This window comes from Neophocaena asiaeorientalis, unplaced genomic scaffold (genome assembly GCF_003031525.2).
Source record: "Neophocaena asiaeorientalis asiaeorientalis breed wild unplaced genomic scaffold, Neophocaena_asiaeorientalis_V1.1 scaffold204, whole genome shotgun sequence".
Taxonomy (NCBI): domain Eukaryota; kingdom Metazoa; phylum Chordata; class Mammalia; order Artiodactyla; family Phocoenidae; genus Neophocaena; species Neophocaena asiaeorientalis.
Window position 1 is genome coordinate 110,591 of NW_020173922.1, and position 71,903 is coordinate 182,493.

General features: G+C 46.0%; 1 long non-coding RNA gene and 1 pseudogene across 6 annotated transcripts; one reads left to right on the forward strand and one right to left on the reverse strand.

Moving 5' to 3' along the window:
* Positions 1–8,881: 8,881 nt before the first annotated feature.
* Positions 8,882–37,905, reverse strand: LOC112404405 (uncharacterized). 6 transcript variants are annotated; one of them, XR_003004090.1, is made up of 6 exons: positions 37,654–37,905; positions 36,434–36,609; positions 19,250–21,394; positions 18,179–18,263; positions 12,254–12,358; positions 12,011–12,164 (listed from the first exon to the last, which is right to left on the reverse strand). It is a non-coding gene; the product is annotated as an uncharacterized LOC112404405 (long non-coding RNA). The 6 variants fall into 6 exon arrangements; XR_003004091.1 differs by lacking the exons at positions 12,011–12,164; positions 12,254–12,358 and adding an exon at positions 8,882–10,179; XR_003004088.1 differs by having other exon boundaries at positions 12,011–12,358.
* Positions 37,906–49,488: 11,583 nt separating this feature from the next.
* Positions 49,489–50,050, forward strand: LOC112404440 (ADP-ribosylation factor-like protein 2-binding protein pseudogene; annotated as a pseudogene).
* Positions 50,051–71,903: the final 21,853 nt, after the last annotated feature.

A 71,903-nucleotide genomic window follows, 5' to 3' on the forward strand; every position in this document is an offset into this window, starting at 1 on the left:
CCACAAATTTATTTCTCATGTCTACATTGCATTGGTTAGTAAGTATAGCAGAACCTAAATATTAGTGTCTCTAGTATTTCCTTGTTAAGTAAAGTTTTGCTTTTCTGCTGAAAGAAAAACCTATTTTTCCATTTTGAGGAAGTATCCGTTGATTCCCAGTTTACTGAATGTCTTGTTTTTAATCAAGAATAAGTATTTGGGGGCTTCCCTGGTGGCGCAGTGGTTGAGAGCAAAAAAAAAAAAAAAATATATATATATATATATATTTGATTTTATCAAATGCATTTTCAGTATTTATAAAGTAATTACATGATTTTCTATTTAGAACTATTAATATGATGATTTAAATTGATAGATTTTCTAATATTGAACCTTATTTCCATTTCTAGAATAAACTCCATTTGGCTGCTGTATATATTCTTTCAGTGTGTTTCTCTGGATTCTGTTTGCTAAAATTTTATTTAGGGTTTTTCCATTAATATTTGTGAGTGAGATTGGCCTTTTTTTCTTTATTCTTATAATCTTTATATTTTGGTATTAATGTACTTATATTTGCTTTATGAAAATAATTTGTAAGCTTTTCTTCTTTTTTTAGAATCCATTGGAATCATTTGTTCTTTAAAGATTAGGTTTGTTAGAATTCCCCTGTGCAACAATGAGCCTGGTGTTTCTTGGGGTTTTTTTGGGGGTGGTGAAGGGTAAGTATTTGACAAGTTTTATCAATTTACTTTGACAAATTATCTAATAAATTATTTATTATAAATTATATATTACATCTGTATACTTATATTTATCCATACTATATTTATTTCATTGAAATTGTTTTGACAAATTATTTTATGCAGATTGGTGTATTTTGGTTTTCTATCTTTAGTTTTCTGATAAAATTGTACATTTCATATAGGTTTTCAACTTTATTTGCATAAAATTGTATAATGTATTCTGTTATGGTTTTTTGTTTTGTTTTTTACTTTCTAATGTTTGTTTGACTATTTCCCACCTGTAATTTCTTACTTGAGGTATTTGTATATTTCCTCTCCTTATTTAAATGATTAAATTCGCTTGAGACTGACCTAATTTACAGATTTTTTTTCTAAGAACAAGTTTATTTATTTATAAGTTCTACTTTATTTTTGTTATATTAACTAATTAATTTCTGTATTTGTCTTAACTTTCCTTTTGCTTTCCTTTGGTTTACTTTTAAATTATTTTTCTAGATTTTTGAATCAGCTGTTTAATTCTTTCATTTATGTTGATATAAACATTGGAGGCTATTAATTTTCCTTTGAGTACTACTTTAGCTATATTCATAGATTCTTCAATATGATATGTTCATTATTATTGTTTTCTAGAAATTCTACTGTTTTGAATTTGTATTTTCCCTTTGATCATGGAATTATTTTAGACCTCCCACACACCCCCAAATAGAAGGGCACTTTTTGTTTGTTTTCTGAATATGTTATACATGTCAGTGTTTATTGAGTTGCTATTATAGGATGCTATCTATATTCTTTTTACTGTGGGAATTTAATGAGGTTTGGTTTGTGGCCTATTTATAATCTTGTGTGTATGCAGGAATATCCCAGAGCACTTGAGAAAAAAGTATGTTCTCTATTCTCAGGGCACAATATTTGATGCATATCAATAACATCTACATTTTTTATTGTGTTTGTTGGACTTCTAGATCTTCATTTAATTTTGACCACTTGATCTGTTTTGGATTGAGAAAGGTGAAATCAAAGCCTTCTATTATTATTGTGTGTTGTGGTGGGATTTCTTTTGTGTTATGATTCCTACTCATCTTGTGAGAAACTCATAGAATTTAAGCTGTGTTAAGTAGTTCAAAATGGAGTCACAGTGGCCAATGTGAATTTCCATATTAGTTGTTTTGAAACATCTGATGTAGGATTGTGAGTGTCTTAGTGTTAGAAACTAAGAGTGTTACTTTAGATAAGAAATTTGTTTGGTAACATCTTTGGAAAGACTTCACTGGGACAGAAGGTACATCAGATAGAGACTAGACTCCCTGTAGTGTAACCATTATACCCTACTGGTGGACTCCTTAAAATAAGACCCTTTAGTCAGGTGACCTGAAGGCTCTTTGCTGGAGGACCCAACTCCAGGCTGCTGAGAGCTGTTCTAGACTGACACTGCCAGAGACTGTCAGAGCAGAGGGCAACTTCTCACTCAGGCTTGTTGTGAGACCTGTTGAGGGACTGGGGACCACTGCTGAGATGCCTCCTTCTGAGGACTTCCGCTTGGAGTGGTTCATTACCCCTTTTTTATTTTCACTACTTTGACTAACCTGTGCTGTGCATTAATTGTGTGCAGTAGACCAAGTGATTATGCATTGAGTATTGGCTGTTTCATACATCTCCAGTCCTGTGTTCTTACCTAGCCTTACCGCTGGGCCCTACCACAGTGTGTCTTTGTCTAAATCTCCTTGTATCTCTATAGTTCTATTATGTGAAAGTTCCTGCTGTGTTATTTGGTACATAGATATTCATAATTTAAATTTTCATGATGAATTATAGCCTTTAGCATTTAAAAGTACTTCTCTTTACCTTGTTTAAAGCTTTTTGTCCTGAATTCTGTGTTGTTAGATATTAAGACTTTTAATGTTTGTATTTTTCTGGTATGCTTTTCTTTGCCCATCCTTTCATTATTAACCTTTCTGAATCATTTTGTGTATATAACCTAGAGTTGGATTAAGCTTTGCAATCTACTTTGAAGACCATTTTTTAAATAGATGAGTTAAACCCACTTATATTTATTGAATTGACAGATATATTTGGTTTCAACTCTGTCATATTATTTTATGTTGTGTTTTCATTATATATTTTTGAATTTGCCCTTTTTATTAATGTAGTTTTGATATTTAGGAAGGTTTGTATTTTTGGTCTAAAAGTTACCTTTATAAAATACCCTCAATCCACTCTTTTTGGGGACTGTATCTTGATTCCCTACTATGAGCAACAATAAAATTATCTTTTAATTTCATCCTCTCTGCCTCACCCCTCCTCCATCATTTAGTCAATAGAATTAACAATCTTAGTGTTTATGTTGCATGTGATTAAGCTTCTACTTGATTTGGAAACTTTAAATACTATCCTTTGAATCAAGTAATTTGAGGTGATCAGTAAACTCATTCTTATTCCTATCTTCTCTCTTTCTTCTTCAATTTTTTATTAGTAATGAGAAATGTCTACAATATTAAGTAAGGCATGTAACGTCTGCCTCCTGATCTGTCACCCTAATCTCTATATTTGTTTTATTTCTACAGTTTAATACATTCAGTGCTCAAGGAAGGTCCTTTTACCCTGATCTCCCCAGGCTTGCTTAGGGGTGCTGAGACTGCTCTCCCATGGTTCTAGCAGGTTCCTCTGAAAGAGCTCATGAGAATGATATCCTGACTTCTTACAGATTTTTAAATGTTTGTCTGCAGGCTTTACACCTGAAGATCAGTTCGGATGGATAGAATTCTTGGTCTTGAGGTGTGGCTCCACTGTTTGTGGTAGTGATTGTTGCCCTGGAGAAGTGGTGGAAGGGTGGAGAGGTGGGGCCGGTGGGGGGGGGACCTCTCCGTTGCCACTGTCTTGGACTTCTGACATGGACTCCTTGAGAAGTCACCTGTTCTCTGGATTTCAGAGCTTGGTTGAGGAGAGCTTCTCTGTTTCCCACATTTCTTTACAGCCTTTGTCTCTAGGAAAATGGACCCACTTTTAAAAGGTTTCTTTTTTTCCAGTGCTTTCCAAGACTTTCCACTGTCCCCAGTAATCTTGCTTTGTTCAAAATGACCTTGTTCTCATAGTTTCCTTTCAGAATAGGGTCATTCCCTTCCAGAAGGGAATCATTGCTGGAGATTTCTGCTCTCTGAGGCTCTACATCCCCTCCTCACTCAAGGTTTTTCACCAGCTTTGCTGCTCATTTTCACCTCTGGCTGCTCTGAACAACACTTTGAGGTTGCATTTTTCTCCTGGTTTCACCACATGTGTAGTTGGCAGGTTTGTTGTCATCCTTGTTGAGTGTGAGATAGTTCAGAACTAAACTGCTGCCATGTTCCTTCTGAAATGGAACATTTTCCTATTTTAAAATTATAATAAAAAATCTTCATGCCACTAAAACATCCTTTCAACTAAACCTCAATGGACATCAGGGTCTTTTTTTTTTTCCTTCTGAGAAACTCCTAAAGGTGAAATTCCTGGTTCAGAAGGGCATGCACACTTTTAAAGCTTTTACTATGTTTTGCCAAAGTACCCCCTAGAAAGTTTATACCTAAGTTTCCATATCTACCAGCCACAGGCTTCTTCTTTAAAGCCGGTGAACAGTTACTGCAATCACTGCTCGAACATTCTAATATTTCCAGACTGTCTTGAGCAAAACTTTCCTTCTCTTTGTGCAGGCCCCTACTTTGTGGCTGACACTCTGTAGAAGTCCCCCACCCAGAGGCCGTGGCATGGAGGCCTGAGGCTGGAAAAAGAGCTTGTCATTATTTACCTTCCAGCACTTTCAGCTCTTCTCTTCTGATTTTGGTCTTGAGAAGGGGGGGGGGGGTCAATCCAACAGGTGAAAACACTCCTGGAAATGGCTCTAGAAGGCCTCCTAGTGGGTGGTCAGATGAGAGCACTGAACCATGGACCCCCAGGGTTTCCTTTTTCTCAGCAAATAACCTAAATTCATAGCGGTCCTGGAGGTTTCAAAGGGAAAAAAATACCTAGTTCCCCTCCATACATGACAAAACTATTTCAAAATAGCCAAATGGACTGGAGAAGCGGTTTTATTCTTGCCCATCCTGCTTTGGAAAAGTTGAAAATGCAGGTGCATTAAAAATACCAAGTGGAGAGAGCTCTTGGATCCGGCTTCTCAAGCCTTTGTACAGGTTTTCCCAGCCAAAGGTGGGAAACATTAAAAGTTTTGAAACCCTGGGATCCATGGCTATTAAAGAAGTATCTAAATGCTAGATATTCCTCTCCTAGGGCTTCTCCCATATCCCGACTAGCCAACAGCAGAGGGCTCTCACAAGGACAAATAATATGCACAACTTTTTTTAGTCTGCTTATGATAATTGTCTCAAATTAACATCACAAGGCAGTGGAAATTACATTCCCCAAAGGCTTCCTACTGCAGGAAGTTACCCTGCTCCTTACTGCAAAGGTAGTAAAGATTAAAATTAGGTTAGCCTCTGTTTTGCAAAAGTTTGTTAATCCATCATTTATATTCATATAAGATGGTGTTTTGTATCAAAATGCATAAATGTTTTAACCTGTTGTAAATGTTAAGCTTAAGTGTTTTCTGTTGAATTAGACAAGTCTTCTCTTTGCCAGAAACGTTAAAATTGATATTCTTATAACAGCAGTTGAGCGGCTGCTTTAACCTAACTGAATGGATATTCAGCGCTCAGATCACAGAAAGTTCTAGTTCTTCGCTATTTTGTACACCTCGGGCCATACCAGGAGTTGAGTCTGAGTGCCTTATTTTAAGCGCAGCACTGATGAACTGAAGTGCTCACAGGGAAGGAGATGGAGGAGGGGAATCAGAGACCAGGTTACATGGGAGCAAAGGACACAGTGGAGAGGCCCTAGGACTGTCTTCAGATCTTGGAAGGGCTGTTTTCTAGAATACGGCTCATTCTTCGTTGCTTTCCAAGGCAGGCATAAGGCCAAAGAGTGAGACCTCTATACAATTAGGTTTAATCTTTAAATAAAAGAACTTTAAACAATTAGAGATGTCAGAAAAATACAAAATGCTTCGTTGGGTTGAACCGAGCTTCCAGTCATCTCACATCTACCATAAATTCATGATTGAACTAGATACATAATTAAATATTTTATGATTAAAAAAATATGGGGGCTTCCCTGGTGGCTCAGTGGTTGAGAGTACGCCTGCCGATGCAGGGGACACGGGTTCGTGCCCTGGTCCGGGAAGATCCCACATGCCGCGGAGCGGTTGGGCCCGTGAGCCATCGCCGCTAAGCCTGCGCGTCCGGAGCCTGTGCTCCGCAGCGGGAGAGGCCACAAAAGTGAGAGGCCCGCGTACCGCAAAAAAAAGAAAAAAAAAAAATGTGGCCACAGCTATTTGTTTTTAGGAAGACCTGAAAATGTTTAAGAAAAGCAAAGTCTTTTGTTATTCTATTAGTTTTGCTGAATAGGACCCTGTGGCTGGTCATCTTAATCCCAATTGGAGTTCTGAAACCTGTTGCCTGCCTGGCTGCCTTTGACATCTACTCACATAAGGAATAATTAATAGCAAAACAACAAAAATGCTTTATATTTGTATGCTTCCTCTTTTTTTTTTTTTTTTTTTTTTTTTTTTTTTTTTTTAAAAAAAATTTTTTTTTTTTTTTTTTTTTTTTTTTTTTTTTTGGTACGCAGGCCTCTCACTGCTACGGGCTCTCCCGTTGCGGAGCACAGGCTCCGGACGCGCAGGTTCAGCGGCCATGGCTCACGGGCCCAGCCGCTCTGCGGCATGTGGGATCCTCCCAGACCGGGGCACGAACCCGTGTCCCCTGCATCGGCAGGCGGACTCTCAACCACTGCGCCCCCAGGGAAGCCCCTCCCTCATTTTTAAATATCTAAATTTTAGCTGTTTCTCTTTCTCTATATACATTTATGTATATGTATTTCCAAATTATGTATTTATATATTCCAGAAATAATTTTAGCTTTCAGGAGGACTCACATATCCTTTGTATTAATTCTATTAACCCCAAAGAACAGTTTCCCCAGCACAAAAGGGAGAAAATTATTACATTCCTACTGTTAGTCAGTGGTGGTAGAGGATTTTCCCACAGTTCAAGAACAAAATCCTCCTTTGAGAGTGAAACTCTTAAGTAAGCACACAGTACACTTTTTGTGTAAGAAATTTGCTTAAGGAGCTAGTTCTTCCAAAAGCCCAATCAAAAAATGGGCAGACGACCTCAATAGACATTTCTCCAAAGAAGACATCCAGATGGCCAACAGGCATGAAAAGATGCTCAACATCACTAATTATAAGAGAAATGCAAATCAAAACTACAGTGAGGTACCACCTCACACCAGTCAGAATGGCCATCATCAAAAAGTCTACAAATATTAAATGCTGGAGAGGGTGGAGAAAAGGGAACCCTCCTACACCTTTGGTGGGAATGTAAATTGGAACAGCCACTATGGAGAACAGTATGGAGGTTCCTTAAAAAACTAAAAATAGAGTTACCATATGATACAGCAATCCCACTCTTAGGCATATATTCAGAAAAGATGAAAACTCTAATTCGAAAAAATATATGCACCCCAATGTTCATAGCAATACTGTTTACAATAGCCAAGACATGGAAGCAACCTAAGTGTCCACTGACAGATAAATGGATAAAGATATGGAATATGGTACAATGGAATATTACTCAGCCATAAAAAAGAATGAAATAATGCCATTTACAGCAACATGAATGGACCTAGAGATTATCATACTGAGTAAGTCAGACAGAGAAAGACAAATATCACAAGACATCACTCATATGTGGAATCTAAAAAAATGATACAAATGAACTTATTTACAAAACAGAAACAGACTCACAGATATAGAAAACAAACTTATGGTTACCAAAGGGGAAGGGGAGGGGGAGGGATAAATTAGGAGTTTGGGATTAACAGATACACACTGCTGTATATAAAACAGATAAACAACAAGGAGCTACCATATAGCACAAGGAACTATATTCAATATCTTGTAATAACCTATAATGGAAAAGAATATATATACACACACATATATATGTATAACTTGATCACTTTGCTGTACACCTGAAACCAGCACAACATTGTAAATCAACTATACTTCAATTAAAAAAAAGAGAGAGAGAGATAGTTTTTCAATAAAAAGCAAGAAGGGGAATTCCCTGGTGGTACAGTGGTTGGGACTCAGCACTTTCACTGCTGGGCCCAAATTCAATCCCTGGTCAGGGAATTGAGATCCTGCAAGCCATACAGCCCAGCCAAAAAAAAAATAAACTAGCAATTTTGGGGGTTTGGGTTTTTAAAAAAGCAAGAAGAGGTGATATGGATGTGGTCCCACTCCTGAATTTAGCTAAGTTTATTTTTTATCTTGCCCCTCCCCTTCTCAAGAAAGAAAATGCAGCAAAGGGATGGTGATGACTGGCAAGAGGCCTGGGCTCATCTCCTGTGCTCTGAGGAACAGATGGAGGGAAGCAGCCAGGCATTGGGCCCTGGGGTGGACACTGCTGCCAGTCACAGGGCAAGAACTGCACTTTTCTAATACTTTTGGACTCACCAAGACTGGCCAGGGACTGGTTGGCACCACACCACGACTAGATAACAGATCACTTCTCAGCATCTAACCAGGAAGTTCTGTCACCTGTTATACACTCTCCCACACTGTGAATATTAATTGCAGACAAACTTTCTGCTTCTGCCATCTCTTTAGCCACAGGATTAACCTGTGGGGCTAGTGAAAAGAGAACTACATTTTAGTGTGCCAGATTTAGTACACACACAAAAATACTGGAAGCTAGCTTAAATTTGAATTTCAGATAAACAAATAATTTTTTAGTGTAAGTATATCCAGAATGTGTTTTCTCTGGCAATCTGCCACATTTTTCCAATCAATATTTAAGACTTAGAAAGAAAAATGAATGAATGAATGGTGAGGAAGATCAATAGGACAGAAACAAATCACAGAGGTGTAATTAATGCATGTCTAACACTTTTAAAATTTTTGTTTTTGTCAATTTAAAATATTTTCTATTAATTTTTCTTAATTTTTAAATTTTCATAAAAATAACATATATACCCCCAAAATTAAAAAGTTAAATAGTACTGAAAGAGACATGGTGAAAATAGCAGTCTCTTATCCCACCCAACCCCAGCTCCCTGTTTGATGCTCAGAGGTACCCAGTTAAATGCTTTCAGCTGTTTCTCCCAGTTTTAACCTCCTCTCCCATCTTTCTAAATCATATATTTATAGTGTTCTTTTGTTGATTTGTCAATTTTAAACATTACCCATTTTCTTGCAATCATGGGAGATGAGGATTGGTTTCTTTTACCTTCTTCCACCTACATCCTCCTTCCCTTTCCTCCAGCTTCCCATCACTGTATCACAGCCTTTGGTTAAATCAATAATCTGTGTTAACATTATTATGGCTCTGTAAATTTTTTTGTGTTGCCTTTATCTTCTTTTACAGTTTTTGTGTTGTGGGGTTTTCTGTAGGTAGCAATTGCCTCAGATATTTTATTGACTCAGTTTTTGGTAAACTTTTTCTCACAAACTTATTCTCACAACTAATTCTCACAACCATCTAATAGCCCCTCAACATAATTTTCCACCTAGTCACACCTGTTAGGTAATCCATCTGGCCCATCTCTATCCTGAGTCCTCTGTTCTCTGGCTCAAAGGGGGACATCCCTAGGCCTACTGCCCCCCTGGCATCCAGGTCTCCTTTACCATCATCCTGGGAATCCCTATGCCCTCTCCTGGGTATGTCTTCCTCATTCTTGGATTATTCTCTTATTTGGGTGGAGAGCTTCCTGAGAAAGGGAGCATGAGAGGCAAATTACTTGTGATCTCCCATGTCTTCAAGTGTCTTTTATTCTACCCTTTCTCTTAATGGTTTAGGTTTGGATTTCTAAGCTATAAATAATTCTCACTCAGAATTCTGAGGTCCTGACTCCATTATCTTCCAGCTTCCAGTGTTGCTGCTGAGAAGTCTGGTGTCTTTCTGATCTTTTCCTGATCCTCCCAATTGACCTGTATTTCCTTTCTGAGTCCTTTTGGGGTCTTTTCCTTATCCCTGGTGTTCTGACATTTCATGAAAATGAAACTTGAGAGAGAAATCTTCTTTTCTTTCCCTGAAGATTTCATAGCATTTGTAAAGCTTTCTTCTCCTCTCTAAACTTATGCATTCTTTCTCCCTCCCCAACACCTATCTCTCATGCCTGAGGCTTCCCTTAAATGTCTGGGGATCTTGGCTCTCAGATCATATTTAAGAGTCATGTGCTGAAGAGATGACTGGATGGTCAGCATGCTTGGGTAGAGCTTGTCTACCAGTGGATTGCCCTGTAGAGGGTGAGCTGGCTCTTCTATTGGGCGTCTGTAACAGGATCATGTAGGCCTTCCCCTTGAGTCTGCTCGGTTTCTTCAGAAGAGTTCTTGAGTCTTCAGCCTGCGGTATGCCTGGTTGCCAGGCTTCCTAGAAGCAGGGTGAGGAAAAGGGGCTGCAAGTTTACCTCTTAGTATCAGGGTTTCCATTTATTACCCATATTTTCAGTTCTGTACTCCATACTCACCCTCCATAGTGCCTGATGAGCTGACCCAAATTCCCCATGGGCACTTGAAGTCTCCTGCAGGAGCCAGCGAGGTGTGGCGACCCCACTGCCCACAGGGACCGTGCTCTCATGCAGTCTCCACCAGTTCCCCGCTCCGCACTCCATGTGCAGCTCTGCCCTCCCTGTCCCAGCAGTCTGCTCACTTCTCACCCATAAGCCCTCTGTAGGCATCAGGCCTTCAGCCTCCCCCTTGCTGCCATGTGACTCGCCACTCCTTCCTCTGCTTCCTGCCTTCCAAAAATGTGCTGACATACTTCATCTGCTGCCATGTCCTCCCTTATCTGCATAAACCTTGTGGATTTGTAACTCTTTTTACTCCTTTATGGTTGTTTGTAGTAGGGCTTTGGGAGGGAGCAGATGGAGCTTCATGAGAGGCTCTTTTGTCACATTTAGCCAGAAGTTCTTTAGAGTCCACTTTCACTCTGAAGTACTTGAGGGGAACAATTTCCAGGCCACGTTCTGAAATAACTCCTGCTGTCAATCAACACACTTTTTATTGTGTTTGGGGCTAGGTGTTTCTTTGTGGGAAATGGAGCAAAGTCCAAACACACACATTGTTTAATCATATTAGTAAAACACTTCTGACCTTTTGAACAAGATCCAAATGGGTTTCTCTGCTTTTGTCTAGGAACAGGGACAGAAAAGCATGAGAGGCACTTTGAAACATGGTCCCGGGCCCCAATGCTTACCAGACCTGCTCTGTCTTTTGGGCTTGAATAAAAGCAGGGAGAATGCTGAAATACCATCTTCTTTGAATTAATCATGAGCCCCACCTCTCCTGCTATCCTGTGTTTACACATTACTGCTATTGTGTTGTATCTGCTGGCGGATCTCCTTTCATCTGCAGCCACACAAGCCCTCTTCATTTAAAGCTGCACACATGTCTCTTGAATTAAGAGGGCATTTTAGCAATAATTCCTCATTCCTCTTATTGAAGGGCTCAAAGTCTTAGGGAAGGATCACTGCTGTTTCAATTGACATCTAAAGTCCAGACAAGCTAAGGAGAGAGAGCAGGGCCAGGAGGCTGTCACAGGGAAACGTGGCTCTGTGGGTGGGGCAAGGGGTTAGCAGGATGAGTAGATCAGGATGGAGAGGGCCTTGAATGCCACACTAAGGACTTTGCACCGGCCTACAGGCAGTGGGGAGCCACCAAGGAATCTTGAGCAGGACAGTGACCTGAGATAAACTGTGCTTTAAGAAAATTAAGCTGATAGCTGTGGGTGGGAGGGTTTGGAACAGGGAGAGGCTGGAGTCTAGGTGGCCAGTTAGACAAAGTGGCTCTTAATCCTGGCTTCACAGACCACTGGGAGAGCTTTTTAAAAATCCAGACCCTGGCCTCCACCCTGCTAGATTGTTTCAGGTTTCTGGGGAAGGGACCAAGAATCTGTGTTCTAATACATTCATCAGGTGCAGCAGTGAGCTAGATGGCTATTTTTTTTTTAATTTTTATTTAATTTATTTATTTTTGGCTGTGTTGGGTCTTCGTTGCTGCACGCGGGCTTTCTCTAGTTGCAGCGAGCAGGGGCTACTCTCCGTTGCAATGTGCGGGCTTCTCATTGCGGTGGCTTCTCTAGTTGTGGAGCATGGGCTCCAGGTGTGTGGGCTTCTGTAGTTGTGGCACGTGGGCTCAGTAGTTGTGGCTCACGGGCTCTAGAGCACAGGCTCAGTAGTTGTGGCGCGTGGGCCTTAGTTGCTCTGCGGCATGTGGGATCTTCCCGGACCAGGGATCGAACCCGTGTCCTCTGCATTGGCAGGCGGATTCTCAACCACTGCGCCACCAGGGAAGCCCTAGAAGGCTATTGAGACATGCCAGTAAAGGGCTCCAGACCTCAAACACGGGACTGTGGCTCTGGGAGGCAAAGGAGGACACAGATTGGAGGCAGGCTGCCTTCAGGGTGGGAAGTGGGGGGAGGGCAAAGGGGAGAGAGGGAGTCTCACCTGACCCCTGCCTGTTTCAGGACCTGAGCGGAGGGAGGCATGAGAAAGACCATCAGGTTGGGCCTGGAGAGCCAAATGGAGGCTGGGCCCCTCCTGCAGAAGAACCTAGAAGCAGATCAGATGCAGGAGAAGATAGCGACAGGGGACATTTAGGATGCCAAAGGGGCCTGGGACTTGGGGGAAGATGACTGCAAGCATCTGGCTCCCACTTGGTATGTGAAGCTGGGAAAAGGAGACTACGGTTCAGATCCCTCCAGTTGCACACGCACATGGACACATGCATGGCTACATGTGGACACGGACATGGACACACAGACAGTCGTCTTCAGCAGGAGGCAGAAAGTGTGGTGGTTCAGAGATTGGGCTCTGGAATCCAGCAGCCCTGTCCCTGTGACTCTGGGAGCCTCAGCCTCCTCACTGACAGAAAGCCAATGACGCTAGCAGTTAACTCGATATGGTTGTTGTGATGACTTGATGAGATGCTGTATGCCAAGTCTGGGCACAGAGCCTGGCACGCAGGGAACACTCCATAATGGTAGCTCTGAGTAATACTAAAAAAATGTGATCTGACTTCTGAAGCCAAGGAGCCATAAAGTATTTCATTCAGTGTATCTCACTTCAGAAGCCAGAGAGTCATAAAGTATTTCATTCAGTGTTCGGAGACAAGTCCACGGGAAGGCATGAAACCTCTCATTTGTTGCTATCCACTCCGGGTGGCTTTCTCTGGGTGTGTCTTGATGAGTCCTTTGCCTTTTATTTCTAGGACTCCTGGAGAAATGACAGTCCCTTGCTGCTGCGTTTAATTGGAGAGGATCTCAGAGACCCGAGATTATAATTATGACACGTTAAATGCCGAGCTCTTCAAAAGTCTGCCCTTGCCCTCACTGTCACCCTGAACAGCTCTGAGAACCCAAACCCTGCAGCCCCCAGAGTGTGCCCTGGGTCTCTCAGCCAGGCCTCACCTGGGAAATCTGAGTGATGGTGACGTGCAGGCAGCAGGAAGACACACAGTAAACCTAGGAGCCTGTGATGAGCTCAGGAGAGGTGAGTTGATGATATGCTATTTATAGCCCCACTAAGAGGCTCTGGCCGCCAGCTCCATGTGAGGCTGGGTGGAAATGATGCCTCTGTGGAGCTGAGAGCACAGAATGAAACTGGTGATTCATGGGCAGCAGCCACTTGAAGTACAAACGCTCCCGCGTCCCAGCCCCGCTGGCCTTTCAGACGCCCACTTTGGAAGCCTACCGTCTCCAATCTTCATGCCTTTGGACAGGATGCGAGGACAGGCAGGTTCTGCCTCACAAGGGACCTAAGAAGGGCAGCAATGCTCCTCAGAGAACCCCAAGACCCTGAGCCCACCCCTCCCAGGGCCTCAGCCAGAGCCCAGGTCAGGGCTGAGTAAGAGGCAAGCCCTGGGCTCAGGAGGCCTGCAGGTCAGAGAGAAAGGACTGTTCCTGCTCCTGCCCCCTGTCTCCAGGGGCAACACTGGCCACACAGCAGCTTCCTGATGACGCTTGTTCTGCCGAACATACAAATACGTACAATGAGGAAATCCTGGTAGTTTTTAAATTTTCCCCCCCAATTCCATAGCCCAGTACCTGTCACCTGAAATAGCTGTTGTTTATTTTCCTTGGTAATATCTTGGCTTCCAGGCCAAAGGATACTTGGAGGCCCCAACTCAACTCACACTCGGTGAGGAATGTGCTGGGGGGTCTCTTAGCTTTGTCAACCAAGACTGGATTGAAAGGGTCGAACCAGGATAAGGAGGCATAACTGAACTCTGGAGCCAGACTGTCTGGGCTCAAATTCCATCTCCACACTTGCCAGCCACGTGGCCACCATCACATTCTTCTCTTAGACCCAGTTTCCTCCCTGGTAAAGTGGCGGCAATAACAGAACTTACCTCAGTGGGTTGTGGGGAAGATGAAAAGAAGAAATGTATGTGAAGCGGTCAGCGCAGTGCCTGGCACATGGAAGGACTCAGTAAGTGGGAGCTGCCGCTGCTGCGTGCTTGTTCTTGGTGCAGCGTCTTGGCCCCTACACTGACACCATAGCCTGTGGCCCTGAGGCTCCTCATGGAGGTGGTGCCCTGAGCCTCAAGAGAGACCGTCTGTCCCTCACAAGCACAGCCCGCATCAGGCTGCCCAGCATGATGGAGTCCACCCCTGGGCAGCTTGGCCCTTTGCACTGCCTGCCCCTGCCCTTGCCTAGGAAGCAAGTGCCTATCTTTTGGGTTGGGCCTTGCCTGGGCTTGACCACTCTACTCTTCCACTCCTCTGGGCCTGGGGTGGCCCTTGGGGGCATTAACTATCACCGCCCAGTGGAGGACTTCACCTGAGGGCCCCAGGTATTAACTTGAGGTCTGTAGCCAGCAGGTTGCCCACCAAGGGGGGGCCTGGACAGCAGACAGGTTGGGCCCACCTCACCTACCAGCTGGGCATACAGCACAAACTGCTGAATCATGAAGGCCCACGAGGCCTTGGCTGTTTGTACATTCTCTCCTCTCTAGCTGTCAGCCAAAACATAATTGTAGCTGTCACTTTGGCAGCAAGACGCTGTGATGTGTCCTAGTACCACTGCCTCTGCTCCACGGCAGTGAGCTCTGGGGAGGTGGGAGGAATCTGCAGCTGCTCCCGTGGAGAGAGCCGTTCCGGAAAGTGACCTGTGCAGTGTTCAGCCAGGTGCAGCCTTAGGGGTGGTGTGCGCACCAGGGTAAGGCCCTGCATTAGAACAGACCCTGGCACGCCTACATCTGCATCTGCATCACGCAGTTCTGAAATGAGGCATTTCGGGCAGCTACAAGGGCTTGGAAAACAGCCTTTAGACTTACACGGAAGTTGGACTCCAGTGTGCCTGGGCTGAATGAGTAGTTAGACAGTGGGGTACACGGTGTAGGGAGATGGTGCCAGAGGTATACCTAGGGCCAGATTGTGAAGCAAGGGGCTTGAAGGCCAGGCCATGGAGCTCGGACTTGATCCTGCAGGTAACGGGGAGCCACTGAAGTACTTAAGGGAGAGAGTGATGTAGTCATACGACATTGAGCGTCTGCGCTCAAACATCCAAAGTAGTGGCACTAGGCGTAAAGACCCCCCCCCCCCCCGGCAGGGGGGGGGACGGCAGTGGTGTGCTGCGTAGGAGGGTGTTCTGGAGTGCGTGGGGCAGCAGCCCCAGGATTTCAGGGCTGACTGACTCTGTGCTTAGTGGGTAAGTGTGAGAAGGGTCAGCTCTGGTCAGGCTAGCTGCAGGTGTTCAGCACGTGAGAGGAGGCTCATGCCTGCCTTATTCCTTGGTCCTCCTAGGCCAGAGTTCATTAATGAGGCACCTGTGTGCAGATGTGCCAAATGCAAGGGACTGCACACACTCATGCCAAAGGTCAGGGGAGGCTCCTGGGGCTGAGAAATGGTCCCACTGCCTGTGGGTGTTGCCTCCCTCACCACACACACACTAAGAAAACAGCAGAGACAAATACCCAAGCTTGGGGAAATTCCCTAGAAGGAAGGTTCTATCCTAATGAACTTAAAAATCTGCCAGTTCATAGGTTGGTTAATGAAGACAGAGAATATGAAGTGTTGGGAGCCATTACTAGTGGTTGAACCACCCATGAGCATAGGAGCCAGAGCATATCTAGACCATCATGTAAGTCAGGAGGAAGACAGGATTCAACTGACAAAAATTGTGTGTACCCTGCTCAGAAGTGCATTGTTGTGTAAGCAGTGGTTTGGCAGTCATTATTCCCTTTCAGCTGCAAGCCAGGGAGGGAGGGATGCCTCTCAGCTGTCAGGAGAGGAAGGGAAGGGGGAAGGAATGTTCCCATTCTGGAATGATCTTCCATCAGTGTTCCCTGAGTTGGGCTGCCAGGAAGGCAGAAGGGAGGGGATGCGACAGCTACTGAACAGTGAGGAAGGTCCCTCACCTGCACAGCCCCTGACACAAGGTGGGTGTGGAGGGAGGGTGCCTGGAACCCTTTGGCCTGTGGGTGGAGCCTGAACCTTATCCTCTTCCCCGAGGACAGGCAGCACATCGTAACCACCACTGACTGCCCTGGGCTGGCTTGGAGCAATATGCCAAGCTGTAGTTTTTCCTATTTGGTTTGCTTTTTCCTTTAAATTTTAACATGTATCAGGTTTTTTTTTAATATAATATACAATCAGAAAAGTCCAAACAACCATATGTACAACGTAACAAATAATTATAAAGTTAATGTTATTTTTTTTATAGAGAAAAGTATAAAAAAAGAAAACAGATGGCCCTTAAACCTCTGCCTGGCCAACCTCCACTGAAATTCTTTTAACATAGTTTAAAAATTAAAATAGTACAAAAAGATATAAAATGAAAAGTAAGTGCCTCCTCCATCCCTCTGCCCCACAGGTGAACACTAACAGTTTCTGGTGTACCCTAAATTTTTTTCTCTGCATCAATAATATTTCTGGAGTATGTGATCACACAAGATGTGTCTGTATTTAACAATTTTAAAAGCGGATATACTCATGTCTGTCCCAAGATATAAAATGAATATGTGTCAAAGATTTAGTTTAACTCATTAATTAACGAGAGAACCACTAAAACGTTACAACCAATTCAAAGGAGAACTCAAAACTATCACACATGATAGTCAGATAAGGAATGCTGAAATCATTTCAGAAATGGATGCAAAATTGGTCAGAATCCACACAGCAATAGTCAGTTGCCTTCCACTAGACACAATCTGTGTAACTGTGAACAGGAATTATTTGCATTACTATTAAGGTGTTACAGCTTCCCTTCCATCTTTAGAGCTGAGAAATACCTAGTCAAAGACACAAAAGGCAGAAAGAACCTAGGTGGGTAAGTTATTCAGGACAACCACTAAATTTCAACATCTTTCACAGTTTTCCCTACACTTGTAATTGGCTCCCTACCTACATCCCTCCTTGGAATTCCCCTGCCGACAACCCCTGCTGCCCTGTTTGTACCAGTTGACATGCTGTACATGTTCCAGGTGATGGGCCAGGGCTGAAAGCCTAGCCTGGGAGAACCAACAATCACCCAGGCTGAGCCAGCCAAGTGCTCCCAAGGCCCTGACGCTCTGCTTCTTTGGTTGTGGGCCCTGGAGTTGTGAGTCATGGTGACTCAGGACTGGCAGTCATGTTGGGCCTTGTAAAAGATGGTTAAGGGTTTTGTGAAAAAGGGAAGAAATTAGAAATGCAGGGGGAAAGGGCCTGTAATCCAGCACAAAAGACAAAACGTTTGTCTAATGAGCTTCCAGTTCCTGGGATGACTTTGTGCATTTGGATTCTGTGAGAGTCCTCTTTATGCTGGCGTCAGCTTGGGTGGTGTCTGTTCCAATAATTCCTTACCCAAGGGAGTAGCTGACATGCAAGATGTATTATGACCTAAGGAGCTGGGGTGGTGTCTGAGGCAGTTTCCCACAGAGCCCAGGGTCTGTGTTGGCACCACGGGGCATTATGTCAGCTGCAGAGAGCAGGGGGCAGAGTGGGTCTATGATACATAGTATACTCTATGATACAGTAGAGTGATCTGCATCCTTGTACAATCACCTCATCTCCTATGAACAGGTTTTCTTATCTTAAAAATGGGGCACCATGCTCCTTTCTGGCTTCTTCCCTGGTCCCCATGGAGGTCCAGTGGGAGGCATGGGTGTGACTCTACTGCCCAGGCCAGTCATGTGGTAGGAACTAAGCCCACAGCACTGGCAGGGTGGGAGAGCTCAGCCCCTCTGTGCAAAGTGCTTTGGGAGAAGAGGTTTTGTGCAGAATGGCCAGTCATGATTAATTGATGGGAGGCTCTCAGGCAAAGGATCAGATTTCATAGATAAATACACACACACACACACACACACACACACACACACACGCTTTGGCTCTCTTGAGAAGGAAATGTTCATTCAGCATAAGGCAAGCGTATCTAAATCAAGATTTTCCATACCTTCAACGGGTTCCTTTCCACCATCTTCATTCATTCACTGAGCATGTACTGAGCACCTACTGTATGATGAGCACTGTCCCAGACACTGAAATCATGAGACAAAGAGTTAGCTCCTGCCCTTGCAGTGTTGGGAAGCAGACATACAAAATGAGCTTTACCAAGGAGTGTGATAAGAACAGAGAGAGGAAAACAAAGGATATTCTAGCAGCACTCACCCATGACCCCAGTGTGGCATCAAGGATCCTCAGGGCATGGCCAGAGGAAAGTCTAGTGTTGCTGGAGTGCCATGGAAAGTAAGGGGCTGGCTGCAGTGGGGCCAGTCATGTGGGGACTCGGGGGCCTCAGGAGAAAGTCCATACTTCACTCAAGAAACTGAGTGCTGTGGCCAGTTTTGTACTGTAGAACTGTTACTCTGGCTGCCCGTGAAGAGTGGTTGGAGGGGAACAGACTAGAGGCATAAAGACCTGTTAGGAGGTGGCTACAGGCATCTGAGCAGGAAGTGATGACCTGAACTTAGTAAAACAAGTGGAGGGAACTGATTCAAGAAATGTTTTGGCCAGGATTTAACCTGAGAAACGAGACAATGATGACCGTCAGATTTTAAGCAAGGACAACCATGTGGTTAGGGTGTCACCATCACAGGAGAAAGAAACCCCAGGAGGAGAAGCAGGTTTGGGGGAGGGGGATGGGCTGGACAATGGTGAGTTCAGTTTGAGACATGGTGAGTATGAAGGACCTATGCACATGCAGGTGGAAGCATTCTGAGGCAGATGGACACACAGGTCTGAAATCTAGGGAGCAGTTCAGGCTGTGAAGCTGGAGGGAATGTGGGCACAGACAAATTTACATGAGTGTGGTTGGGGAGGAGAGGGCAGGGGAAGAAGTGGAGGGGCATCATGCCCTTCGGCCCTAAAATTCTCACCTGCTGAGAATGAGGGTGGGGAAGGGGCTAAGGGCAAGGAGAAGATGCTTGGAACACCCGTTAGGGGAAATACCAGAGAATCTGACCTAGGCCTAACAATACAGGGGCCCTGGTGGCTTTGGAGGTCATAAATCTGCATTAGCACTGACCTGTCCTCCTCAGGGTCTTCTCCAGGACATAGAAGGCAGGAAGGTTGGTCGGCCTGTAGTACTTGGGCTGCAGTCTTACAAGACAATTGTGGCAGAAGGTTCATTTCCTTTTGAGTGTGTAGCAGAGACAGCTAACTGTTCACCAAAAAAAAAAAGTGTATCCCTTGCCCTGCCATAGAACAGAGTTGAGGCTAGGAAGGGGTGTCCCAGCAGAGGCTACATTTCCCAGCATATACCCCTCCTCTCACATCTGTTACATCTGAGAGGAGTCAAGTGACACGTTCTTGCCAATGGAATGTTGATCAGGGATGACATGTATTTTCCAGCCCCAAATAGTTAAGAAGCAGATGTGCCTTCTCCACCCTTCTTTTCCTCTTCTAGTTTAAGGCCCCCTTGGAAACCACATGTTGGAGATGGCAGAGCCACAAGGTGGAAGGATCCCGGTCCCTAAATCATCCCTTGGAGGACACACACCACTGATCAGGAACACCCACGTGAGTTGTTTGTGAACAAGAAATCAGCTATATTGTCTGAGCCAATATACATTTGGGGATTTGTTTGTTACAGCATCTAGCACTACCCTGACTAATACAGGGTTTAAGAAAGTTGTTGGTTCTTCAGATGATTCTGATGTGGCCAGACTGGAGAATCAACTGAAGCCTCTTGGGACAGAAAGTCTTTGTTGAAGTGCAAGAGCAGGAGTGGAGAGCAGACTGGAAATATCTAGAAAGCAGGAGGTCAAGGCCTCTGGTAGAATTCAGGAGGCTAACATTTCAGAGAGGGGCTATCCTGCAGTGTGGCAAGAGCCAATGGGAAAAGGTAAGGAACATTAAGCAGGTCCGGGAACTGTGATGCTGGGGGTCAGGAATCATGTTGGATGGTTAGTCCACTTGGAAATTGTGGTCTGTGACAAAGCAGGACATGGGGTGGAGAGAGAGTGTCAGAGGTCTGGCCACTGTCTTGCAACCAGGGCAATGGGAAGAAGTGCTTTAGTTAAAAACTAGACTAACCATCAGGACTGCCATCACTAAGCCCCGTCAGCTGCCATGGCTGAATGGATCTGAGCAGGGTGTCTCATCATTGGTGAGGATTTGTTCATTAGGCCACAGAGATGCACACCTGAAAGCTGGTCCATGAAAAGGAACACCTGTAAATGCTGAGGCAGGCTAACTCCATCCAGCAACAGAAACAGCCAGACCCACAGCAAGAGTGCTTCCTTCAGTTGGTAGAGAAGCTTGGCACTCTCCAAATTGCTTATTTACACGTCTGTTTGAGCCTCATGGACATCCCATATTAAAGACAGTGTCCCTCTGTGCCAGGTAAGGTCACCAAAGTGTTAAATAAATGATAGCACTCAGAAGGGAGTGGAACCAAGGTCTCCTGATCCTTGGCCAGTGGTCCTCATTATAAAATCCCTTTTACAGACATTTTTAGACATTAACTACCCATCATCTTGGGGAGATTTAGGCCTCAACACACCCCTGGCAGCAGGAATGACGGGGATGGCCTCCAAAGGCACTTCCAGCTAGCAATTCTTAAGAGTTTCTGAATGAGTAGTTCCAAAATAAGACTAGGAATAGGAATGACAGAAAACTCAAAATAATAGTTGTGAAAATAAGAGAAGTTTATGTCTCTTAAAAAAGAGTCTGATGTAAAAAAAAAAAAAAAAAGTCTGATGTAAATGTAAGGGCTGCTATGGCCCTCCACAATTTCAGAGGGTCAAGGCTCCTTCTATTTTGTTTTTTTCCCTCTATTGTTGTGTAGCAAATTACCTCAAAACTCAGTGGCTTATAACAACAATAAGCTTTTCTTACCTCACACTTTCTGTGCGTCAGGAATTCAGGAGTAATTTTCTAGGTGATTCTGGCTTAAGCTCTCTCATGAGGTTGCAGTCAGGATGTCAGAATGGAGCTGTGGTCACTTGATGGCTTGAATGGCACTGCAACATTGGTTCTGGCTGATGGCAGGAAGCCTCAGTTCCTCACCACCTATAATCCTCCGTAGGGTTGCTTGAGTGTGCTTACAACATGGCAGCTGGCTTCCACTAGCCTAGAGCAAGTGCAGAAGCTGCAGTGTCCTTTATGAAGTAGTCTCAGAAATCACACTATCATTTCTGCAATATCCTGTTGGTTACACGGGTCAGTCCTGTTGAATACGGGAGAGAATGAAACAAGGACCTTCCAGTAGTTGAGAATTACTGGAGGCCATCTTGGAAGTTGGGCTACCATATCTGCCATCTTCAGAGAGTGGCTTCATCCCAATATTCTAATATGGCTGCTCTAACTCCAGCTGTCACATCACAGAAGGTACTTTCTGGCTGGCATGAAAAAAGAAGAAAGGAAGAAGGCATGCCTTTCAAGAAGTTGCATACACTATCCTACTTATAGCTTATTGACCAAAACAGTCACATAGCTGGAAAGGAGGCTGGGAAATTTAGTATTTATTTTGGGTGCCATGTACTCAGCTAGACCAGATATTGGGGGACACTTGGCAGTCTCTGACACATCAGCAATGTCCCTGTGTATATTTCAAAGGATGGTGTGGGGAGGGGAGCACAGAGGACATCACTATCTTGGGTTACTGACCTGGCTAAGGACTTCTGGCCCATCTTGTCTGGGAAACGTGTGTGTGTGTGTGTGTGTGTGTGTGTGTGTGTGTGTGTGTGTGTGTTGCAGGGACAGGGGAGGAGTGCAGATAAGTGCTTTATCCTGTAATTAGTGAATCTCAGTGTCAAGAGAAAATAGTCCTTAGAAGAACTCAGGAGACAAATGAACATTAAAAACAGACTGAGTCCTAGAAACCCAGCCAAGAGTGGTCCCAAGAATTAAGATGATCCAGAAAATGAGAAGACTATCGCAGGAGACACTGTGAGAGCAGCCTCATTCTGCACCCAGACATGCAGGTTTAAATAATTCTAGGTAGCCCAACTTATGACCCCAATGCAGAAGCCCAGATGGGCAACTCTACCAGCTGTGTTTTTAAAAGATCGCATGATTCCTGATCAATGAACCAAGGAGACCAAATGCAAAAGTGTTTAGAGCCGAGCTGCAGATTCGCCCAGACCTCTTAGAGACCAGAGCCAAGGCTTGAGCAGCCAGCTGGGTGCTGACTCAAGCTGGGAGTGAGCCCGACATTGGAGCCTAGCTAAGCAGGAGATGAGCCATCAGCCAGCCAGAGGATTCTAAGGCTTGAGAAGCCCACAGAAAAGCTGCCCTGGCAGAAGGAGGGCAAGGCTCTGACTTGGCTGAGTGGCTGGTGACAGAGGGCACTGTCAGCCTAGAGGAATGCAAAGTCTGGAGCAAGAGGCCTACAGCTGGGGCATCCAAGGGGGCAGCTGGTACTGCCAAGGCCCCTGTGGCAGGAGCTGGCTTTCTCTTCATTGCCAAGGCCTGCCTAGACCTTGGATCCTTATCTTGAGGGTGGAAGAGGTGGACTGAGGATTCAGAGGTGCTCGCTTCATGGAGGGTGACTACAGTCTCCTACCTGCCTGGCTAGTCTCGTGTGCCCTGCCCGTAGCCCAATCTGGGTAACGTCCTGGGTCCTGAGTCCACTCCGGGCCATCTCCAGATGGGGTGTCAGGACACCCTGGGTAGGCAGGATGCTCACTCACCCGGGTCACAGCCCATGCCCCTTATTGTACGTGGGTTGTCAATCATCACCACATTGCTGTGCACCAGGGTCAACCTCCAGAGCAGTAAGGGATCACCACAGCTCCAGCCTTCCCCACTCTGCCTTGGCCCGAGTGCCAAGGTCACCGAGAATTTGGGGGACCTCTACAGACTGCTAGTTTGAGGACCCTTTCAAGAAAGACACCTCCAGGTGTGGCTGACATCGGGCTCCAACCTCAGGTGGGGGTAGGGGGGTGTTGGAAGCTAAGGGTGGGCTGGTAGGGGCTAGTTAGGAAGGGTAGAGCATCCCAAAGTGGCCTGGAATTGGCTTGGGAAATCCAGGACTGTGCTTTGTTGGCTCTGTTGCAGCAATGCTTAGTGAGCACCTGCTCAATGAGGCAGACACTTGGCTACCCCCGGGGTACACGGAGCAGAGGAAGGCTCATATGACATCACACCAGACCATAAGTAAAGCAAAACAGCAGAGGGTGCAATATGCAGTGATAGGTTAAATACAAGACACAGAAACAATGGAGGAGGGGAATGTGCTGGTAGAGTGGTAAAGGGAAGCTTCACTTCACAGAAGAGGTGGTACCTGCAAGAAAGAACAGGACTTCCTCAGCCGCGATGGGGCCAGGTGAGGAAGGGAATCTAGGCAAAGGGAACAGCAAGCCCCAGAGCTCTTAGCTGTGAGACCACCAGCGGTAGAGGAAGAGATTTTCCTTGCCTGATGTGTTCATTGGACTCTGAAATTTCTGGGCCCTTTCAAGGTGCAGTAGCCTTGATCTCTTTCCATTAAACAACTCAGAGGAGTCAGAGAGGGGAGAAGATGCTCCCTCCCTGCTTGTTGGGTTTTCTTTCAACTTTGAGTCCTTGGTAGCTGGTCATAACAGGGCGGGGGAACCATAATTATGAAGAGGAGAAGGGTTCTTTGATCTTGAAGAACCTGCCCAAGGCCCAGTCCATCTCTATGTAGGTCCTCAAGTGACCTTGGACGGTCCCTTAGGCATGACTGTCCCCAGCAGCCTCTGTGGGGCAGGAGGCAAGGCTGGGAGGTGCACCGGGTGGGGCACTCTAACCTACCCTCCCTGCTGTCAGACCCAGTCCGTTGAGGTATCTGGCCCTCTCTGGAACCCTTGGGAACCCCCAGCATTGCCAAAGCACCGTCCTGCATCTTGCAGTTGGCCCTACAGTGTGAGAATCGTCATCTGGCTCATGCTGACACATCCTAGTAACTTTTTTGGTGGTGTACAGGCTTGCTTTTCCTCTAGGAGCCAGGAAAACGTGATATGCAAATGAATCACCAGGTGACCCAAAATCAAACAGCTGCTCTGGAGTTCTTCTGTGAAGGCAAAAGGAACTGGAGGCCCCAAGAGGTCCACCTCCTTTCTGGGTCAAGGTGGGCAAGTGAGACTGAACCAGAGTTACACTGGGATGTCACCCTGTCTCTGGCTACAGGTGGACCAGGAACCTCAGGCAGAGCCGCCAGTGCCCAGCGAGGCTTTGGGAGGATTTGTGGTGCAGGTGGAGGGTGGGTCATCAGTGCTGATGTCCTGGCCAGCCCAGTTCATTCATCCAGGAACCCCTTTCCCCTGACTGTTGCTCTTCTCACTGGGATATGCAAACAGCCTCATGGCAGGCCTGGCGTTTCTCTCACCTATGCCAGCTCCAGCCCCAGGGCCTAGCTCAGGTCACATCTCTCTGGTTCAAAAACCCCTTAATATAAACTCCTTGGTCTGGCATCCAAGGCCCTACCCACTACAGTACTAACTCACCTCTCACCAGTCTTCCATAAACTCCTCCTCCAGCCCAGTGTGTGCCCATCCTTTTTGCCCTCTTCCCCTATAGCTCTCTCATCTTTGAGCCCTGGATCTTGCCTTTACGGGGCCCAAAGGTCCCCTTGCCACTGATGCCCTCCTGACCAGGCCCAGCTCCAGTGCCGTCTCACCTATCAAGTCTTCCTTGTCACCCTCTGCCCTCCGACCCTATGGCCTACAAGATAGAACTTTTTACTAGATTTGTATCGTTAATTATAGGAGTGATACATGCTTGTAAAAACATTCCCACATTATAGAAGCATACACAGTAAAATGACTGTGTCATCCCAGCTCTCCTTTCCCTAGAACTCACCCCAGTCAACAGTCAGGCATGCACATGGGTGCCCGTTTTACACAACAGGAGAGGGGACCCTTGAGAACTTTCCATCACCACTTGACATGGCGGTGGCAGGGTGGTGGTGGTGGGGAGCAGAGTTTGTGACTTGTGTTGACTTTGGAAAAAATCACTGGCCTCGAGGTCAGTCTGTGGGACCCCTTGATTCCTTTCAAAGAACAGAGCCCCAGGGAGGCATTTCTAGTTCACAGGAAGATATTCATTCTGTTCACCCAAGAGCCAGAAACTCAAGTTCAAAAGGCAGCCAGGCTGCTTGAGAATCCTCTTGGCCTAGCACAACCCCCACTATAAGCCCCGGCTGAGCTGAGCGGGAAGTCACGCAGCTTTAACGGCACGGTCACTCGGTCAGATGGAGAGACGCAGAGTTTGAACGCTGGCCTGCCTTTCTCCAGCCTGGGCCCTTGCCTGGCCCCTGTAGGTCCAATGTTCTGGCTGGTCAGCCTGGAGCCCTCTACTCGCCGTGTGCCCTGCTGGCGAAGCAGTGAGTCTCCTTACAGCATGGCTCAGGAGAATAATCTGCCCAAGGGACTATTCACCCTCCTTAGAGTAGGAACTAGAGGAAGAAGCGGGGCTGTGCTGGCATCTCCTTCTCCAGAGGTTCCAGCCCACGTTTCTAGGCAGTTTGAGCAACAGGGGATAGATGTCTTCCCTAAATAACCCAAGGTACCACATCTCTCCCCCACACTCCAATTCAAATAAAATATTTAAGGAAGAGAAGGGACTGTGGTACACCAAGGTGGGAACACCTAACCCCAATTTAGAGATGTCAGGGAAGGCTCCCAGGTATTGGCATACACACTGACACTTAAAAAATAAGCAGGGTGTGGCCAGGTGAAGGTGAGAACAGCATTCCACACAGAAGAAACACCACTGGCAAAGGCCTAACGGTGAGAGGGAGCATGACTTTGGAGAAACTGGAAATTCACTGTGGCTGAGCCTAGTGTGTGAGGGGGACATGGAGGGGGTGGGCTTGGAGAGGTCGACTGCTTGGGTGTGCAAACCTCAGGGCTTTGTCCCAGTGGCCAAAGGGAGTCAAGGAAAGGTTTTAAGAAGATAAGTGACATTTCAGACAGATGACTCATAGACCATGAGCTGGAGGTGATAAGTTTGGAGGAAATGAATGCCTTTGGGTGAGCAATAATGGTACCTAGACTAGGGCAGGCACAGTGGAAGATGAGAGGAAATAGAATTCAACACAGCATAAGGGGGTGAGGAAGAGGAAGGTGACCCTGGCTTAGGTGTTGAGGATATAGATCACAGATCGACAGTCACATTCAGCAAACAATTATTAACTGGACTGGACTCAGGGTGTAGGGATCTGGAGGTCCCCACATACTTTCATACGTAAAGAATTGAAGGCCAGTGGCCAGTGATAAGCCCCAATCTGGCCATCTAGCCTGCTGACATCAGTGCAGACCTGATTGGGCACCCAAATCTTGATTCAGGCATATCATGTACACAGAGAGGCTGCTAGACACCATAATCCTGAAGCAGACACCCCAGGTCCACAGCCGACCACTCTCAGCCAACCCAGTGCTTCCCTGACCTACAAGCCAAATATCCCTAGTCAATCAGCAACGCTCAGAAACTTTGTTTTTTGAATACAGAACAGAGATAGTTCATGACCAACCCCATTTCTCCCCCTTCCCCAACCTAGACTCTCTGCTGGAACAGTGTTTGTTTGGCAGTAAAACTTTTCTACTCAGCACTCAATCTTTGGCCTCTAGTCTTAACTCAAGCCAGAGGCCTCCACCAGCCACAGGGCCTGAAGGGGCTTCAACAAAGTTGGATACACCTTATATGTTCTTCGCACAATTCTGATATTCTATACTCTGTGGTCCTTCTTTGAGCTCTCCTGGGCACCTGCGGGTGCAGTGAGCAGCCCAATAGGGGCTGAGGGTGTTATCTGAGGCCATGAAACATGGGGGCATTGGGCTGTGGGGTATGGTGGAAGAATACAGGTAGGAATCCCAAACCCTTGGTTATGGTCTCCAGCTCCCCAGGTGACCTTTCCTCTTTGGGCCTGTCCCTCCAGCCCCCAGGCCTTTGCACATGCTGTTCCCTCTGCCTGGAATATTCTTCCCCTTCCCCTTTGTCTGTCTGACTCGTCCTTCAGGTCTCTGCTTTCTCGGGGAACACCTTTTTTTTTTTTTAATAAATTTATGTTTTTGTTTTATTTATTTTTGGCTGTGTTGGCTCTTCGTTGCTGCGTGGGCTTTCTCTAGTTGCAGTAGGCGGGGGCCACTCTTCGTTGCGGTGCGTGGGCTTCTCATCGTGGTGACTTCTCTTGTTTCGGAGCACGGGCTCTAGGCACGTGGGCTTCAGTAGTTGTGGCACAAGGGCTCAGTAGTTGTGGTTCGTGGGCTCTAGAGCGCAGGCTCAGTAGTTGTGGCACAAGGGCTCAGTAGTTGTGGTTCGTGGGCTCTAGAGCGCAGGCTCAGTAGTTGTAGCACATGGGCTTAGTTGCTCTGCGGCATCTCACTGACTTCCTGATCCAGGTCAGATTCTTTAGTTAAATATTCCCATAGACCCATGTTCCATTACTTCTTTCCCTTCATTAGGGGTTTTTGTTTATTTGTTTGTTTGCTACCATCTGCCTCCCCCAGCAGATTTCCATGAGAGAGAGGTTCTGTCCTACTCACTGTTGTATCCCCAGGCCCTGGCAAGGGACCTGTCCAGTAGTAAGTACTGAATGAATGCATGAATGAACAGATGGATAGATTTCACTTGGTAAAACAAAAGCTCAATTGGATGAGACCCTTCCCAGGATTGACGTAACCTTCTAGGCCTCTACTGTTTCATCTCTGAAATAGGAAGAATGTTCCCTGCTGGCTGCTTTACTTCTGTATCTAAAATGACTCCAGTTAGTCTGATAAAGTTTGGGATGCTTTAAAAACAACTGGGATAAAGGTTCCTATTTGGCTCAAGGACCTTATTTTCTGACCCCTAGTCACATATATATGAATATTGAGAGAGAAATTCAGGCTGTGCCAGAAACCCCAGGGCCCTCTGTCAGAGTTGGAGTTAGACAGCCCCTTTCAGAGAAGGATGAGTGGCCAGAAGCCCCAGCCATGCCTCCTAGAGTTAGGGTGGTTAAGGCTCTCCTGTGTTCCCATGGCCCGGCAGGCAGGGTGGATGAGTGTCACAGCTCAGAACTGGGAATGGTGCCCCATCAGGGGCTCAGAGTCTACTCATTTATCCTTCTGTCTGTCTTCAGTGATGGACTGAGTGTAGGAGTTTTTCTGAGGCAAAGCAAGAGGTATGGCTTAGGGCCCAGTGAATCATCTCCCAAGAGTCTAGGCTGCACAAGAAGGCTGCCTGTGTCCACCATTGCTTTCACTGCTGCAGGTGGACCTCACCTGCTGAGGTCCAGATCTGCTTATAAGATGCACCAGGATGAGGACACCATCTTTATAATCTTCACGAAGAGATTCTGCCCAGCCATCCTCTCCCTGAGGGCCCATAACTACACATTCCTATTCCCCACAGTCTTGAGGGAACTTGCTCCTCCTGGAAGGGGTAGCTGGCTGGACTGGAAGGATGACCTGGTCAGGGGTTGGAGTGAGACAGAATCTCAGCCACATCAAAATTTGCGCTAATATCCCTAGCCAGGATGGGGAGTACCAGGTCCTAATAAATCAATAAGGTTCTTCAAGAGCTGAAAAACCTAAACGAGGAAAAGGAGGAGGCATCTGATTCTGGAGGAGCCTTTTCAGTGGCTTAGGAATGCAATGCCCATTATACAAATGGGTAAACTCCTGCCATGGAGACCTGTCTCTGATGGAGACCTGGGAAGAGCCAAAGCTTTCAGTATTTTAAAGAAGGGTAGCCCCTTGCCCCCACTCTTCAATGTGCTAGCTCTGTGCCTTCTCCTTCTGCTCAGACCACCATTCATCCTTACTGCACTGCTGGTTCCTGGTCACCTTGGGACACCCTAGCTGGCCCAGGTCCTCCTTAAACAAACTCACAAGAGTCAATACAATCACTATCAAAATCCCAACAATGTTTTTTTCAGATATAGAAAAATCCATCTTAAAGTTCATATGGAATCTCAAGGGACCCTGAATAGCCAAAACGATCTTGAAAAAGAACAAACTTGGAGGTCTCATATCACCTGATTTCAAAACTTACTTCAAAGCTATAGTAATCAAAAGAGTGTGGCACTGGCATAGAGATGGACATATAGACATATAGACAAATGAAATATAATAGAAATATAATACAAGAAATACAAGAAATAAATCCTCACATATATAGTCAAATGGTTTTTGACAAAGGTGCCAAGACAATTTAGCGAGGAAAGAACAGTCTTTTCAACAAACAGTATTGGGAAAACTGGATATCTACACGCAAAAGAATGAAGTTGGATCTTTACTTTACACCATATACAAATATTAACTCAAAAATGGATCAAAGACCTAAACATAAGAGCTAAACTATAAAACTCTTAAAAGAGAACATAAGGGAAAATCTCCATGTCATGTCTTTGGATTTGGCAATGATTTCTTGCAAATGACACCAAAAGCACAGGCGACAAAAGGAAAAATAGATAAATTGGGCTTCATCAAAGTTAAAAACTTTTGTGCATCGAAGGACAATACCAATAGAGTGAAAAGGAAACCCATGGAATGGGAGAAATATTTGCAAATCATATAAGGGGTTAAAATCCAGAATATATAAAGAACTCCCACAACTCAACAGCAAAAAACAAACAACCAAATTTAACATTGGACAAAGGACTTGAACAGACACTTCTCCAAAGAAGATAGGCAGATGGCCCATAAACACATGAAAAGGTGTTCAACATCACTAATTATTAGGAAATTCAAAATTAAAATCACTATGAGATACTAATTGACACCCATTTGGATGACTACTATTAAAAAACAAAAAACTAAACTGAACAGAAAATAACATGTGTTGGTAAGGATGTGGAGAAATTGGAACACTTGTGCATTGCCAGTGAGAATGTAAAATGATGCAGCTGCTGTGGGAAATGACATGGCAGTTCTTCAAAAAATTAAAAAGAATTACCATATGATCCAGTGATTTTAGTTCTGGGTATATACCTAAAAGAACTGAAAGTAAGGACTTGAACAGATGTTTGTACACTTGTGTTCATAGCAGCATAATTCACAATAGGCAAATAGTGGTAATAACTCAAATGTACATCAGTGGATGAATGGACAAACAAAATGAGGTGTATACATAAAATGGAATATTATTCAGCCTTAAAAAGGAAGAAATTCTCATATATACTACACTATACATGAACTTTGAAGACATTATGCTAGGTGAAATAAACCAGACACAAAAAGACAAAAACTGTACGATTCCACTTGTATGAGGTATGTAGAGTAGAGCTCATAGAGACAGAAAGTAGAATGGTGGTTGTGGGCTAGGGGGAGAAAGGTATGGGGAATTGTTGTTTAATGGATACAGAGTTTCATTTGGGGATGATGAAAAAGTCCTGGAGATGGATGGTGATGATTGCTGTACAACAATGTGGATTTACTTAATGCCACTAAACTATACACTTAAAAATAGTTAAAGTGGTAAATTTTATGTTATGTATATTTTACCACAATAAAAAAAGAAAAAGTTGAATGGGAGTAGGCACCTGAATCTGTAAGTGTCCTCTTCTGAGAGCTTACTCATGACCCTAGGAGATAGTGGGCGGGATGGGGGCAAAGGAAGGGGGCTGTCTGTTCCCCACCTCTACCACCAACCTCCCTTTATTTCTGCCTCTCTAACTTGTGGTCATATCACATGTCTTGTTCTATGTGTGTTGTCTAGATTGTGACTGTCATTCTCAAGTAGGTAGACTCAAGAATAAAGAAATATGACAGCAAGAGGTGACAGGTGTTGGGGGGATAGATTCAGGTTCAGCAGGGATTCTCAGAGCCTTGGAGGGGGTTGGCAGATTGAAAAGTCTTCCTAGTCTTAAAAGAGGAGTAAGTGACAGTTCAGAGGCCAGAGAGATGGGACGGTCATAGTCAAGCTAGAGGCACACAGAATGAGGCCACTGTAGCTGAGTTCTGTGGTCAAGGTAGCAGGAGATGGGGCTGGAGTCAGATTGGGCAGGACATTTACCCAAGGGGATCATAGCGCCCTGGAGGGTTTGCAGTAGGAAAGAGATCCATTTGACTTACATTTTGAGATGCTCACCCTGGCTGTTGGGTGAAGAATGGACAGCAGGGGGCATGGGTAGGAGCAGGCAGACAGTGAGAGGCTGCTGCAGGCATCCAGAGGAGAGGTGGTGGTGGCTCGGCCTGGGTGGTGGTAGTGGAGGTGGAGGGCTATGGACAGATTCTTGAGGTGTTGGGAGGAAGAGATGCCAAGGCCTGTGGCTAGATTGGACATGGGGCTGAGGGGCTTGCTGCCCAGGGGTCTTGGGTGGATAGGTGGATGGTAATACCATTTACTGAGCTCTAACCAGTGGTGGGACAGGTTGAAGGGACAAGTCTGGCACCTGGTTGCTGAGAAATGAGTGGTCAGTTCACCTTTGCTGGTTACACATCACAGCTCTTATATTCAGAAAGTTCTTCGAGTCTAACCCTGACCTTCCAGCTGCAACTGGAGCTCCAGCCATTCCAGGTTGCCCTTGGTGAGTCTGCTCGGTGCTGAGAGGTGGTGGGACTGAGGCATGGGCTAGCGGCCAAGGGCTTGGGTGGCAGGTGTGCCTTTTGCATGACCGCTATTAAGCATATCAACCTGTGGTGCCTGTCAGACTCAGACCCAGGGAGCCCATGCCAAGGTGCGTGGGCTGGAGTACCCGGTACAGGAGCCTCCTGCCCCAAGCACTTCAGGTCGGTACATGCCCCTCATCCTGCCTCTGGAGCCCTCTCTCAGATCAGAAGCATCCCCCAGGGCCCTCAAGAAGGGCTCTTCTTCATGATTCCTTCAGAAATAGAAGGTGGAGGGCAAAACCTCTGATCTTGATGCCAGACAAACTCCAAGAAATTACTCATCAGAGTTCAAAGCTTCAGAACCGCCGGAAAAGGGCCCTGCCCCACAGTCTGATCGGAATAGCTGGTCAGCAGGGGCTGTGGCACAGGGGGCTTTCAAGGTTGGGGCCAAGGCCCTGACCGGGCACAGCTCCTTCCAGAGCTGGGCTGCCCTACACCTCATCTTACCAAACTACAACTGCGACCAGGGAGCCATAGGCAGAACCCCCCTTGGATCTGCCCCCCAGCTGACCAGTTGGGACCCTCAAAGCCCCCAGACCTACCCAAGACTGACTTGCCATGTGTTTGGGGTCCCATCAGTGGCTTCCTTATCCCCGATCCCTATCGTGCCCTTCTGGAAAGTGTCTATCAGTGCTGCAGCGGCCCCCATCCTGGAAGCCTGCTCCCTGACACCCTCAGGGAAGGGTCCCAGTATTGGCCTCTCATGAGCTTCCCATTCCCAGGAGCTGGGATCAGATGACCAGCCTACTCAGGTTTCCTTCTCCTGTCCACCCACCTACCGCTTAGCTCTCCTGGGCCTGGCTCACAGCCATGTCTGGTGTTAAGGCCTGCCAAAGGGTAAAGGGATGAGCACTGGGGAGGGAAGAGGTGACCGGGGCTCCACCTGGCTGGGAGAGAGCCAGGGAGTTGTCCCAGCAGAGATGACATTTTGGGAGCCATTAAATCTGGAGGAACAGAGTAGATTCACCCGGGTGGTAGCTCCCCCTCTCCTGAGCAGAAGCTTGTGTGGTGTAGCCTTGAGAGGCAGGCCTCTAGGGGAGGAGCCCTTTGGCAGGGTGTTCTTTCCCCATGATGCCTCCTGTTCTGTGCTTTTGCAGCTTGAGTGGTGAGGACGCCTCCCCATGGGAGCAGGGTCTCCAGGATGCTCAGCCTCAGGCCTGGTTCTGCCCTGAAGCCACACAGAAACGCCTGCCCCCAATCTTCCTCCCCACAATCCTGTGAGCTCCCTCAAACCACCCACTCCTGGCTGGGCTCCTAGATTTGCTCCAGAGGGCTGGACAGGGTAGGAGGGGCCTCACTAAGTGTCCAGGGTCCACTTCAGGCAGGGGCTGGGCCTGGCCGTGTACAGAAGTGTTCTGCAGTGAGGCCGGCCCAGGACCCGTGAGAGGTGCCAAGAGCGGGGCTGATGGCTAGAGGGGCGGGCCATCAGGGGGGACTCAGCCAGTGTGCTCTCCCAGCAGCCACCTCTGACGGCTCCAAGGGCTGCCCTAAATCCTACTGTCACCTTCATCTCCATTCTCAGCCACTGCCAAGAGCCCTGGTCTCTCAAGGGTGAGCCAGTAGGTGAGCTAGCGAAGTCAGGACTGCCCCCTCCCTTCCCACCACCCTTCTGCCTCAGGTTCTGGGCATGGGACAGAAGTGCCCATCCCTGCTTGCCATCCTGCTCTGTGTGGTAAACAACGTAACCCCCATGCCAGGCCCCTTCTGCCCATGAGACTGTGTCCTGTGGCTCTCCTGGGGGCACTAGTGCTCCCCCTACTTCCATGTCCAGACCCTGGCCAGGGTGTGCCCTCCATGCCTAGGGAACCCCTCAGAGCTTTTCAGGGGCCATGCCATTTGTCTCTCTGTTCCTGGCAATGCCCTGGGAAAGGAAACCCAAATTCCCTGAGGACAGAAGGTCAGGCAGTCAGGGAGAGATGGAGAAGGGCACATTACCGAGAGGAGTGAGTAGAAAGGTGCAGACCCTCTTCTTCTTGCCCCTTGTTCACCACCCTTCTCTGGCCAGGTGATTCTCCCACTTGCCACCACAGCAATCTCTGGGAGGAAAGAGGCTGAAGTCTCTAGGGTCTCTGGATATTTGGAAAGATGGGGTCAGAGATAGGAGGACTGCTAGAAGTAACCTCCAGAGAACAACCATGACCTAGGATGGAGTCCTCATGGGCCTGTCAGCTTGCTCTAAAACTGGATGGGGGGCAGCCTCCATAGGGGCCTGAGGAACCCCTGCCCTCCCAAAGGATCCTGATCTTTGCTAGGTCCTGTAGTGTCAGGCTACTAACCCTGGTACAGCCTCCCACGCTGTTAGATGAACCCTCAGGGAGTCAAACATCTGGGCTTCAGTGTCACTTTGGCTACTTGCCAGAGCTTCATGAGCTTCTGCCCCTCTCTGAGAGCCTCAGTTTCTGCATCTGTAAAATCGATATTATCATTCCAAGGGCTCAAAAGAAGTTGGCTTTGTTCCTAAATATCTCCCTTCTCTGCCAGTCATTCATTCCAAAAGCCCGCTCTCCTTATTAGCGAGTTCTGGTTAAGCATTGCTGTAGTCAGATACTCTTTTTTTTTTTTTTGCGGTATGCGGGCCTCTCACTGTTGTGGCCTCTCCCGTTGCGGAGCACAGGCTCCGGACACGCAGACCCGGCGGCCATGGCTCACGGGCCCAGCCGCTCTGGGCATGTGGGATCTTCCCAGACCGGGGCACGAACCCGGGTCCCCTGCATCGGCAGGCGGACTCTCAACCACTGCGCCACCAGGGAAGCCCCATGTAGTCAGATACTCTTGAAAGGTGATTGGGGGCACAGTGAGTTTCTCATCTTTTGGGGAGGATGCATTTTTCTGATGCCGTTGGGCCTTCTAGCCCCTTTCCCCAGTGCTGACCATGCCCCCATAAATTGAGACCTCTAGGCAGCACCCTTGCCAGCACCCTGTGCTATGCCCAGATGATTCCAATCTAATGGACTGCAGCCTGGGCAAAGATGTCAACACAACATTCCTTTGCTAATGGGAGCCTAAGCTGTCATTGGCCCAAGCAGGACTCTGACACTCAGCCATGCCACCCTCTATTTCAACTGACACCTGTTGGCTGAGTCCTTATTTTGCGCCAGGCACCTTGATAGGCTAGGAGGCAGGGAGTGGGCAGAGAGGAAGGTTAGCCATTCCATTGCCCCGACTGGTCCCCAGACACCAGTGGTATCCTCATACACATGGCATTGAGGTTCCATGCTAGCAAAATCCTCAAGGTGGGGACTTGCCCCTGAGAGCCAGTCAAGGAGGGCAGGGAAGGTTCAGCCAGGTCTCCAGACCCCCTCACACCCTTAATGAAGTGGCAGTGCCATAAGATGTCTGGTCCAGCAGGCTGAACAGAGAGAGCAGTCCTCTCACATTTAAGAGAAAATAGGATGTTGGGTTTACTATCAGGCTCAAAAGCAGGGAGCTGGCAATAAATCAAGAACTGAAAAGCTATGTCAGTGCTTCAAACTAAATTTCCAAGCCCGGGAAACAAATGAGCATTAAAATCCATTGGAAGAAAAAAAAATCTATTAAAATTTCAGGAGAAATGCTTTGCTATAAATTAGATTTTTCTGCCAACCAGGATAATTCAATAATTTCCTCTTGACATTCTTGAGGTTGCTCTTTGGGGGGAATTATGATGCTTTGAAGTTGGGAGCGATTTGTTTCCAAGAAAAGATGAAGAGTTGACTGGGAGTGGAGGTGAGAGGGCAAGGAGGGGACTCTTCTACTAAAGGGGAAGGGGGCCCCCTTTGGGGGCTCTTTGCCACTGGACAGAGATTTTCCAGGATGGCCAGGAGGACTGCAGTGCAGCACTTTGACCAGGGGATGCCCCAGGCCAGACTTGACTCTGACAGGAGAGTGTGTGTATATGTGTGCAGGAGTGTTTGGGGAAGATCTTGGGGTCCTCCAATATCATCTTATAGTTAGGGCAGCCTCAAGTCTTACAGCTTTCCTAAATAACTGTCTAAAACCTTCCTCAACCCTTATGGAACCAGAGCTGGTTTCAGGTGCCCAAGGTCACTTCTTAGTTCTGGGTGCAGGGTAGGCGGAGGTGGCTGCCTGCCTCCCAGTCTTCCTTTCTTCCTTTGCTATGCAAGATTCAGCACCAGCCAGGACCCATCCCTCACATCTTATTTATCTCCTGTAATTTGGGGCTTTGATCCTAGCCCCTATCAACGCTTGTCTCTCTGTACAAGGTCCAACACAGCCATGATGCCAGACTGTCTCTGGCATCATTGGCCAAAGCTACTCTGACTGGACAGGACAGCTGGCAGAGGAGGGTGCCAGGCAAGGGGAGGGATCTTGGAGGACTAGGCACAATCAGACAGGCCACTGGGTACCAGCCTCCAAGACAACTGTGGGGAAGGGGCAAGAGACCCAAGTCAGGACTTGGGTAGGACAGGGCTCCAAAGTCAGCCAGCCTGGCTGTGAATTCTGGCTTCTCTACTGGCAAGTGTCTTAACCTCTCTAAGCCTTGATACTGCTATCTGTAAAATGAGATAATACTAGTACCTACCATATAGATAGAACTAAATGTGACAATGTGTGTGAAGCCCCTAGCACCAAGCATGGCACACAGAGGTGATACACAGTAGTATCTTTAGGACAGCTCTTCCCACTAGAGGATACCCATCCCCTGCAGCCCTTGCTCAGGCCCCCTTCTCTCTCCCTTCTCTCCCACCAAAACTTGCCTGTCCTTGCGGACTTACCTTCTCAAACAGAATCACGAAGAATGACGTTTGCCTGTAGAGCTGGGCTGCCCGCTGAGCGCCATCACACAATTGTGCTTGGGAAGACTTTACCCACGGTGGTCGCTCATTGTTGCTACCAACTACCCTCACAGGAAGGTTAGTTGATGTTAAAATACACTCATTTTGCAGAGGACCTGGGAGGTAAAGTGACACTGTTCAAGGTCACATATCTGGGAGAAGAGGTTGGAGCTGGGACTAGGGCCCAGGTCAAACCAGCTCAACCAGAGGCAGTCATTCATTTAAAAATACATCCTTCTTTCCATCCTTCCTTCCTTCCTTTCCTCCTTCCTTTCTCCCATGAATCAGAGCCTCCCAGAGCCCACACAATGGCCACTGGGACAGAGTGGCAAACTGAGGCAGGGATGCATGGGCGTCATCTTCTTTCCAATATTCTCGGAGTCTCCAGAAGGAAGATCATGGAGCGCAGCAGAAAGAGGTCAAAGGGGAAGGAAGTGGGAGAGTCTGGGAAAGTTTCCATTTAAGCAGCTGTCAGAACAAGCCATTCACTTGGACACTGCCTGACTCATAGAATAGAGAAATTCGGGGGTTTAAAGGTCATCTCATCCCACCCTCTTTTTGAATCATTTCTTCCACAGGTGCTCCCCCACCCTAGATAACGGGGAGCTCACTACCTTCCAGGGCAGCCCCAGGGTGCTCTTTGTTCCTCCACCCCTTCTGGGGCTCAGACTTGGCTTTCTGTGGCACAGTCCTGGCCCTGACCCCACACAGGCAGGGGTCAGCCAGCAGCTTCTCACTTGGCAAGGTCCCAGGTTTGGGGAGCTAATCTGTGAGCAAGGCAGGGGCTTTCTGGAGACTGTGTCTCTCCAGAGGACAGAGCTGGGTGCTGTCACGGCAGTGTTCCCCGGGGATAGCCCTGTTCCTAGGAGTTTCCCCTCAAAGTGGAGGTCAAAGGGAAACTTAGGGCTGGGAAACTTTGCCGCCACCTGAAACCAGGCTGGGAGTTCAGCAGACACGTAATCAAGACCACTGCAATTGCCTCAAAATGATAAATATTTCAACTGAGTTAGCCCCAGGCCAGGGGATGTCCAGGTTTCTGGTTTTGCCTAGGGAGGCACCCCCCAGGGGACCTGCTAGCACCTGGAGGGGCAAGACATAGGAGACATGGGAGCTGGGAAGGGGCAAGAGGTGTCTGGGGGTTTGGAAACTGTAGCCCTTACCATTCAGTAGCTGTGTGACCTTGAGCAAGTCGCTGGGCATCTCTTAACCTCAGATTCCATGTCTCTTAATGGAGGTAATAGTGGCGCCTGCTTCAGAGCCCTGATGGAGGTAACAAGACACGATGCCAGCAAAGTGCCTAACACTTAGTGAGCGCTCTGAAAGTGCCAGCCTTTGTTACTATTTGCAGCAGATGGGGAAACCCGTGGGAAATCCGGGCGCCTCTGGGAAGCTGGGGGTGGTGGGCCGGAACTTCCCGGAGCCCTGGGGCTGGGCGGGGCGTCCCGGGTTGGGCCCCGCCTCCTGTGTCCCGTTCCTCAGGGCCCGCAGAGCTTCCTTGCAGCCGCCGCAGCTGAGTCACTGCGGCCTGGCCGGCCGTTGGCCTTATCTCAAGACGTGTCTGCCCCTCGAAAGCCCCCGGCCTACCCGCCCGGCTACAGCTAATTTGCACCAAGTCCCTCCGGCAGTTCTGGAAAAACTCCCAGGGTCCCATAGGTTTGGGGTCCTGAGGAAGGAGGGAACCTCCTTCCAGGCTGTCTGGAGGTATCCAGGAAGCCCCTTGCCTAGAAAAGTCTCCCTGTGCCTACAGGCACTGTTCCTTTCTTTCCACCAGTAGCTAAACTTGCCTTGGGAGTAAGCATTGTCTTCTACAGATTTCTCTTTTAAAATGCGCATTCCCACTCAATGCTTTAAAGGGGAAACCAGAAGACTGGAGAACGGGGCGGATAGACCCTAGGAGCCAAGAAGGGGAGGAGTACTGAGAGGCCGGCCTGGGACTTGGCTGCCTCCTAGGCTCCCTCAGGCCCCGCCTGCCATCTCCCAGCCCCCTGGACTCTAGGGGAAGTGGTGGGAGGGGGAGGGGGAAACAGAGCTGACAGATTCTGTAAACAGAGCTGGTTTGGGCCTCCGCCAAGGACTGGGTGTCCTGGCCCAGGCTGGGTGTGAGGCCCATCCGCGGCTCTCCAGGACACCCCGCCCTGACCCGCTAACCCCGGAGGTGCCCGGCCCATAGCCAGCTCCAGCCAGGATGTGTCTTGAGTTTGGGGAAGTTGGCCAGTTCCCACGTGGGAAATGTGTCCGAAATGGGGGTAGGGGTTTCCCTCTAAGAACCATCGTTGATCGTTCATTCACCAAGTGTCAAATTCAGGCATGGGGACAGCATCTGGTCCCTGCCCAGGGGAGAAGCTGGTACTGGGTTGTCACCCCACCCCCATCTCACCTCCGATCCTGCCCTCTGCTCTTCTGCTGCCTGAGGCAGAGTCCCTGTGGGGTAGGAAGTTGAGTGAGGGGGCTCAGGTTCTGAGAACTCTTCTAGACCCAGTCCTGCCCCCTTGGTTTGTTGTCAGGTGTGGTATCCCATGCCCATAACCTCACAAGGGCAACTCAGGACGCAGCAAGGAATGACCTGGAAAGGAGGAGGGAGAGAGGACAGGCATCCAGGGGTACTCAAGGATACTCAAGGTTGGAAGCAGTAGCCAACAGTGGGTATGAGGTGGGAAAAGGGGTCTTTGGGTGTTTAAGGGCATAGGTGGCTCCAGCAGGTGGAGACAGCTGTGGGCTATGTCTTGGAGGAGAACATGCAAGATGTGGAGAGGACTGGTGGCAGGAGAGGAGAGAGGTTGACCAGTGAAATCTGTAGGGTGGGCCCCAAATGCCAGTCATAAGTTCTGGACTTTACGGTTAGGGTGATGTGCCCCTGGATGATAGTGGGTGGGTGGACAAAAAAAGGGTCCCATGGAAAAATATGTTTGGGAAGCACTGCATTCAGAAGACTTAAATACCATTTACTGTAGGCTTTATCAGAGCCTTTCTTTCATATGCTAATTAATAAGCATCTTTGTTCTTCAAGAGGGGGACAGGGTATGCAGAAGGCCCTCTCCCATCTTAAGCCCAGCCCCATGGGACTTGGTGCTCTTCTGAAAACATTAGGGCCCAAGTGTATCTTACTTGCTGGCTCTGGTCCAGGTGGAATGGATGGCACATGTAGTCACCAAGGAAAACATGGTTTCCCTAGAAACCCAGATTCAATGACCATCTCCTCAAAGGGAGGTCAACCTGTAGAAGCCCAGGCGAGGGGCAATGGTCATAAGAGAAATCTTTATGAATGAGTTTAGCAGATTCACGATTCTGGGTTACAAGCAATATCCTGTTCCTCAAATCAGGTCCCCAGGTTAGCATCAGTGAATCAGGGATACCTGGTCATCGTTAGGGAATCCCATGGCCTATGTAGAGAACATACTGACTTCGAGGTTATAAGCTGTAGCATTAAGGCTGATTGAGGCTGCATGCCATGTAGTTCCTCCACTAGGACATACCCTGAGCTAAGCTTCATATGGCCAAATGTCTGACTCCATAGAAAGCACAAGAGCAAAGGTAGTCCTTAAAAACTGGGCTTTCTCACTGCTTTAGTGAAGTAGTGACATCCAAGCTATGCTGCTCAGGGACCCCTCTGACAAAGCATAACCAACACCAACAAGAGGTACATCCTTACTGGGAGACAGTGACCAGAAGAACAGCATAGGGAAGAGACAGCAGACCCTGCATGGGACCTTCCTGGACTATTCCAGAGCATTCCCTGGAGCTCCCAGAAATCCTTGGGGCACCAAGCAGGGGGCTGCAGAAGCCCTGCTTGAGCAGGTGGGAGTTAAGAGTCAGGGATATATAAGCTGGAACCATGCCTGGGTCCCCTTGTCCTCACAGGCTAGGGAAGCAGTGTGTGTGTTCCTGCATCCTCCCCATACTTGGAGGCTGTTTCAGTAAACTGTAAGATATAGTATGGTGAGGACATCCTGTGTGTAGTGTGAGAGCATGCTGAGAAGCAAGAGGTCAGTGGGAGCTAGCACCTCCAGGGAAGGGCTCCAAGATGAGGCAGGGTGTGTGGTAAGCCTTTCCAGGTTGCTAAGTTTTAGTGGTATAGAGAAGAGAGGACTGGCCTGGCCTGGCCAGTCCAGCCAGCATCAGGATAGAGGCTGGAAAGGCCCACAGAGTCATCATCACCATCTTCTCTGAGGAACTGGATCTCAGGCTTAGGAATATAATGTGTCTCATGGAGGCCTGCAAACCCCTAAGCCCTCCCCTGCATCAGGCCTCACTCCTGCTCGTCGACAGATGAGCCTCCCGAGTCTTCTGCAAGTATTTTCCTTTCTTCCTCGCTCACGTTACTCCCCAGCCTGTCACTTTCCAGCACCCCGACATGACACTGAAATGGCTTTGGCTGGGTGTCACCAGAGTCCTCCTGACTGTCAGATCCATTGCAGTTTTGTGGGTTTTTTTTTTTCTAATTTTTATTTATTTATGGCTGCATTTGGTCTTCTTGGCTGTGCAAGGGCTTTCTCTAAGTTGTGGTGTGCGGGGGCTATTCTTCGTCATGGTGCGTGGGCTTCTTATTGCGGTGGCTTCTCTTGTTGTGGAGCACGGGCTCTAGGTGCGCAGGCTTCAGTAGTTGTGGCACTCAGGCTTAGTAGTTGCGGCACACAGGCTTAGTTGCTCAGCAGCATGTGGGATCTTCCCAGACTGGGGATCGAACCCGTGTCCCCTGCATTGGCAAGCAGATTCTTAACCACTCACCACCGGGGAAGTCCCAGATCCATTGAAGTTTTAAAAAATAAACAGCTTGCTTGAGATCTAATTCACACACCATACAATTCACCTATTTAGAGTATACAATTCAGTGGTTTTTAGGGTATTCAGAATTGTGCAACGATCACCACAATCAATTTCAGAACACTTCATCACCCTCCTCCTCAGAAAACCATGCCCATTAGGAGTCATTTTACTTTTCCCCTCACGTCCCACTTCTAGACCTAGATAACCACTAATCTACTCTCTGTCTTTATGGATTTGCCTATTCTGGATATTTCATTTAAATGGACTCACACAGTATGTGGCTTCTTTCACTTACATAATGTTTTCAATGTTCACCCGTGTTGTAGCATATATTAAAATTTCATTCCTTTTTATGGCTGGATAATATTCCATTGTATGGATATATTTAATCTGGTTTATCCATTCATCTGTTCATGGCCATTTAGGTTGTTTCTACTTTTCGGATATTATGAATAATGCTGCTATGGAATTCATATACAAGTTTTTGTATGGGCATATATTTTCATTTCCTTGAGTATATTGCTAGGAGTAGAATTGCTAGGTTATATGGTAACTCTATGTATAATGTTTTGAGGACCTGTCATATTGTTTTTCCAAAGCAGCTGCACTGTTTTACGTTCACATCAGCAGTGCGTGAGGGTTCCAATTTCTCCACATCCTTGCCAACATTTATTATTATCTGTCCTTTTCTTTTAATTGAGGTATAGTCGATTTACAGTGTTGTGTTAATTTCTGCAGTACAGCAAAGTGATTCAGTTATACATATATATAAATACATTATTTTTTATAGTCTTTTCCATCATGGTTTGTCACAGGATATTGAATATAGTTCCCTGTGCTATACAATAAGACTTGTTATTTGTCCATTCTATATATAATAGTTTGCATCTACTAACCCCAAACTCTCACTCCATATGTCCTTTTGATTAGAGTCACCCAAGTAATGTGACAGAGGATCTCATTATGGTTTGATTTGCTTTTCCCTAATGGCTAATGATGTCGAATTTTTTTTCATGTGCTTATTGGCCATTTGCACTCTGTGTTCTTTGAAGAAATGTATATTCACATCCTTTGCCCATTTTTTTAAACTATTTGTCTTTCTATTATTGAGTTGTAAGAGTCCTTTATATATTCTAGATACAAGTCTCTTGTCAGATACATGATTTGTAAACATTTTCTACCATTATTTGGGTTGTTCTTTTTACTTTCTTGATTATGCTCTCTGCAGCACAAATTTTTTTATTTTGATGAAGTCCAGTTTATCTCTTTCTTCTTTGGTTGCTTGTGCTTTTGATTTCATAGCTAAGAAGCCATTGCCTAGTCCAAGTAATAAATATTTATTCTTATGTTTTCTTTTTAAGAGTTTTACCTGTTACATTTAGGTCTTTGATCTGTTTTGAGTTAATTTTTCTATATGGTGTGAGGTAGGGATCCAACTTCATTCTGCATGTGAGTATTCAGTTGTGCCAGCACTATTTGTTGAAGACTGTTCTTCCCCTGTTGAACTGTCTTGATACCCTTGTCAAAAATCAGTTGACCTTAGGGAATTCCCTGGTGGTCCTGTGGTTAGGACTCTGTGCTTTTGCTGCTGAGGACCCAGGTTCAATCCCTGGTGGGGGAACTAAGGTCCTGCAAGCTGTGTGGTGTGGCCAAAAAAAAAATCAGTTGACCTTAAATGTAAGAGTTTATTTCTGAATTTTCAGTTCTATTCTGTTGATCTATATGTCTTATCCTTATGCCAGTATCACACAGTCTTGATTACTGTAGCTTTGTAATAAGTTTTGAAAGCAGGACGTGTTAGTCCTCCTTTTTTGTTCCCCCAGCTTGTTTTGGTTGTTCTTGCTCCATTGCATTACCACATGAATTTTAGAATCAGCTTGTCAGTTTCTGCAAAGACGCCCATTGGAATTTGATGGGGATTGCATTCAGTCTATAGATTGCCATCTCAACAACATTAAGTCTTCTGATCCATGGACATGGGATGTGTTTCCACTTATTTAGATCTTTAATTTCTTTAAAAAATGCTTTGCAGTTTTCAGTATATATCTTACACTTCCTTGGTTAAATTTATTACTAAGTATTTTATTCTTTGTGAATTGTTTTCTTAATTCATTTTTGGATTATGTTGCTAGTATAGAGAAATACAATGGGCTTTTTATATTGATCTTTTTTTTAAGATAATAGTTTCCAAATATTTATTTATTTAGGCTGTGCCAGGTCTTCGTTGTGGCCTGCAGACTTCTTAGTTGCATCATACATGCAAGATCTAGTTCCCCGACCAGGAATTGAACCTGGGCCCCTGCATTGGGAGCACGGAGTCTTACCCACTGGACCACCAGGGAAGTCCCTGTTATTAATCTTATATCCTGAAAACTTGCTGACCTTATTTATTAGTTCTAATAGATGTTTAGTAGATTCCTTAGGATTTTCTATATACAAGATTGTGTCATCTGTGCATAAAGATGGTTTCACTTCTTTCTGGTCCAGTGACCTTTTATTTCTTTTTCTTGCCTAATTGCTCTGATTAGAAATTCCATTACAGTGTTGAATAGAAGTGATGAGAGTGGACATTCTTGTCTTATTTCTGATCTTCAGGGGAAAGCATTCAGCATCTCCTCATTAAATAGGATATTAGGGTTTTTTGTAGATGTTCTTTATCAGGCTGAGGAAGTTCCTGTCTATTCCTAGTTTGTTGAGTGTTTTTAGCATAAAGAGCTCTTGAATTTTGTCAGAAGTTGTTGAGATTATCATGTGGTTTTTGTCCTTTTTTTAGTATTTTTTTTTTATTTTTTTTTTTGTGGTACCCGGGCCTCTCACTCTTGTGGCCTCTCCCGTTGCGGAACACAGGCTCCGGACGCGCAGGCTCAGCGGCCATGGCTCACGGGCCCAGCCACTCCGCGGCATGTGGGATCTTCCCGGACCAGGGCTTGAACCCGTGTCCCCTGCATTGGCAGGCGGATTCTTAACCACTGTGCCACCAGGGAAGCCCTGTCCTTTATTCTATTGCTATAATATATACATTAATTGATTTTCAGATGTTAAACCAACCTGTGCTCCTGAAATAACCACATTTGGTCATGGTTTATAAAACTTTTTATATGTTATTGGATTTGGTTTTCTAGTATTTGTTGAGGATTTTTATATCTATATTCATTAAATATATTGATCTATAGTTTTCTGGTTTTGATACCAGGGTAATACTGACCTCATAGAACGAGTTGGGAAGTGTTCCCTCATGTTTATATTTTTAAATGACTTGGTTTTCATATTGCAAAAATAAGAAAATACAGAAAAGTACAACTAAAATTAAAGTTACTTATAATCCCACTAAGTAGAGGTAACCACTGTTAATATTTAAGTGCATTTCCTTCCCATTTTTCCTATGCTTATACATGTTAAAATACAAAATTGGCATCATGTATATGGAGTTTGGTATGCTGTTTTGCTTTTTGTTTTTTTTTAATGTTAAACTTACATTTGTGAGGACTACCCTAGTGGCGCAGTGGTTAAGAATCTGCCTGCCAATCCAGGGGACAAGGGTTTCCAGCCCTGGTCCGGGAAGATCCCACATGCCATGGAGCAACTAAGCCCATGCGCCACAACTACTGAGCCTGCGCTCTAGAGCCTGTGAGCCACAACTACTGAACCCATGTGCCACAACTACTGAAGCCTGTGTGCCTAGAGCCCGTGCTCCACAAGAAGAGAAGACACCACAATGAGAAGCCCACGCACTGCCATGAAGAGTAGCCCCCGCTCACCACAACTGGAGAAAGCCTGTGTGCAGCAACAAAGACCCAATGCAGCCAAAAATGAATAAATAAATATATTAAAAAATTAAATTACATTTGTGGGACTTCCCTGGTGGTCCAGTAGATAAGACTCCACGCTCCCAGTGTAGGGGCCTAGGTTCTATCCCTGGTCAGGGAACTAGACCCTGCACGCATGCCACGACTAAGAAATCCGCATGCCGCAACTAAAGATCCCCCATGCCACAACTGAGACCTGGCACAGCCAACATAAATAAATAAATAAAATAAAATAAAGTAACATTTGTGAGCTACAGTGGAATATTGTTCACCCATAAAAAGGAATCTGCAACATAGATGAACCTTAAAGACATCATGCTAAGTGAAAAGCCAAACCCCAAACGTCATATATTGTATGATTCCATTTATAGGAAATATCCATATACTAAGGTAAATCCATAGAAACAATGCAGATTGGTGGTTGCCAGGGGCTAAAGAGTGTGTGTGTTTGGGAGGTGGGGGGAATGCGGAATGGGGAGTATGGAATGCTTAGTGAGTACAGGGTTTCTTTTGGGGGTGAGGATAATGTTTAGAATTATTTAGAGGTGGTGGTTGCACAACATTGTGAATATACTAAATGCCACTGAATCGTTCATTTTAAAATGGGTATCTTCATGTTATGTGAATTTGACCCCAATAAAAAAATTACATTTGTGAGCATTAGTGTATGTGATTTAAAGCTATTTAAAAGTGTGATCCTAAAATATTTTATTAGATTTTTAAAAGTACAATATGTACATATTTTGTTGTTATGAAGTAAAGTAATAGTTAAGGTTTATGTGGAAATCCCAGAATCCCATAATGATTTCTCAGCAGCTACAAATATTTCATTACAGATATACTTTGTTTTACTGTATATCTAAGTCATCTAAAATTATTATTATATTATGCTATAATGAATATCCTTAAAATTGCTTTTTAGAAGTGAGTTATTATTTCCTAAGTTACTAGTTCCTAAATGAGTTGTCATTTACTTAGGATTGATTCCTAGAAGTGAGTGTTTGGGTCAAAAGGGAGGAATCAACATGTGTAAGATTCTTCAAGTTCACTGCCAATTTTTTTACACAGCTTCAGCAATTATAATATTTTAAATAAATCTTTGCCAGAAAAGGCAAAAATATAAAGTTTTATAAGATACTATAGGAGAATATCTTCATAATTTTGGGAGAGAGAAGATTTTATTAAGCTAGACACACCCAAAAAAATCATAAAATTAATACATAAATTGAATTATTCTCAAATTAAAATTTCCTGTTCATTAAAATATTACAAGAATTAACTGGCAAGATACAGAGTCAGAGAAAATATCTGCAAAACATATAATTAGTAAATGGCTGTATCCAGAGTATATAAAGAACTTCTATAAATTCATAAGAAAAACAACTGAGTGATAGCGAAAGTACTATGTATAAAAAATTTTGAGTATACCTAAGGTAGTATTTAGAGGAAAATTTATAGCATTAAATGTACATATTTGAAAAGAATTGTTGAAAATATGAGCCAAGGATGCATTTCAGGAAGTTATATTCAAAGTAGAAGAATGAAATAATAAACATAAGAGAAGAAATTAATGAAATAAAAACCAAATATACAATAAAAATTTTTTATATTAAAATTTATTTTTCAAAAAAATAAGGAAATTGAAATACTCTTTATTATGAAGAAAAAAGAAAATAAAGAAAAAAGGAGAATAAATAAATAATAGTAAGAATGAAGAAGGGGATATTACTAGAGATCAATACACATTTAGAAGATACTAAGGGGCTTCCCTGGTGGCGCAGTGGTTGAGAGTCCGCCTGCCGATGCAGGGGACACGGGTTCGTGCCCCAGTCTGGGAATTAAGAACAACAATGCCAATAAATGTAAAAAGTTCAAGTGAAACGGAAAAATCCCTAGAAATAATAATTTATCCAAGGTGGCTCATGAAGAAATGGAAAATCTGAATAGTCTCATAAATATTAAAGAGATTGAATCAGTATTTATCTATTTATTTTTTTAAATTGAAGTATAGTTGATGTACAATATTACATAAGTTACACAATTCACAATTTTTAAAGGTTATATTCCATTTATAGTTACTACAAAATATTGACTATATTCCTTGCATTGTACAATATATCCTTGTAGCTTATTTATTTTATGCATAATACTTTGTACCTCTTAACCCCCTACTCCTATATTGCCCCTCCCCCCCTTTCCCTCTTCCCACTGGTAACCACTAGTTTATTCTCTATATCTGTGTGTTTCTTTTTTGTTATATTCACTAGCTTGTTTTATTTTTTTAGATTCCACATATCAGAGATATCATACAGTATTTGTCTTTCTCTGTCTGACATTTCACTTAGCATAATATCCTCCAAGTCCATCCATGTTATTACAAATGGCAAAATTTAATTCCTTTTTTATGACTGAGTGGTATTTCACTGTGTGTATATGTGTACATATACATGTATATGTAAATATGTACACATCTCACATCTTCTTTATCCATTCTTCTGTTGATGGACATTTAGGTTGCTACCATATCTTGACAATTGTAAATAATGCTGTTATGAACGTTGAGGTGCATATATCTTTTTGATTTAGTGTTTTTGTTTTTTATGGATATATACACAGGAGTGGAATTGCCAAGTCATATGGTAGTTCTATTTTTAGTTTTTTGAGAAAACTCCATACTGTTTTACACAGTGGCTGCACTAATTTGCACCCCCAACAACAGTGTAGGAGGGTTCCCTTTTCTCCATATCCTCACCAACATTGTTATTTGTGCTGTTTTTGATGATAGCCATTCTGACAGGTGTGAGGTGATATCTCATTGTGGTTTTGATTTGCATTTCTCTGATGATTAATGATGTTGAGCATCTTTTCATGCGCAGGTTGGCCATCTGCATATCCTGTTTGGAAAAATGTCTATTCAGGTCTTCTGCCCATTTTTTAATCAAGTTGTTTGTTTTTTGGATGTTGAGTTGTATGAACTGTTTATATATTTTGGATATCAACACCTTATCAGTCGTATCATTTGCAAATATTTTCTCCCATTCAGTAGGCTGTCTTTCTGTTTTATCGATGGTTTCCTTTGCTATGCAAAAGCTTTTCAGTTTAACTAGGTTCCAATGGTTTATTTTTGCTTTTATTGCCTTTGCTTTAGGAGACTGATCCAAAAAAATATTGCTATGATTTATGTCAAAGAGTGTTCAGCCTATGTTTTCTCCTAGGAGTTTTATGGTTTCTGGCCTAACATTTAGGTCTTTAATCCATTTTGAGTTTATTTTTGTATATCGTATTAGAGAATATTCTAATTTCATTGTTTTACATGTAGATGTCCAGTTTCCCCAGCACCACTTATTGAAGAGTCTGTCTTTTCTCCATTGTATATTCTGGCATCCTGTGTCATAGATTGTCTGACCATAAGTACATGGGTTTATTTCTAGGCTCTCTATTCTGCTCCACTGATCTATGTGTCTGTTTTTGTGCCAGTACCATACTGTTTGATTACTGTAGCTTTGTAGTATTGTCTGAAGTCAGGGAGCATGATTCCTCCATCTCTATTCTTCTTTCTCAAGATTGTTTTGGCTGCTCGGGGTCTTTTGCATTTCCATACAAATTTTAAAATTATTTGTTCTAGTTCTGTGAAAAATGCCCTTGATATTTTGATAGAGATTGCATTGAATCTATAGATTGCCTTGGGTAGTATGGTCATTTTAACAATATTAATTCTTCCAATCCATGAACACAGCTGTCTTTCCACCTGTTTGTGTCATCTTCAATTTTTTTCATCAGTATCTTATAGTTTTCCAAGTACAGGCCTTTTACCTCCTTATGTAGGTTTATTCCTAGATATTTTATTGAATCAGTAATTTAAAATCTTCCCGCAAAGAAAACTTCAAATCCAGATAACTTTAGCTGTGAATTATAGTGAACATTCACAGAAAATAAAATTTCATTCATACACAAACTATTCTAGAAGTTTAGAAGTTTCTACTCCCAGAAAACCAAAGCTATCCTCCTCAACTCATTTCATGGAATTAATATGACCCTAACCCCCAAATCTGACAGGATCAATATAGGAAAATTAAAGGCCAATCTCACTTATGAACACAGATATAAAAAATGCTAACTGACCTATTATTAAACAAAATTTAAGATCATATGAAAAGTGTTATTTTAAAAATTTAGGAGCTTCAAGCTTAGTGAGGCCCGGTAGGGCTTAGAGGCCCGGCTGGCTGCAGCTGGGGAGCCTGAGGCCAGGGCGTCGTGTGCAGGCCCTACTGGGCTGGGCCGTAAGCCACAGCCTCGGCAGCTGCAGCGAGGCCTTCTGGATGCCGGTTGGGGCTCTGCAGAGCAGAGCAGAGGCTGCGCCTGGGCCATGGGCGGGCGTTAGCGAGGTAGCCCGCCAGCGGGCCCACTCCCTTATGCGTGGTGGATGCGGCCACGGTGATGCATGCCCTAGAGGAAGAGAGCTTCGCGCTGTCCATCTTTTCCACCTCTGATGCAGAATTTGATGCTGTGGTTGGATATTTAGAGGCCATTATCATGGATGATGAGTTCCAGTTATTACAGAGGAATTTCATGGACAGGTACTACCAGGAGTTTGAAGACACAAGAGAATAAGCTCACCTACACACCTATTTTTATAGAATCTATTTCTGTGGTAGAAAAGTATATAGAAGAACAGCTGTTGGAGCAAATTCCTGGATTTAACATGGCGGCTTTCATTACAACTTTACAGCACCATAGATGAAGTGGCAGGTGATATTTTCGACATCCTGCTCACGTTTACGGATCTTCTGGCTTTTAAAGAAATGTTTCTGGACTATTGAGCAGAAAAAGAAGGCTGGGGACTGGACTTAAGCAGCGGTTTAGTGGTGACTTCATTGTGCAAATCATCTTCTATGCCAGCTTCCCAGAACAATCTGTGGCCCTAGGTCCCACCTCCAGGTAATGGGATCTTTCTAGACATCACCAGCCCAATAGACTGGGAGAGGCTTTGGCTAATGATGTCAGAAGAATACATCTTGGAAAGACTGACTCTGTTCTGCAACTCTTCGTTAATGTTAACTATTGATGGGTCAGGAGAAAATTAGCTGACTTTCCTGGGACACATTCTTGTCTTCAGTAACCCTAGTACTCCTCCCCGAGTAGACACGTCTCTCAGGAGCTTCTGAGTATGGCTCCTGCATTAAGCTCAAGTCCAGCATTCCACCTGGGGGACACTTCCCCAGCATACATGTTGGTGTGTCCATGTTGGAAGAACCCACCATCATCAACTGTCTTGGCCCAGCAGGCCTTGCATGTCCCATGAGACTTTTTGTGCACTCACAGCTTTTTATATGGGTCAGAGTTTCAGTCCTGCAGTCTCAATGGGGTTTTTGACTGGGAGTATTTATCTAGGGTTTAACTCAAGCTAGCTGACCATCTCAAGATTTTTGAAAATCCTACTATCACAGTTCATCTTGGCTGTAGGAATCAACTTAGAGAGATTTCCTTTACCTAAAAGGTACATGTGAAAATCAATTCTTAGTCTTACATGTACAGTCCTTGTGTCACTTTCTGCTGCTCCTGATGTAGTTCCATTGTTTCTATAACTCTCGTTTACGTGGTTTTTTAAAAAATAAATTTATTTATTTATTTATTTTTGGCTGTGTTGGGTCTTCATTGCTGTGCACGGGCTTTCTCTAGTTGCAGCAAGCGGGGGCTACTCTTCGTTGCGGTGCACGTGCTTCTCACTGCGGTGGCTTCTCTTGTTGCGGAGCACAGGCTCTAGGCGCGCAGGCTTCAGTAGTTGCAGCACACAGGCTCAGTAGTTGTGGTGCACGGGCTCAGTAGTTGTGGCTCGCAGGTTCTAGAGCACAGGCTTAGTAGGTGTGGCGCACAGGCTTAGTTGCTCCGCGGCATTTGGGATCTTCCCAGACCAGGGCTTGAACCCGTGTCTCCTGCATTGGCAGGTGGATTCTTAACCACTGCGCCACCAGGGAAGCTCGTTTACATGTTTTTGGAAAAATATTTTTATAGATGAATACTCAGGCTAACCTAGTGGATATAATCTTAGAACTTCCATGATTACCCACTTCAAGATCAAAGTATTATATGCTGTGTGCTTTTTGGCTATTAGTGTTACGAAAGCAAAAATGCTTTCTATGTTGGTGTTCCTATTTTACTGGGCACCAATGAATGTATGCTGGAAATGGTCTAAAAGGTTTCCTCTTCTTAGAGCATGTTAGTATTTGTGCAGGTTTGCTTAAAACCCTTTCTTTGTAAATCAGCTCCTTAGGTTTTCTGTTGGGGTTGGGGCTCTGCACTTCCTTCTTGCTGTCAAAATAATCCTACCAAGACAGTGTTCCACTGGTCTAGCTCAGTAGGAGATAGCAAACAGCTTTACTGGCCATCTGTCTGCTTGGATTTAGTACACTGGTTTAGTACAGTGTTTGATAGAACATTACTGACTAGAAAACATGGATGTCACATCTCTAGAAAGAAAAACTATAGTGGTTCAGTTCCTAATGTGTACCTTAGTTTTTTTGTTTTGTTTTTTATTTTTTATTTCAAGTAAAAATAAGAATCTCTACTGACTTTTCACTTGGCTGTTCTGGTTTTAAAGGATGAACTATAGGCTGTGTGGTTTTCTGTACCAACGTGGTGCTTATTAAATACTTTTGTACAATGAATAAAATATGAGGTGTTTTGCAAAAATCAAAGGAAAAAAATAGGATCTTATGATCAAGTTATAATTAATTCTATGAATGCAAGTTTTGTTTAATATTCAAAAACATTAATTTATCACGTTAACAGATTAAAGGAGAAAAACCTTATGGTTATCTCAATAGATGCAGAAAAAGCATTTGATAAAATTCAACATCCACTGAATCAAATGGATGAATAATTCAAAAAAAATTTTGCCAAACTGGAACTGGAAAGAAAATTCCTTAATTTTCTAAAAGCTTCTTTTGAAAAATAACTAATGCAAGCATCATACTTAGTGGTGAAACATTGAAAGTTTTCCCTTTGAGAACTGGAACACAACAAAGATATCCATTACTACCACTTTTTTTCAACATTATACTGGAGCTTATGGCCAGCACAGTGAAGAAAGAAAAGGAATAAAGACTGGAAAAGGAAGAAACAAAACTCCCATTATTTATAGGTGATAGGATAGTTTACAGAGGAAATAAAAAATAATCTACCAATAATTAGAATTATTGAGAGTTCAGCAAGTGTCTTGGCCTTAAAAAAATCAATGTACTTAATAGCAGCAACAAAGAGAAAATTTTAAAAGGATAGCATTTGTAAATCAATTAAAAATGCCAAATCACTAGGAATAAACCTAATAAAAGTTGAGTAAATCTCCAATGCAGAAAAAATGAAAGCATTATGGACAGAAATTAAAGATCTCAATAAGTGGAGATATGGTGTTCATGGATTGGAAGACTCAATATTACAAATATTGTCCGTTCTTCCCCAAGTGATCTACAGATTCAATTTTATGTCTAATAAAAACTCAAAAACTCATCAGTATTTTTTTGTGGAACGTGACGAGATGATTCTTAAATTTATATGGACATGCAAAAGGCCAAGAATAGCTAAGTCATTCTAGAGGAAGAACAAGGCTAGATGAATTGCTGTACCAGATTACTATATATTTATAGTAATAAGAGAGTATGGCATTGATTGGGGGATAGACAATTCAATGGATTAGAGAGGAAGTTATGCAAACAGACCTGCATATCCAGATGCTTGATTTGTGACAGAGATGGCACACGTAGCAGTGACAAAAAGACAGACTCTCAATAGAGTTGGCTGGAACAATTTGATATCCATATCAAGAAAGAATGAAATTGGAGGGACTTCCCTGGTGGCACAGGGGTTAAGAGTCCACCTGCCAGTGCAGGAGACGCGGGTCCGAGCCCTCATCTGGGAACATCCCACATGCCGAGGAGCAAGTAAGCCCATGCGCCAGAACTACTGAGCCTGCGCTCTAGAGCCCTCGAACAACAGCTACTGAGCCCATGTGTCACAACTACTGAAGCCTGCACGCGCAGACCCCGTGCTCCACAGCAAGAGAAGCCACTGCAATGAGAAGCCTGTGCACCGCAACTAAGAGTAGCCACTGCTCGCCACAACTAGAGAAAGCCCGCGCGCAGCAACGAAGACCCAATGCAGCCAAAAATAATTAATTAATTAATTAATTTTAAAAAGAATGAAACTGGACCCCTATCTCACACCATACACCAAAATCAACTCCAGGGGCATATGGACTTAAATATAAAAGGGAAACCTGTAAAGTTTCAAATTAATAATGTAGAAAAATATCTTCATAATCTTGGGTAAGGAAAGTTTTCTTAAACAAAGCACAAAAAGCAATACTACAAAAGAAAGGTGAATAAAATGAAGAATTACCATTCATCAAAGACATTAAGGGAGTTAAAAATCAAGCTACAGAATAGCAGAAGATAACTGCAACAGATAAGATTAACAAAGGGTTTTATCCAGAACTCATTAGAATTAATAATAAAAGACAACCTAACAGAAAAATGGGCAAGTCAAACTCATCCAGTTGTATACATTAAATATGTACAGCTTTTTTTTTTTTTTTTTTTTTTGCGGTATGTGGGCCTCTCACTGTTGTGGCCTCTCCCATTGCGGAACACAGGCTCCGGACACGCAGGCTCAGCGGCCATGGCTCACGGGCCCAGCCGCTCCGCGGCATGTGGGATCTTCCCGGACCGGGGCACGAACCCATGTCACCTGCTTTGGCAGGTGGACTCTCAACCACTGCGCCACCAGGGAAGCCCTGTACAGCTTTTTTTAATATCAGTCATACCTCAATAAAGTGGTTTTAAAAGAAATAAATAAGTAATAATTTAAAAATAACTTGGCAGAAAGAAAAAGAAAAATGGACAAAAGATAGGCATTTTGAAAAATAAGAAACTCAAAGGCCAATAATGTTAAAAAACAGTGCTCAATTTCTTTGATAATCAGGGAAATGCAAATTAAAATCATGATGAGATACCATTACACACTTATCAAATTGAATAAAATTTAAAAGTCACGATACCAAGGATCAGCAGAAATATTCATCCATGTAAATCTACACAAACTTGTGCAACCACTTTGGAAAACAGTTCAGCATTACTCAATTAAGCTGTAAATAACATACTCTAATGACCCAGCAATTCCACGCCTAGGCAAATATGCTACAGAAAGAGTGCTTATAGGACAGGAAACATGGACAAGAATGATCATAGAAGCTGTGTTGTAATAGCCCTGTCATAGGTCAGGTTCCCAGGAAACAGATGCTGAGATGGAGTTTGGGGTGCCAGAAGTTTATTGAGGATATGAGGGATCAGCATCTATGAAAGGAAGGGAGAGAAGCAGGACTGAGCAGAAGTCAAACTGTGATGCAGGTTCAGTGAAGTCTAGGCCATCTTGGTAGGGAACTCTGGAGCAAATATTCTGCATCTGAATACTCCTATAGCGGATAAAAATGGCCCAGCCTCTATATCCGTCCTTTGTTCAGTCACACCATGCAGTCTGCTCTGGGAAGAGGCAAGGCACTATCTGTAGCTCAGGTGGACCCTGAAGAAGCTATGACTGACCACACTCCCAAGCAAATCCTTCCTTGAGGAGGGATCTGGGTGGCACATCTTTGCATCTGACACAAGGCCAAACTGGCAACAACCTAAATGTCTGTACGGAAGAGAGGTTAAACTCTGCTATGTTCATACAACATACCCATAATTCCCCAGTGTTTCCTCCGGTACCTCTGAGGCCCGTCTGTTCTAGGGCAACCAATGATCCTATCCTTGCCAATACTTAATTTGGACAGTCTTTTTAAATTCTAGTCCTTCTAGCATGTAGTTTTTTTGTTTTTGTTTTTGTTTTCGGTACACAGGCCTCTCACTGTTGTGGCCTCTCCCGCTGCGGAGCACAGGCTCCGGACGCGCAGGCTCAGCGGCCATGGCTCACGGGCCTAGCCGCTCCGCGGCATGTGGGATCCTCCCGGACCGGGGCACGAACCCGTGTCCCCTGCATCGGCAGGCGGACTCTCAACCACTGCGCCACCAGGGAAGCCCATAGCATGTAGTTTTAATGAGTATTTCCCTAATGACAAATGATGTTTAGCATCTCCTCGTGTGTTTATTATCTAAATATCTTCTTTGGTAAAGTCTTCTTCAATTCAGTTCTTTTGCCCATTTTAAAATTGAGTTGTGTATCATTTTTGTATCTTTGTATGTGTAGTTTTGTATATGGCTCATACATATAGGCTTACAATCCATAGCAACCTAACTTTTGTATATGGTCTATGGTGTGAGTAAGGATCAAGATTCATTATGCTGCATATGGCTATCCAGTAGTTCCAGCATGATTTGGTGGAAAGATCGTTTGTTCCCCGTTGGGTTGCCTGGGTACCGTTGAAAATCAATTGATCGGGTATGGTGTGGGTCTGTTTCTGTCTTTACACTAATATCACACTTTTTACACTAGCTTTTTAATTTACCTGAATTCATTTAGTATAAGATCTAAAGTTAAAATCTGGATTTGTTTTTTCTCAAACAGTTAACCAGTTGTCCCTGGGGGGGGAAATATGCTTTCATCTCTACTGTTTTAAGGGCCGGGTTCATTATATATAGATTATGCCCTATATGAGTCTATTTCTGGGCAATTCTCTTTCATTGATATGTCTGTGGTTTTACTCTCAGTTCTATGAAGAGTGTTTTGACTAATATTCCTACCTGGGAGTAAAGAGGGAGCCCAGAGCTCCAGCTGCTCTGGGAAGACTGCCTCTCCTCAGACCTCCAGACCACCGTCAGCAGGAGTGAAGAGGGCTCCTGACCTTTACTGTCTCCTCCCACCTCCTGACAAACCCAACCTGGCCACCACCCTCTGCCTCGGACCCCTCAGGCTGCTCTCATCAGTCCCTTCATCCCCGTTCGTATCAGTCCCCACAAGAGGCCCAGAATTCTCAGGGCATCCCTCACCCCAGGACTCTAAGCCCCATGTGACTCTGTATTTCCCTCTTTGACCCCATTGCCCAGCCTACCGCATGTCCAGAAACCCTTTCACTGGACTCGCTGAAACTCATGATCTGGCAACAGTAAACTCCCCTATATCCTCAACTTCATTTCAAAATGTCCCTTTTGCTTTCTTGCTCTAATGAAAAACTGCCTCTCCTGTAAGGACTCCACTCTCCCTACAGCCTCTCAAGTGGTGGCTGTTTTCCCTCTAATGCTCCTTGTGTCCCTGAGTCTAGGAGTGGGTGGTGCCCATTTTGCTCCTCAGTGCCACTTCGAGACAGTTTGCCCTCCTCCTTAGAAACACCCATGTTTGGAAGCCATGTCATCAGAGAAGACCACCCATTTCTCCCCTTTTGCAGTCACTTATAGACCTCCTTGTCACTCTCCATCATTCCTTCAAGATTGTAGCTCCTGGCCCACAGTCACCCTCTCCAAGGCCACTCCTGCCTTGGTTTTTATTTCAGCATTCATGTAAATAAACAGACCCCTTGGCCTCCTCTTCATGATCTTGGCTTCCACAGTGCCTCAGCCTCTCACTCCCATACCCAGACTTTAAACTGGTTGTAATCTGTCAGTGCACTCCCTTCATCACTTCAGTTTCATGCATACCGTTCTCCAGTAAACACTGCCTCTCTCTCCAGCTCACTCCATCTAGTACCCATCTCCACCAGTTCTTTGGGGAACCAAGCAAGTGTTCATTGCCCCACTTCCTTCCTCACCCAGCTCAGAGTTCATGATCCAGTATTATACTCTCTCCCTTGCCCCTCACTGCACTATAGTCACCTGGCAAAACCACATCCCTGGTTAAACTCAACCCTCTAGCTACTCTCCACCTGCAGCCACAGGCTGCCCAGGACTGAAGAAAAACCCACAACTGAGCTGAGCAGCCTCGCTTTATTTATTTATTTATTAAAGTTGTTTAGAACCTTTTTTAATTATTATTTTTTGATTTGTATACAATTTTAAAAGTTACTTTCTATTTACAGTTATTACAAAATATTGGCTATATTCCCCGTGTTGTACAATACATCCTTGAGCCTATCTTACATCCAGTAGTTTGTACCTCTTCCTCCCTCACCCCTATGTTGCCCCTCCCCCCCACTGGTAACCACTAGTTTGTTGTCTATATCTGTGAGTCTGCTTCCTTTTTGTTACATAGCCTTACTTTAAATTAATGCCACAACCCTCCCTAAGTGAGACCTAAAAGCTTCCCAGCAATCATACTTCATCCCCAAGTCTCCTCACACCCTCTCTCCCAGCGGATTGCTCAGATCTCCTCCTCCACCTCACTCTCAGCTGACAACCTCTTCCTAGCTTAAGAAAATAGAAGAGAAGTTCCATGGGCTCCACCACTACTTCCTCCACCCACCTGCATCTGTGCTCATCAACTCTGCCTTCCATTTCGCTAATGTGGGTGAACCTTCCGTGCTCCTATTTAAGGACAGCCCCCTTTTTTGTGCACCAGATGCCATCTCTACCTGTTTACTCAAGGACTTCAGTCCAACATTTATTCCCCCTTCTCACCTGCATCATCAAAATTCCCCTCTCTCCAGCATTATTCCCATCAACGCACAAAAATCCTGTAATTTTTCTACCTTAAAGAAAAACCTTCTCTTGGCCTTATATCCCCCTCAAACTGTCACCCTATTTCTCTGCTCCTATTTATGGCACAACTCCTGGAGGGAACTGACTCTTCTTGCCGCCTTCACGTCCCTTCCTCCCTTCCTTCCTCCCATCCGCTCCCATCAGCCCTCACTGCTACGGCAAGACTGCCTCTGTCAAGGATTCTCCATGTTGTTGAATCTCAAGCCTCACTTTCCTTGCCTCTTCATAGAATGTGAGAGTTCATCTGTCCCTCCTTGGTGCCCAGATTATCACCCCCCTCTCCTGGTTTCCCTCCTGCCTCTCTGGTTGCTCCTTCACCAGCCCCTTTGCTGGCACTTCTTCATCTCTAAGGCTTAATCCCTAGACCCCTTATCTCCACTCACTCTGTTGTTAATCTCCCCCAGTGTCCTGGCTTTAAATATAATTCGGTTGTTGACAACTTCCAAATTTATATCGCTGGCCTAAATCTTTTTCTGAATTCCCACTCATATTGTCTCTAGGCAGTCTCCTGAAGCTGAATCATGGCTGCCCCCCTCCAATCAGGCCCAAGCTTACCAAGTCTGCCTGGTCCAGAGCTCGCCCACATCCCATGTAGACATTTGAGTTTTAAACCCCATTAGAGGATGAAAGTTAAGACTTTTCCTCTGCATGGGCCTTTGGAGCCAAGGGCAGTTGGAGTGGCTGAGCAGCTCAGGGGGAAGCACTCCTGGGTGGGTCAAGGTGACCACTGTGGCTGCATCATACATGTATACCGGTGCCTGCCCCTCAATACCAGTGCACTCTGCCTGCTCTGTGTCTCCTTCCTGCCTTCCTCCCCAGGTGCAGGGACATAGTGACTTTCCAGGAAGGCCCAATCCTGAGGACAATGCCCATCTACCTTGTGTCCTCGATGCATTGTCTCACCTTTGGACTCCTTAGCTCTCCGGAACCCCGTGGTGACCAGGACAAGTGCGGAGCTCTGCAAGACCCCTCTGGCTCCTTTCCTACCTTCTCTGGGCTTACTCCTCTGGAGCCATACCTAACCTGGGGAACCCAACTGGGCTTTCTTTTTTATTTAATTTTTCTTTTAATTTATTTTTGGCTGTGTTGGGTCTTTGTTGCTGCACACAGGCTTTCTCTAGTTGTGGTGAGCAGGGGCTACTCTTCTTTGCGGTGCATGGCCTTCTCATTGCAGTGGCTTCTCTTGTTGTGGAGCACGGCCTCTAGGTGCGTGGGCTTCAGTAGTTGCAGCACGTGGGCTCAGTAGTTGTGGCATACAGGCCCTAGAGGGCACACGCTTCAGTAGTTGTGGCATGTGGGCTCAGTAGTTGCAGCACGCAGGCTCTAGGGCACATGGGCTTCAATAGTTGTGACGCATGGGCTTAGTTGCTCCAAGGCATGTGGGATCTTCCCGGACCAGGGATCGAACCCATGTCCCCTGCATTGGCAGGCAGATTCTTAACCACTGCACCACCAGGGAAGTCCCCTACCTGGGCTTTCAAGGTGGGTTATGGGTCCTCCCAGACCAGTACCCACAGATGGGAGGCCGAGAGTGCTGTTCACTGCGGCAGGAGGCATCCATTTTCCAAGAAGCCTCCTGAGTGGGCTTCTTAACATCGGATGAGACATAGGGCAGTCTTCTCCTCCCCACACCACTCAAGGCTGCAATTTTGCAAACCAAGAATTAAAGGCTGCAATGCTCAACGCCCTGTGGTCTCCCAAAGTGGGAGGATCCTAGAGGAGGATCAGCTTCCCTTAGAAGGCACATTGGCAGGAGGTACCCGGGTAAACAAGCAATCTTGAGGCAATGCTAATCTGCTTCTTCCTCTTCTTCAGAGTGTCTGGCTGAGTCTAAATTGAATTATTAATCTAGTCCTGTGTGCCCGTGTCACTTTTCCAGACAACCAGTTTATTCATGACTTGCCCACTAACAATTTCAACATGCAATTTGCAATGAAATTTGACTGATCATCAATACCATAATTAGTTGCAAATGTCTGTGCTTATATTTGTTCGGTGTAGGGGCTTTTTCATTAAAGTGACGGAGGCCAGTAAATGCCATGACTTTGCTCTGGGATATAGGACTAGCAGCAGCTGTCGTGTCTTGGGCCAGAAACAGGAGGGTTGGTAAAAAGACTGTGGGGATTTGAAGCTGCAGCACCAGGAGTTGTGTTTTCACATTAATACGTTTGTGTTCACAAAGAGGAATCTAAGTTGGGCAGATAATAACATGTGTAACCCTTGAGGAAGAAGGGAACTGGGGTTACTTTGCTTGGCCTCTCCCTCACTCTCCCCAGGTCTGCTTGTATACCTCCAGTAACAGGGGGCTTACTACCAGGTGAGGCAGCTCTACTTAGCAATTTCTTCCTTGCCTGGCTCCCACCTGCCAGTTGTATGTCTCTCCCACTTAGTCCAGGGTTCTGGTCTCAACACAGAAATTGGCACATTGCATGAGCTTGGGCCAGTCTCTGAGCCTCAATTTATACATCTGGAAAAAGGGAATTATGCAGTTGTCTTATCTCAAGGATTACAACAGTCAGACTTTTTAGCTGCAAGCAACAGAAATTGACTCTTAACTTAAGCAGATCAACTTACTTGACTTAAGCTAAATTGATTTAAACCAAAAAATAATAAGGATTTTGAGCAGCTGAGAGAGTCGAGAATCTCTGGGCAGAAAGAAGAAGCAGCTCCATAGACTACACCACTTCTAACAAGGCCCCAGATCACAGTGCAGTACTCAATCAGGACCTTGCTGCCATCACCGTCACCACTACTACCATGCACTAGGATGTGCAGGCTGGGCTGCACCATCCTGTCCATGCCCTCGGGTATCACAATCTCCACCACCCCAGAACGTGGACCTGCTGCACTCACGATAACCAAGTGCTTCTTTGGGCCTCTAGCTCCTGGGTCACAATCTGGAGCCTGTGTGTCTGATTGTCAGAGCCTAGGTCCTGCGCCCTTGCCCAGCCACAGGGAGGCTGGGAAACAAATGCACGTGGTACTTTCAGCCGCTCTGGTGGGAAGTGGGCTCTGCCTCAGAATGAGGGGAATTCCCCATCACAGGAAGAGGGTTCAGATCCTGGGTGGCCAAAAAGAAGAACAAAGAATCAAATATGATAGTAGATTTTAAAGAGGTTTGAAAAGGTATCAAGCTCCACACACCTGCTAAAAGTTATGATTCATTCTAAAAATATTTCTGCAGATACAGAAGGGAGAAAGTTGTGGTCTCTGCCCTCAGAGAGAACACAGTACAATCAGGGAGTAAGGAGGCATGAGCCAGATGACCCCTGCTCCAGGCAGGGGCTGGTAACTCTTGTGGATTTCAGGGTGCCCAGATTATACACTGATTAACTGTGATGTACCTAGTCCCAGTGAAGTGGACAATATTTGGGGGTTTCTGATGCAATCCAACATTTTCTTGGAAGTGGGTGGTATCTCATATTCTCATTGTATCCTAGAGCTATGCATCAGTCCCCTGACGTCTTGTATAGACCCAGGCCCAAGGATTCCTGCCTATACACATCTATTCCCTGTCGAGAACTGTTGTGGTTCCCCTGCTTAGTATCCATTTCTCCTCTTCTGGTAACAGCCACCCAACTTTCACCTGAGGAACTACTCTTGTCATTTTCACCCTGGGTACTTCAGGTGGTTAATTCCCTTTCTTGAGAGTCACATGTGAATCAGGCCTGGACAATCAGAGCGGCCTAATTCATTGTGCGTTATTCAGAGTTCCATAATAGTTGGTTTAGGGATGGGAAGTGACACAAGCCAAGCCATGAGTTCTAATCGGAGCCATACCAGGTATTTGAGTGGCCTAGAAAAAGATGTTGTCCTTTCATGGACTTGGAGATGTGAGGGTGTCATCTTGCAGCTGTTTGCAGCTGTCTTGCCATCACAGTCTAAGAACAGGGTCAATTCTAAAGAAAGCAGAAATGAAGAATAGCCTGGTCCTCAACAAGGACCTACTGTATAGCACAGGGAACTATACTCAATATTTTGTAATAACCTAAAAGGGAAAAGAATCTGAAAAAGACTATATATATGTATAAATGAATCACTTCGATGTACAGATGAAACTAACACAACATTGTAAATCAACTATACTTCAAAATAAAAAAAAGAATAACCTGGTCCTAATGGCATTTTTGAGACCCTGGACCAAGCTGTGCCTGAAGCCCCTGAACTTTTCCATTATGTAAACCAACCAACCAAACAAATAAATAGATCCCTTTTGCTTAAGCAAGTTTGGGTGAGTTTCATATTACTTAAAGCTAAAAAAGTCCTAATTGATTCCCCCCCCTACACACACACACTCTGCTAAAGCACCAGCCTTGAGCCAACTCCTTAGGAATAGCCACAATGAAATCAACAGAGGGTGTTCTCTCTGATACAGTAGTTCTTCAGAGCCCCATGATAAGGCAAGTCTCCCAAATCATTCCATTTTACAGAGAGGAACACAGAGGGACAACTAACCAACAGCCCAGGGTACACAGCATCAACCTAGAGGCCTATGAATGAGGGGACTCTGGTACCATCCCCCAACCTCCCCAAATCTCAACCTCTCCAAATCTCAGAAGCCAGTATGAGGATATATAGCTAGAAACGAGCTGATCATATGGCTGAGGCAATGGTTGGTAGGATATCCAACCAAGAACGTACATGGTCTATGTAGAGTTCAAGAAACTAACCTAGGTCTATTATAAAATTCTTCTTGGCATCAGGGTAATAATTAAACTTAGGGCCCCTGGCCGCACCTGTCCAGGTCTTCTCAAAGACATCTCCAGGGCTTTCTCTCGCAAGGCACCCCCACCACCACCCCAAAGGATCCATGTGTGCTGGTTGACCGTCATTGCTTTGAGCAGTGAGCAGTAAACTAACTATGGCGTTTGCTCTTAACGACCAGCCTTCAAAGCATGGAAAGCATTACTCAAACTTTAAGGGAGCCACCTTCTTTCCCAAGATACTGAGGGGGACTTCTTTCAGAGATGCAGTCAGCTCTGTCATTCCAGGGAATGAAGACCTGGACCAGGGAGAGTGACTTGAGGACAGAATCTACCTCTGAGAAACCCTGCTTGAAGGTGTTGACAGTAGCATGGAATGGAGGTCCCATGAATTAGAAACTGCTCAGTACGGGACCAGATGGGGACCTTCCTCACCAGGCTCTGAGAACAGCCTGCCAGCCCCCTAGCAGTCCTGAGCTGCTAACTCAGTTACACAGGTGGACAAGACCTGTTCAGGCACGTGGAGCCCCTGTTGTATTTTTGGCACCGTATGACAATGTTGGGATGCCTAACCCTACATGGAATCTCACTGTTCTTACCCACAGTCAGAAAAATGGGTTTCCCAGAATGGTCCCAGCTTCAAATATTCTGTCCAGTTGTCAGACCCCATGTTCCAATTTGGGCTTCTGAAATGGTAAGGGCGCATTGATGCCTGAAAAGGACTCTAGGGCTAAGGACCTCTATGGCTAAGGATTTGGTACTGCGTGTATCTTGAAAGCCCCAGTGCCCCCCCACAAGCCCAAGCTCTGCAGAATTGTTAGCAGGCTGAGGGTAGGATCTGTGGGCCTGTGGGTATGGGGGCATCATTTCTGAATCACTTTTGGAATTGGGCTGGCAAGTATTTGTAGCCTAAGAAATGGGTTGAGACATTGCCTTGAATCTCTCTCTCCTTCAGTTCTAAGTTTCTTCACAAAAGCATCACTGCCCACTCACACACACTCACACCCAGCCCAGGTCAGGCATCCATACCTTTTGCCTGCCTCTAGAACAGTGGTCTGCAAACTATTTGTGTACAGGGTCAGACAGTAAATATTTTAGACTTTGTGGTCCGTAGGTCCATACGGTCTCTTGCAGCTACTCAACTCTGCCTTGTAATATGAAAGTAGCCAGAAACAATACGTAAATTAATGGGCTTGGCTGTGTTCCTTTGCTTATGAACACTGAAATTTGAATTTCATATAACTTCTACTTGTCATGAAATATTGTTCTTCTTTAATTTTGTTTTCAACCATTAAAAAATATAAAAACAGGGCTTCCCTGGTGGCACAGTGGTTGAGAGTCTGCCTGCCGATGCAGGGGACACGGGTTCGTGCCCCGGTCCGGGAAGATCCCACGTACAGAGGGCCAGATAAGGCCCTCAGGCCATAGTTTGCCAATTACCTGTTCTAGAATGTGCCACCCTGGGGCCCAGACTCCCAGAGTCACTGAGGCGGTCATGTCCTATAGAAATATGGGTGGTAATAAAGTGATCAACCCTTTGGTTTGCCCAGAACTGAGGGGTTTCCCAGGATGTGGGATTCTGGGTGCTAAAACCAGGACAGTTGGTCATCCTAGGTAGTAGTCAATTACCCAAAGAGATGGGCTTCAGGAAGCAGCTGGCCAGGATTCCAGAGTGGCCCCTTAGAGCCTGCCCCATGCACTGTCTATTCCTTGCGGTTTGTGGTGGGGCCTTGTCCCACTCTGCTTGGCCCTCAGCAGGGAGATGCCCCCTCCTCCAAGTGAGAAATCCTCTGTGGTCTGGGAGCTCTCAAAAGGCAGGAAGTTGAATCATCAGCTCTGGTAACGTCTCCGTCAGCCTGTGGGTCGGCCTGGGGAGCTCAGGGCTCCAGGCCCAGGGGGCTGGCTCCACACTTTGTTTGCTGTTTTCTCTGAAAGGAAAGCTCTAGAAGGAGGCTTCCACTGAGGTTTCTGAAGAAACGAAAGCTGTTACATCAGGTGGGGGAGGAGAGCTGGATGGCAGGTCCATTGGGGCACTCACCCAGCTTTGGCCTGAGCTTGCTGTGTGACCTTCAGTTATTCTCTCACCCTCTCTGTTTCTTGGCTTTGGCTTCTACCACAAAAATGCTGATTCTTGAAATCCCCTTGAATTAAGAGTGTGGATGGTAACTTAGGAGAGCATCCTAGCTTTCTGGAGGACTTATTCTAGCTTTACGACCAGGGATGAAGGATACTCAGATACACATCCTTGTCTCCCATTCACCTGGGAGCAGGACCTGACCAGCTACCCTGGTTCAGACTGCAGAGGCTTTAGGAAGGTGACAAGACTGGATTTAAGGGACTGAAGGAGAGGGGCAAAGGAGGAGTAGCAGATTAAAGAGGGATACCCACAGGTAATAACAGTGATACTCTCTACCACCTGTTCTTTATTAAGCACTCACTATGTGTCAGCCCCTGGATGATCTCATTTGATCCTCACAATGACCCTCTGAGATAATGACTATCATTATTTCTGTTTTATAAGTGAGGCAAATAAGGTCCAAAGGGGTCAAGTACCTTGCCCATGTTCAAACAGCTGCCAAGTGGTGGAGCAGGCATTAACCACTTTGTTAGACTGAAGCTTTGAGGTTCAGGGTTGTGGGCTGTACTCAGGAAGCCCACAGATGGCAGTGGGGAGGGATGAGCTTCCCAGAGAAGTCTAGGGTAGGGTGGGGGGAGAAAGTGTTCTTCCTTCCTGATACTGCACAAGGACCTCCAGAGAATACTTAGAAGTCTGGGGTTTGCTGGGCTGGGAGATCAAGCCCCTGGAGGAGACAAATGACACCCACAGATTCTCCAGAAGGTCTCCATGGGCCTGGTGAGGAAATTGGACACACAGCAGGGTTTGCTGCAGAGCAGAAGCAAAGAACAAAAACAGCCGGCCCTGCTCCAAAGGCATCCCCTGGATACTCTGTATGCCCCTCCCCGCCTACATGTGGGTGCCATACTCAGGGCTCAGACGGTGGGCCACAGGGTCCATGCCATGCCTTGCTGGGTTTCCCTTTTCCTCTGCAAGGAAGGGGACAATGGGAGATCAGCGGGTCTAACCATGTGTAGCAGGGGACCAAGCCCAAGAGGGGCCACTGACAGAATGTACTTGCTGGAGTGGAGGCAGCCCCCAAATTAGGTGTCCTCAGTAACCCAGCTGGTTGACAGTCCTGGGGAAAGACACCAACCCAGCTATCCAAGCCACTGACTGGACCCCCCAACATGGGCTCAGGCCAGGCCTAGAGATGCCTTCTCTGATTAGCAAGTAGGTTCCAAGCTAGGCTTAGCCAAACCTCTGAGCATACCTTACCCTCTCTGGGGCACCATGAAATTCTGCATGAATCCCTTAATCTAAAAACGGTTTTATTGATGTCTGCTATGTGGGCAGTGACTGGATTGGTAAGAGCAGGGATTTTAGAAGCTTCATTAGCTTAAGGACCTGCTAGGAGCCAGGCCTGGACTGATGCCTTGGGGTAGAGGTAGGGGGTCTGGAGTCTGCGTGCAGAGGCTGAGGCTACCCTCCTGACACTTGGACCTGTACTGGACCTTCACTCCCCCCCACCCCCCTTCCTGCCACATAGGCCTCAGGAGCCAAACTCTCCTTGCAGACATTTGGCTTCTATCACCTGGCTATTTTAGACAGTCCCACTGAGCTAGACTTGATTATGGCAGAACTGAAATAGTTCCATATTAGATGTGGCTGGCTCACCCTTCCAAAAGAGCCTTTTTAGGACCCTTGGGGTCTTACGGTGAGCACAGCCCTCATCCTACCCTCCGATCCCTCTGGCACGAATGGAGTAGCAGCCCAGGCAGCCCAGCCTCATCCAGGGCCTCCGGACAGAATAGGAGCTCCATGGACACATGCGGGACTGAGGGCCTGGGCAGCACAATGCTTCTGGCCCGGTCTGGGCCCTGCCCTCTTCCCTGCCCCCAGCTCCTCCCCACAGGAGAAAGGGCAGAACAGGACTGGCCGGTTGAGGACACTGTGGGACCATGCCCTGGGAGGGACAGTTCTGGGCCTCTCCCTGCTTCCTGTGAGTGTCAGCCTGGGTGTGGGGCCCGGGAGGCCCTAGTGCTTCCCAGTCCAAAGGCCGCTAACAGCCCAGGGACCGTGTGTGGAGGAGGCTGTTCTTCAGCCAGGGAAGTGCAGGGCAAAGGAGGGCGGGCTGGGGAGAAGGAAGAGGCTGAGCTTAGTGCCCATCGTGGGGCCTGAGTGTGTCCGTGCCGGGGCTTTCCCTCACCCTGCAGTCTGGACAAAGCTCTGCAGAAGAGTCCTTCTTCGGCTCCTTCTGCTTCCGGTGGCACGTCTCCTGTAGGACTTGAGTGAGATATCACCAGGCTGCCAGGCTCCGGAGGCAAGTCCTGCCCAGCCACTCCTGGCAGTCTCCCCTTCAAGGCATTTGTCCTTATCAGGGGTGAACGCTGTCAGACTTGCCAATGGTGGAACTTCTTACCCGGGGCAGGTGCGTGAGGGAGATGGGGATTGGGTCAAAGAGCCCTTGTGGGACTTTCCTGGCGGTCCAGTGGTTAGGGCTCTGCACTTCTACTGCAAGAGGCATGGGTTTGATCCTTGGTCTGGGAACTAAGATCCCACATGCCGCGCGGTGAGGCCAAAAAGTAAAAAAAAAAAAAAGAAGAGAGAGAGAGCCCTTTGCAAACCCCTCCTCTTGCCTCAAGGAGCTGGGGCTCCCCTGTAACCCTGGTCACCTGTGGGGCCAAGTGGTGAGAGTGGGAGGACCTCAAAACTCCAAGGGAGCTCTGGGGAGATGCCGTGTGGCCAGAACAAGGGAGACAGCCACAATCAGGGCTGCTGGTGTGGGATGGTTCTGCTCCAGAGGTACTGAGTGCCCTGTCTTGGGGACAGTGAGGGGTGGTGAGGAGGGAACTTGGAAACGGCGGAGGGGCTGGCCTCAAAGCCCTCACCTGGGCACTGTGTTACAGACTAAATGAGCCCTTATTCAGACCGTGAGTCTCAGACTTCAGAGGAAGGTGCTGGCACTTCCAGGTCAGTGCCTGGGAGCACTTCCTGAAGACGTGGGCGCGCCAATATAGAAAGAAGAGCTGTTCAGACAGGGGGCCGTGGGAGCAAAGAGTCTGGCAGTGGGAGCGTGCCCAGCAGGTGTCCGGACCAGTGAGACAGCCGGGGAAAATGTGTACAAAGGTTGTGGGTAATGAGGCAGCAAGCAGTTGAGAGCTCTCGCCCTGAGCTCCATGCCCTTCCAAGCCTTTGCCCACTGTTAGGGTTGAATCGTGTCCCCACAAAAAGACATACTGGGGAATTCCCTGGTGGCACAGTGGTTAAGAATCCACCTGCCAATTCAGGGGACATGGTTTCGAGCCCTGGTCCGGGAAGATCCCACATGCCGTGGAGCAAGTAAGCCCGTGCTCCACAACTACTGAGCCTGCGCTCTAGAGCCCATGAGCCATAACTGCTGAGCCCGCGTGCCACAACTACTGAAGCCCACGCACCTAGAGCCCCTGCTCTGCAATGAGAAGCCACCGCAATGAGAAGCCTGCACACCACGACGAAGAGTAGCCCCTACTCGCCGCAACTAGAGAAAGCCCACGCAGAGCAACAGACCCAATGCAGCCATAAATAAATGAATTAATTAATTAAATAAATTAAATAAAAAATTAAATAAAAAATTAATTAAATAAAAAAAATAAGAAATAAATTAAATAAAAAATCCTAACTCCCTCCCCCACCCCACCCCACCTATGAATGTGACCTTATTTGGAAATAAGGTCTGTGCAGATTTCGTTAAGATGAGGTCATTAGGGTGGGCCCTAATCCCGTACAACGCATATGCTTGAGACACAGACACACGTGAAGAACACCACGCGAAGAAGCAGAGACGCTTAGACACAGAAGGAAGACAACCTGGTGACAATGAAGGCAGAGATTGAAGTTATGCTGCCACAAGCCAAGGAACGGAGAGAAGGAAGAATCCTCCTTTAGAGGCTTTGGAGGGAGCCCAGCCTTGCCAACACCTTGATTTCGAACTTTTAGCCTCCAGAACTGTGAGAGAACCAATTTCCATTGTTTTAAGCCACTCAGTTTTCAGTACTTGGTTATGGCAGCCCCAGGAAGCGAATGCCCCAGGCTGGTTCTGCTGCCTGGATTACCCTTCCATCCTGTCTGTGCCCTTCTAGCTAGCCTGCTTACTGGCTTCAAGTGCCACCACCTGCTCCACGTGGCAGAGTCTAATGTGAGTTCTTTGTGTCACCCAATGCTGAGACCTTGTCCAGTAGATCTGTAAGGTTTGCTGGCCAGCCTGCCTCCCAGACTAGACTGTTAGCTTCTTCAGGGCAGGGGCCTGGTATACAGTGGGTGCTCCATCAGTGTGAGGTAAATGGAGGGGTCATCAAGACTGGCACATGCCATCTGCTCCTTCACAGCCTAGCCCAGCTCAGGTGGGCACAGAGCTGCCCAGAGAGGTTACAGCATTGTCCATGCAGACCGCTCTCAGCTCCTCCACTCTCCAGTTCCCTCCTGGTCCCACATGAGTCTGAAGAACTTGGGGAAGTTCCTAGCCTTCTCTTTCAAGGAGTTTGCCGCACCATCATTGCTCAGGTCCCTCCAACAAGGGGACTGTGTCTGTGGCTTGATGACTCATGCACACTGCTCCATCCCGCAGCCTTGGGCGGGACCCAAGGCTGGGGATAATGCCAGCCAGAGCAGGCTAGGAGCTTGGACATCCCGTTGCCCCAGCCCAGTCCCAGGAACGGAGTGTTCTCAAGGCTTCGGGAAAAAAATCTGGAAGCAGGGAAGCAACTCTCATTTGAACTGAGATCTGAGTGACAAAAAGGAGCAGGCAGAGGAAACAGTGTGTTCAAAGGCCCTGAGGTAGGAATGAGCTTGACATGATGAGGAACTGAACAGAAGTCAGGGGAGGCTGAAGTATGGTGAAAGAGAGGTCAGTGGGAGGACATGTGATTAGATTGGGCCCATCTGGATAATCCAGGATAATCCCTCCATCTCAGGTCCTTAATTTAATCACATCGGCAAAGTCCCTATTGCTATATAAGTAACATATTCCAGGTTCTGGGGAGCACAGCATAGACATCTTTAGGGGGCATTATTCTGCCTAATAGTATCTCTCTCATCCTCACGTCTGTCTCTTTCACTCTTTCACTTCATTTCTGTTTTCCTTTCTACCTACCTATTTGGACCTGGCCATGGACCTATTGACCTGTCACCTGGTCACAATTTATCTCTCTTCCTACCCCTTATCAGGTATCAGCAAGTTACTTACCAATCTGTCATTCCTCCATGGCTTTAATCTTTCAATCTAATAATTGCATCACCCCTCAGCCATCAATCTAATAAACTGACTTTTAAAGTCAATCTAGGGACTTCCCTGGTGGCCCAGTGGTTAAGAATCCGCCTGCCAATGCAGGGGACACGGGTTCGAGCCCTGGTCCGGGAAGATCCCACATGCGGTGGAGCAACTAAGCCCATGTGCCACAACTACTGAGCCTGCACTCTAGAGCCCGCGTGCCACAACTACTGAGCCCGCATGCCTCAACTACTGAAGCCCATGAGCCTAGAGCCTGTGTTCTGCAACAAAGACAAGCCACCACAATGAGAAGCCTGCGCACCGCAACGAAGAGTAGCTCCCGCCCGCCGCAACTAGAGAAAGCCCGTGCGCAGCAATGAAGACCCAATGCAGCCAACATATAAATAAATAAATAAAGTCAATCTACCATTTACTTGTCCTCTGTCCATGATGAATTATCAATCATCTAGCTCCATATTTGCACATGTGTCACATACGTGGACATTCTCAACGTCTGCAAATAAATTCAATGAATATTCTCTGGGTGCTTGCTATGTGCCCAATTTTATGTTGTGTATCGGTGAGATAAAGGGCTGATGACACCCCCCCCCAGTAGCTATATTTGGTTCGCTTTACCATCATCATCATCATCATCACCATCAATGCAATCAATGCCAATCCATGTGCACTGTTCAAATTTGTTATCCACATAGGGACCTTTTGTTAAATTTTTTATTTATTTATTTTTTTATTTAGGCTGTGTAGGGTCTTCGCTGCTGCGCGCCGGCTTTTCTCTAGTTGCTGTGAGCTGTGGCTACTGTTGGTTGTGGTGCGCGGGCTTCTCACTGCAGTGGCTTCTCTTGTTGCAGAGCACAGGCTCTAGGCATGCGGGCCTCAGTAGTTGCGGCACACGGGCTCCAGTAGTTGCGGCATGCAGGCTCAGTAGTTGTGGCTCGCAGGCTCAGTAGTTGTGGCAAATGGGCTTAGTTGCTCCACCGCATGTGGGATCTTCCTGGACCAGGGATCGAACCCATGTCCCCTGCATTGGCAGGCGGATTCTTAACCACTGAACCACCAGGGAAGTCCATAGGGACCATTTTTATATGAACTTTCCTGACAAATCCAAGGTGTTCTAGTCTGACTTTTGCTCACTAGCCATCCCGTGTATGCATAAATAATGCAGACTCATTTTAACTTGATCTTAGATAAAGTGTGGGTAGAAAAGTATATCTGCTGGGCAAGCACGTTATGTATCAAATAAAAAATCCTAAACTTAAGTGGAAATTATTTTTAGGTTGTCTGGGCAAATAGCACAAAAGATAGGAACTCCAGAGATGTGGCATCAAGCATGTGTGGGTACATGCAGACGCAATGGCACAACACACACATACACATACACGTGGGTACACACAAATGCACACATGCACACACAAGCACATGTGCACCCTCTCCCTTCCCTCTCTCCCCACATAACGGCTCCTTCCTTCCCCCCACGCACACAAAGGGCCAAAGCAGACACTTCTGCACTGAGTCATGTCCTGCCTCATCTTGTTTCCACTCTAGGTATCTCACCTCCTTACCGGGGTTGTGAGATCTTCTGGGGCAAGGATGGTGCCTGCTCTTCCCTGGGCCTGCCCTCCCTTCCTGGTTAGCTAGAGGACAGGGCACTTAAGAACTGCTTGCTTCTCCTTGAACTCTGAAAGCAGTTGGAGATCAGGAAGATAAGGAACTAGATGCCCAATGGCAGAAGCTCTCCAGGGGAGTCCCCATTGCTAAACACAGTTCCCCCTGCACCCTAGGAAACTGCCTTTCCTGCCTTAGCTGGATGCCAGGGTAATGCAGGGTTTCCTTCTTCTGTAGAACTCTCCTAAAGGACCTGTGTTAGGTGGATAAGCTGCCTGGAGCTAGCCTAGCTGGAGAGCAGCTCAACAAGAATACCCTTGTTTCCAAGCATCTCTGTTGCACAGGCATCCAGCGCCAATTCCTGTCCAAGCCTCTCCCCAGGGCCCTGGCAGGAGATCCAGCACATTTGGAAGCAGCTCGCCACCTGCCACAGCTGTAGGTCCTAGATGTCCAGCAGTTATAGTGCCCAAGGTCACCCCAGGCTCACAAGTCACTTTGTCCATAGTCCTAAAGAAGGAATAGCTTGCTCATTAGTGCCTGCAGGAGGCTCTAAGGTAGCCATCTTGCACCCTGGAGTACTTCCTGGCAATGGG